We start from the raw sequence: 72,089 nt of genomic DNA on the forward strand, positions 1-72,089 counted from the left end.
CCGTGTTGGGAGATCCACTGCTCTCTTCAAAGCTGTCAGACAGAGTCGTTTGCATCTGCAGAGGTTTCTGCTGCTTTTTTGTTGTTGTTGTTGTTGTTGTTGTGTAGCTGTGCCCTGTCCCCAGAGGTGGAGTCTACAGAGACAGGCAGGTTTCCTTGAGCTGCTGTGAGCTCCACCCAGTTGGAGCTTCCCAGCAGCTTTGTTTACCTACTTAAGCCTCAGCAATGGCGGGTGCCCCTCCCCCAGCCTCGCTGCTGCCTTGCCGGTAGATCACAGACTGCTGTGCTAGCAATGAGGGAGGCTCCGTGGGCGTGGGACCCTCCCGGCCAGGTGTGGGATATGATCTCCTGGTGTGCCTGTTTGCTTAAAGCGCAGTATTGGGGTGGGAGTTACCCGATTTTCCAGGTGTTGTGTGTCTCAGTTCCCCTGGCTAGGAAAAGGGATTCCCTTCTCCCTTGCGCTTCCCAGGTGAGGCAATGCCTCGCCCTGCTTCAGTTCTCGCTGGTCGGGCTGCAGCAGCTGACCAGCATCGCTCGTCGGGCACTCCCCAGTGAGATGAACCCAGTACCTCAGTTGAAAATGCAGAAATCACCGGTCTTCTGTGTCACTGGCGCTGGGAGTTGGAGACTGGAGCTGTTCCTATTCGGCCATCTTGCTCCGCCCCCAATTCAATAATTTTTAACTTTTCAGAAATCAATGATTATTTTAAGTCTACAGTATAAAATCCAAGTTGAGTAATAGGTATAAGTATTACTTATCACTTAATCAGCAAAAGATAGACATTTAACAGTTGAACGCTGGTATTTTAGATGGCTCAATTTATTTATCTCCATGGTAACTACCTCATTAAAGTTAGAAAATGGTTGAAATAAATACCGAAACTTCCATAAAAAAAATTCATCATTTCTTTCTAGCTAAAATAAAATTTCCCTTTATTTCTGATTAACTCTTCAAGAAAACCTATTCTCCATTAGTAGCCAATAAGATTTCTATAATTCAATTAGCTGGATGTGGTGGTGGGTACCTTTAATGCCAGCTACTCAGGAGGCTGAGACAGGAGAATGACTTGAATCCAGGAGGCGTAGGTTGCAACGAGCCGAGATTGTGCCACAGCACTCCAGCCTGGGTGACAGAGCGAGACTCCATCTCAAATAATAATAATAATTCTGTAATTCAGAGCACCCAATTAAATTGTAACTATGTGAATTATCAACTGAAGATAAACTTTGACTTTATTTAGAAAGTTTTCCAGGAATGGTGTAACAAAAGGAAACCTTCACTGGTAGTTTGGTAACAAGTTTGTTACTATCTCTACCAAAGACTAATTATACAACCTGTTATAGAGAACCTCAGTATTCCCATCATTACAGTAAGAAGACAGAACTGTGCAATCTTCAAATTTACTTCTAATTCTTAAGTAAGAGGAGTTAATTTTTTTGTGTGTTAAATACTCTCACTACTTGTTCTAATTATATTTTTAGTAAACTTTATTCTGTTTCAAGAACTGTATAAGTCAAGTAAGCATCTTATGAATTTGGATGGCATTAAAATATTAATTTAATTTTTTAAAAGGAAATTGTGAAGAAAGAAATTTAATTATGAAATAGGTTTCTGTATCCATTTCTTTTTCTGTCTTCTATCTTTAAGAACTCTGAGTTTGTTCCGTAAATAATCATCCTCTAATACTCCATATTGTTCAGAAAGTCAGAATTTTGTTTTGCCACAGTTCAGGTATCCACAATAAAATTTTATGCTTCATGAAAATTCTTCTCAGTAAAAAAAAAAAAAAAAAAAAATCATCTCAGGATGGGATCCATGGGTATAATCAGACAATGCAACTTAAAAAGACATTTGAAAAAGAATGCCTAGGACTCTGTCTCGGCTTTTTTTTATTTATTTTTTTTTGTTTGGTAAAGATAAATATATTGGGGTGTCTTTTTAATGCAATGCCCTTATATCTGTTGCTTAAACTGAAGAAGTAACATGGTATAACCAATATTAATTGAATTGAGAATGGGAAAGTAATAGCTGCTACCTAGTAATAGTCACCACAATACCTTGCAATTCTTCAGTGTGTACTAAAAATGAGAAATTGTTGTGTTCTCACTTATGTCTTTTTATTCTCATAACCTCCTTATTATATAAATATTACTGTGTTTATTTTTGGTATTGAAACCATCTCTATAAATTTATAAAATGAGTCAGGAAAGAAGAGAGGGGAAAAATGAAAATAAACCAAGTTTATGGCACACTTGGCATTAATCATTAGGTCACCTTGCTCTCTGACCCACTTCCTCATATTTTTTTGCTTATTGCCCCAGAATTATGGAAACCCTGTGACAAGATTACAGCTCCACTCAACTGTTCTATAGATAACAACTTAAGCATTATGAAACATTAATTTCTCCATTTGAGATATTCTTTCAGGTGCTGCAAACTAGTGAAACTACCAACACCAGCTAGTCTAATGGACCCCATGAGGAGCTGACTCACCAAAGAATGCAGTTTCCACAGCCTGATGACTTCATTTCCCTTATCTTGACCAATCTACGGCCCCACTTTTGCAATCCTTCACCCACCATAATCCGCTTATGAACTCTAGCTCTGAACTCCTGGAGGACATGGATTTGAGGGCCTCTTCCCATCTCCTCACTTGGCCTCCCTGCAGTTATTAAACTTTTTCTCTGCTGCAAACCCTGCTGTCTCAGTGTACTGATATTTTACTGTGTAGTGGTCTTACGAACCTGTTGGTCCTGTAATAGTATGAAGAAAAGAAGGCATAAGAAGGTAAAGTAACTTCCCAGTGTTCATATATTTAGTAAGAACCTGAGTGTTAAACTGCCAGCTGCAACTGTACCAAGGAATTACACCATTAATCACAAAGACACAGAAAGAACACATGATATGGGGGATAAATTTTTAAAAATTCTAAAGGACTTTCAGGCTTTTCTCAACTTCTTAACTTACTTGAGAACTGGGCTAATTTGTATATTCAGAACCTTTATAACAATTTTAGAAATTTTTAGTTTAATCATATTCTGTCATGGACTGAATACTTTTATATCCTCAAAAATTCATGTCATTAATTTTGTGTTTTCTAACTATACCAAATATATTAAAAGCCTATATTTATCATGTCACTATTTATTTTAAATAAAATAACAGAATGTACTAGTTATAATCAAAAAGTTGTACATGCTTCTGTAATCACCTGCTTTTTAAATCTGCATCCTTTCTGAAAACATACCAGATTTGAAAGTGTGGGTTTATTTTCATAGTTTTGAAAGTATGAATCTTAACTGACTTTTTTTTTTGTCTTTTATGACTTGTATGTCTTTCCATACTGACAGTAAAGCTTTCTAAATTGTAGAAAATAAGAAAAAAAAAAGAAGCATATGATACTACCAGTGAAGTATAAGTATCTTACACTCAATGTCATAGCAACAAAGAGAATCAACTCAGAATTTGTTTTCTGCAATCAGATACATGCTTAAATATCAAGTTAATCTTTTCAGCTTTTTCAACTAAAAAGTTCTGATAATTAATGGAGTATGATTTATAGTGTGTACTGTCATTTTTTTTCTGGGTTAAAATTGTCTATGTAACCCATAGGAATATTTCTATGTTCTTCTGATCTGAACCCCTCTATCACTCACTCACTGTTCCACTATTTCATGAAAGAGTAAAGCAGGCTACAATATCTTTTAAAAAAGCATTTTCAAGTTAAAAAGAAAGCATGACAATCATCTTTTTATAAAATGTTTTAATGAAGTTTTTTTTTTTATCCAATATATTAAACTGGTCACCAAAATAGTATTTAAAAAAAAAATCATTGATTATTTCAAATAAGTGCATTCCAGATGTGTTCCATGCTATAAAGAAAAGGATTTGTGAAACTGTCATTATGCATATTTGCATACCTTATTTGTAAAGAACTAAGTGAGATCTTAGGAGAATTCAAATGGGAAATGATAATTCTAAAAATAAAAATTTTTGTATGCGTTCTGTAGTTCATTTGATTTAATTTTACTACGATAACCCTAGAGAACTCTTATAGATATTTTTCTATGCTAGATCTTCAGTTGAACTTATTAAGAGAATTATCAGATTTAAAGGTAAGAATTAGGTCATGATAAATTGTTTTTGTCTATTTATCAAGTTATTATAGAATTTTTATTATGTTCTGTTTAACTCATTTATTAAATATTATTAAATATTATCTTGAATTTATATAAATTAATTCCACTAAAATCAACTTAGATTTTTATTCTACACTGTATGTATGAGAGCTTCATTTTTCATTGGCCTACATTTGTGGCTGATATTTAATGAATCCATATAACAATACAGTGAAAGACTATTATCTACATGTTCTCTATTTAAAGTCTACCTCTGCTTTTAGAAACTAATTCATGAATTTATATTACAAGTTGTGCCTAGGAACAATAAGCACCTCATTTTTTCAAGTTTGTAGTCGATTATAAATAAACTAGTGAAGATTAGAGATAGCACTAAAAACTGAAATCCAATATTACTAAATACTCTTCCTTTGATGTTCCCTAATAAATCCTTTGATCTAATCTTCAAAGGAATGATCATCTTGCCCATTTTTAATTTAATATACTTTTCAAGGGTATATTGAGTAAACAAGTTTCATTTGAAAAAAATAATAATTTTTTTCAGCATTTAAGTTTGTATTACTTTTAAAATAATGTTTTAAAATTAAAATTTAAAGTTTTAAAAGACAAGCTTCAATACCAATATGGGAAGGTGAAGAGAGGCTGGGAGGACAGGACATGAGGAAGGAATTCTGTTCAATTAATAATAAAGCTCCAGGTTCATCCCATCATGGATTTAGTAGTCATCCAGAGAGACACATCATCCATAAAAATCATGTACCATTACTTCAGAACACTCTTGTTAGTATTTCCCAGTTTGGGCTACTGTCAGCTGCTTAAGGTTGCTGATAGTGTCATTAGTGATTTTCTACGGACCTTCTTTGAAAGTTGTCACTGCAGACAACCGCAATCATCCTGGAGAGAGCTCAAGTCACCTGAAACCGAAGAACACAACCTTCAGAACGGTTTAAACTACAACACCAGCCTGCCCAACATGGTGAAACCCAGTCTCTACTAAAAATACAAAAATTAGCCACACGTGGTGGCATGTGCTGGTAATTCCAGCTACTCTGGAGGCTAAGGCAGAATTGCTTGAACCCGGGAGGCAGAGGTGGCAGTGAGCCGAGATCGTGCCACTGCACACTCCAGCCTGGGTGACAGAGCGAGACTCTGTCTCAGTAATAATAATAATAAAAGTACAACAAAAATGTGGAAACATGGAGGACATATGAGCTGTTATTAATTAATGTGTGAGTTGTTATTAATTTGAGAAATTAAATACTCTTTTTCAAATATCAGATTGGATTTTTTGAGATGTTATTTACATAGATCTAAAAACAGTGGGTTGAAGGGGCTAGGTGACTAAAGAAGCTGTGCAATGCAGAAAAAAATCACCATCAGTAGCACTGATCTTTGTGAGGTAAATTTTGAAAGGGAAGTAAAAGTTACTGACATTTAAATAAACAACACTTTTACAAGAGTAGCTAAAGATTTCCATTTCTGGTCAAAAATTGGTATCACAGAAGCCCTCCCAATAAAAGTAAAAGTCATAAAAAATATAAAGCAAATGCTACAGGCTCTTGTGTCCCTTCCATCGTCATTCTTTCTTTCTGAAACAGCCATGTGAAATATGAGTGGGCAAAGAAGATTAACATTTAGGCTAGAGGAAGATGAAATATACAAGAAACTTCTGAACCAGTTGGGTCTGTGGTTGTCCAACAGCCCAGTGATGAACAGCCTCAAAAAGAGGAGCCACTGACTGAAAGTGAGGATGTTATGCCTGGTCAGGAGAGAGATGAGGGGGCACCCAAGAGTCAAGGTCTGCGCCTGGAAGCTGATATCCAGGAAGTGTCTCAGGAAAAACCTGGAGGTAAATGAGGAGATGATCCTTATGTCAAGGGGGAGATCTATCAAATCTAGGGCCTTGCTTAAGTGCCAAAAGCAGGGGAAGGGCAATCACAGGTTTAAGTGAAGACAAAGTGGAAAAAAATGCAAGCTGTTCTTACATTTGTATATTCGACTTAAAATTATCTCCATAAAGTTTTGCAGTATATATATACACATATATATGTGTGTGTGTATATATATATGTAAGACAACTGTTTGTAGACATAGCAGAGCTACAAACTCACAATATAATTTGAGGAGAAAAATCTCTAAAGATACAAAAGATGACCGTGGGTGAGTACTACATTCACATGTATCTTTTTTTCCTCAGATAATTTGCCAATTTGAAATATTGGACCAAGATAGCAAGCCAATTACATCAAAATTTTGCATATAATTTCCTCCCCACCCCCACCATCAGCAATTTACTAATTGAAAGCTGAGCATGAGAAAACTGAAACTTCTAAAAATTAATGAAATACAAGAAAATTAGAGGCTATGTTTGTTTTCTAGAGCTGACATAAGAAAATACCACAGAATAGATGGCTTAAACAACAGAAATTTATTTTCTCACCATTTTGGAGGTTCGAAGACCAAGATTAAGGTGTCCTCAGGCTTGGTTTCTACTGAGGCCTCTCTTCTTGGGTTGCAGAGGGCTGCTTTCTCACTGCATCTTTACAGGACCTTTCCTCTTGGTGCCTCTTCTTTTTCTTGTAAGGACACCAGTAATAGTAAATTGTGGCCCAAGACTTATGCGCTCATCTAACCTCAGATACTTCTTAAAAAAACCCATCTCCCTATTCACATTCTAAAGTATTAAGGGCTAGGGATTCAACATATGATTTTGTGGGAACCCAATTCAGTCAATAACAGAGACTAAAAAGTTAAGATTTCAGCAGTTTTGCAATGCAAAGAAGGAAAGACTTTTCATTTCAGGGACTAGCAAATTAAGAGGGTTAAGACGGTGATGACAAATACCCACAATGTTCAGATAAGACCCCAACATATGTATACACTATGAGGAAAACTATACAATGGGAATATTGACCATCAGATAGAGAAAAGGATCTCAAACCTAAAAGCCATCTTCCACTATTAATTGGCGTTATCTGCCAGTATTGTATCAGCTGGCCAGAAAAACAAAATACACAAACACCAACAATACCAAAACGAAAACCTCCTCAGAGGAAGATAACATCATTCAGTCTTCCCAAATTGACATATACAATATCCTGTATTCAGTTAAAAATAATGTAATTTGAAGAAAAAATAGCAAACGACTGAAAAAGAATAGGAAAAACAGAACAGAAATTAATAATCCAGATATTAAAATTGTGAGAAAGATATTAACCATACTGTGATTAATATATTCCAGAAAATAGGGGAAAATCACTATAGAACTGGAATCTATTTTTAAAAGAGTCCAAGAGAACAGCCATAAATAGATAATAAAATAACCCAAATTAAGATTTCAAATGGTAACTTAAAGGCAAAGCTCTAACTAATAAATTTGAAGACAATATAAAAAGCTCAAATGACTGATAAAATGTAACAAGAATAGAACATAAACAGATGTGCAATATACTCAAGTGTTCAAACATACATGGAATTGGAGTCTCAAAATAAAGAAGACAAAAAAAATGGCAGGAAAGCAAATTTTGACAAAGTACTGCTGGAATTTTTTTTAAAACAATGACATCAAGCCACAGATCAAGAAACTCTATACTTCGCAAGTAGAGACTGTACAAAGAATATTTTACATAGGCACGTTTTCAACAAATATGAAAAGATGGACTAAAACAATAGAAATACATTCTTTAAAGATAGTAGAATTAAGCTAGAATTAAATAATAGACAGTTAAATGAAACATCTGTTAAAAAGCAAGGAAGCAACTTTTGAATAATCCATGGGTTAAAGAAGAAATAACACTGGATATTTGAAAGTGTTTCTAATTGAAAAATAGAACTATGACAAATAAAAATTGTGAAGAAGCTAGAACCATGCATAGAGGAAAATTTACAGAAAACTATAGAAAAGAAGAAAGGCAAAATCAAAAATTAATTAAAGTTTTCTTTTTAATATTCTAGAAAAACTCATAAATATTTTTTCTTTCTTTCTTTCTTTTTTTTTTTTTAATTATACTTTAAATTCTAGGGTACATGTGGATAATGTGCAGGTTTGTTACATATGTATACCTGTGCCATGTTGGCATGCTGCACCCATCAACTCGTCGGCACCCATCAACTCGTCATTTACATCAGGTATAACTCCCAATGCAATCCCTCCCCTCTCTGCCCTCCCTGTGATAGTCTCCCGTGTGTGATGTTCCACTTCCTGAGTCCAAGTGATCTCATTGTTCAGTTGCCACCCATGAGTGAGAACATGCGGTGTTTGGTTTTCTGTTCTTGCGATAGTTTGCTGAGAATGATGGTTTCCAGGTGAATCCATGGCTCTGAAATTAAGGCAATAATTAATAGCCTACCAACCAAAAAAAGTCCAGGACCAGATGGATTCACAGCTGAATTCTACCGGAGAGAAAAGGAGGAGCTGGTACCATTCCTTCTGAAACTATTCCCATCAATAGAAAAAGAGGTAATCCTCCCTAACTCATTTTATGAGGCCAACATCATCCTGATACCAAAGCCTGGCAGAGACACAACAAAAAAAGAGAATTTTAGACCAATATCCCTGATGAACATCGATGCAAAAATCCTCAATAAAATACTGGCAAACCTGATCCAGCAGCACATCAAAAAGCTTATCCACCATGATCAAGTGGGCTTCATCCCTGGGATGCAAGGCTGGTTCAACATACGCAAGTCAATAAACGTAATCCAGCATATAAACAGAACCAAAGACAAAAACCACATGATTATCTCAATAGATGCAGAAAAGGCCTTTGACAAAAGTCAACAGCCCTTCATGCTAAAAACGCTCAATAAATTCAGTATTGATGGAACGTATCTCAGAAAAACTCATAAATTAAGCACAAATTCAAGAAGAAAAGAACTAAGAGAAAACAAGTAATCAATAAGAAGAAAAGTGTCTGAAGAGAAGATTAGCAAATGAAAATTTAAGTTCTTCCAAAATCTGAATAAAATTATTAGACCTCTAGGAAGTCTTATCAAGAATAAAAGGGAAAATGCATATTGCCAATACTGGAATGAAAAAGGAGATTATCCCTACAGACCCCTAGGAATATTTAAAGTGACAAAAATATTATGTTCAAATCTAAAAAATAAATTCAAAAATTTGTATGAATGGACATACTTCTTGAAAAATATAACTGACAAACACAATAAAGGAATAAAAACTGTAAGCTGTCTTATATTTAAAAAATTAATATGTAAATAAAAACTATCATAAAAATACATCATAAATTATTTAAAATATTTAAGCAGTAAATATCATCAAACATTTTACATTTTAATTTTACTGTTTTGTATTTTGGTATGAACTCAACATGAGATCCACCATTTTGAAAAATGTTCAAGTGCCTAATGCAATACTGTTAACTATAGGCACAATGTTGTACAGCAGATTTCTAGAATTTACTCATGTTGCATTACTGAAACTTCATACTTGTTCATTAGTAACTTATTTTTCCATACCCTTGCTTCCTCCCACTGCAGTTTTACATTCCACTTCTATGAGTTTGAGACTGGCTTATTTTACTTAGCATAATGTCATCAAGATTCGTCCATGTTGTCACATATTGCAAGCTTTTCTTCCTTTCCTTTCCTTTCCTTTCCGTTTTTCTTTTCTTTTCCTTCCTTCCGTCCGTCCGTCCGTCCTTCCTTCCTTCCTTCCTTCCTTCCTCCTCTTCCCTCCTTCCTCCCCTTCCCTCCTTCTCCCTTTCCCTCCTTCCTTCTCATCCTTTCCCTTCTTTCTTCCTTTTGTTTTTCCTTTTGTTGTTGCTGTTTTGTGGTTTTTTTTTTTTTTGAGACTGCAAGTGTTCCTGTGTTTCCCAGGCTGGTCATGAACTCATAGCTTCAATAAATCCTCCTACCTCAGCCTCCTAAAGTGCTGGGATTACAGGTACTGTGTCTACTTTTCTTTCTTTGTAAAATTATAGCAATATTTCATTATATATATATAGTAAAATATATAATAAAATATTATATATATATATAAAAATATTAGTACAACAGGCCTGCCATAAGATCTCAGGGACCTTATATATTCATATATAGGAAATATTATATACTATTAAATATTATACATAATAAAATGTGATATGTAATATATAAATGTGTTTGTATATACATGTGGTGTGTGTATATATATAAACACAGTTGCATTATACATATGGTTGAATTATAAAAATATATGGTTGATATATATATTATATATAATTATATATAAATATATAATATATTATTATATATAATATATATATAACTTTTAAGATTTTCCAGTAATTTAAAGCTTTAATGGTAAGGGTAAATCAATATTTTTTTTCAAGTTTCTTACTCTAAAGGTAATTTTTTCTTGTATCCTGGCAAAGTGGCAAAAATAATATAGAATCATACTTTCTGAGGTAACATTTACTCCTGCTCTTCCTCTACTTGTATCTAGATCTTTCTTTTCCTTTGCTCCTATTGCTGTTGTCCCACTCAGTGTGGGCTTCTAGTTATTTAGAATGTCTTTGTATCAGAGAGATATTTTGATTTGTTAGCTTTGACAGTTCACAAGGCATGATCAGATTCAGCTCCCTGAGACATTATGGCAGATCTGTTGCACTCATGAGTGCATTATGGCTTACAAAAACATATCCTAGTTTCCACTGTGGTTTTCAAATTGGCCCATTGTATTTCCTGATGAAATCCTATTGGACATTTAGGAGTCTCCTATTCTTGGGTCTACCAGATGTCCTGTTTCTCAGTTCAATGTTTGACTTTTGTCACTTACCTTTTTTACAGACATCTGTGCATTTAGTTTTGCTATTGAAAAAACAAATTAATGATTTACAATAAAAAAGAAGAAAAATATATAGTTGCATATTAGAGTGAATCAATTCAGAAGGTCCAATATCCAACAAATAACTTCTAGAAACAGGAAACCTAAATGACTCAAAAATTCTAAAAATATTTCCACACACGAAATAAAAGCATACTGGAGCACATCATCAAGAAATTCCAAATTACAAAACATAATTTTAAAGAAGTCTAAAATTTTGAAGAAGAAATCTTCCAAAAATTCAGAGTTCTTTTTGGTGTCAGATTTCTCTCCATTAATGTTGTATGCTAAGAACAAGTATGCAATACTCAGACAAATTGTCAATTGAGGATGAGGGTAAAATAAATATATCTTAAGACATGCAAAGTCTCAAAATATATCAACTTCAAAAATGCTTTTAAGAAAACAATTGGGAAATAAGCTTCAGCAAAATGAGGGCCAAAGCTCATGATTTTACAAAGTTAATCTGTCAACTCAAATGAAATACTGAGACAGGAATCTTAATCCATTGAGGCTTATTAAACTGGAGTTTGAGGATGTGCACCTAAGAAGCAAGAATTACATTAACCTGTAACCTGATGTCCAAAGTCAAGTACATGAAGCACAGATTTTATGCATTTTTTTTCCAAACAGAGGGTTATGTGCAGCACAGAAGAGAGGGAGTGAAGGAACAGCCACATTCTTGCAATTTTGATTGGTGTTTAGTAATGTTATATAAGAAGATAAAACAAATATGTGGTTGAGTGGGCAGGAGAAAAAAAGTTAATAACTCTATAAGGCATCTTAGGATCTGATGGAAGAATAATTGATTTTCTCCCCTTTTGTTCTATATCTGATAAAGAAGTTACAACCTGGACCTGTCAGACTCCAGTTACATAGACAAGAGTCAGCTTTAAAGACCTTAGGATTACAGCTAAAATGTGTCTATTTATGAGAGGTCGCAACACTTATTCTTTGCTACCATACTGGCCTTTGCACATACACACATTCCTGGACCAAAACAGACATTTAGAACAGATTTCAGTTTTTCTTTTTCATCTATTTTCACGAATCTAACTCAGAAAGTCATTGGACAAAACCTATGCAATAAGCTCTGTGATAAATTATTTCAATTTGGAATATAAAATGGAAAAGAACAGAAGGCAATTATTCTAGAGAAAATTGATTTGGAGTGTATGGAAATACATACTAACAATTTTAAGTACATAGAAAAGATGGAACTGTTAACTCATAGTACAACAATTGGTTCAGAAATGAAAACATATGTTTTAATTATAAAATGTAGACACCGCTGACTTATCCAAATATTATGACTTAAATCTACTAATGGATGAGGAAAGATAAGTGATACTAGTAATGTGGTTGAGATAACACATGATCCATCATCATATTAATAGGATCCAGGATATGATCCCAAATGGCAATGATGGGTTAAATGTATAAGCAAATTGTTTAGAAATACATGCTGAATACTGGAAGAAAAATCTAGAGCACTTGACAGCTGTTGCTTCTGAGAACAGAATTATTGGTGAGGCTGGAAGTTTCAAAGAATCCTTCCTTTATATTGTATGCCTTTTAGTATTATGTAACTTTTGAATATATATAATTACTTTGATTAAAATAGTTAAAAATAAAACAAAGTAATATAAAAAAAAATTTAGAACCATGAAATAGTTGTAAATTGGCCTGAAACATAATGATTATCATATGGGAGAAAGAGGAGGCTTGGTGATTCTCTGATTACTTACTAATAATGGTGATAATGATATAAATAACATTATTATTATGAAAATTACATTTATCTCTTCATTGTAGCCAAGGCTGTGTTGTGTTAAACTTTGAATTTTATCTTCATAACAAAAATACTACATAGGCAAAGAGATATGTTTTAGTCTCTAAGGAATGAGAACAATAGTGTCACCTGATCTATTTGTTAATAGGAATAAAAAGTTTTCAAATTACCAATCCATATATTGGGGTATATATATTTATATATTAAAAACAACAACTACCTTGGATAATAAATGCAATATTTTTTTCATTTACTTGGGTGTTTAAATGAATCCAATTTTGTGACATTTATCTTTGTCAATAAACTTAAATATCTTAACTCAGGTTGTGTTTTTTCACTCAAAGGATTCTAGAACTTGATTTGTCTCTTTTATTCAATGACACCTGGAAACACTGTCAAAAGTTATGTTAGTGCTCTTCATACCGTGTTGAATGATCTCCAGTTTCCTAGGTATTAGATTTAATATGATGATTCTAGTTTGATTAGAACACCAATTGCCTTAGGAATCACCAGAATCATTTATCTGCTCACATTAATTAAAATAAATCATATTTTCACTTTCCATGGTCTTGAGATTTCATATAAAATATGCTGGAGGCTTGGAATTCTCTGAGAGAAACTCATTATTGCAATTCTCTCCCTTTAGAAACATAAAATATAGTTTTAGGGACAACTCACTCTTTTCAATTAACAGAAAGGGCAACAGTAAACTCTAGATGGTTTTGATGTCAATCATGGCCTTAAATCCTGGGACCCCCTAGGTAAATATCCTGGAAGAAAATTTCATGCATGCTGAAAATTTATCTATCAAAGTAATATGTATTTGAACTTATAAAAATGTAAATACTTGTTTACTCAAATTTGACTGCTCCAAGAAATTTTTGGAGCTAAAAGCCCTCGTTTAATAATATGAGATTTAGGATACCGAAATATCTTAAATCTAGTGCTAATCCTTTAGTGTAACTGAAGAAACTTTGATCTCTATGAAGACAACAGAATATTTATTTTTGAAAAATTAAGCCTATGCTAGGGAATATATAATATATTTATTAACCATGGGATTCTTATATATGTTTATAAAAGATAATATAGAAAACCATGCAGAAATGCACTTTGTGCGACTCCAGTTAGTCATTCCTTATCGCCAAAATATCAGAGAAGCCCTCATAAATTGGCTGCTGAGTTTGTCTTCTAGTCCTTCCGAAAACTCTTTTTGTTTGTTTGTTTGTTTGTTTGTTTATAGCAAACATTATTTTTTTCTTTTTCTAAGACAGGGTCTCGCCCTGTTACCAAGGTGAGACTACAGTGGCATGACCATGGCTCACTGCAACCTCAACCTCCTGGGCTCAAGAACTTCTCCCACCTTATGTCTCCTGATTAACTGGGAACACAAGCCTGTGTGTCGCCACTCTCGGTTCATTTTTTTTATTCCATATATATATTTTTTTAATTTAAGTTCTAGGGTACATGTGTACAACGTGTAGGTTTGTTACATGTGTAAACATGTGCCATGTTGGTGTGCTGCACCCATTAACTTGGCTAATATTTTTTTTAATTTTTTTGTAGAGATGGGGTCTCCTTATGTTGCCCAGGCTACAAACATGTTTTATTCTTAAATCCAACTTTTCCCATTTTTGCTATTGAGTTTTCTCCAGAATTGCCTATAGAATATGCAAGAAAGTTATAAACCTAGAGTATTAATTTGTTCAACATTCATGAGTGAAAAGGATATTGAAATATTTCTGAAGTTAAGATATCTCTAGTTGTTTAAACTGAAGTTCACTAGAATAATTTTGAATTTGCAAACTTAAAAATTATCAATAGGCTTTATCTCATTGTGGAAAAATCTTTTCTTTCAGAATATCTCCTATGTGAACTGAACTCATTCAGAGAAATCATAATGATATTAAAATAATAATTATTTATTGAGAGCTTCAAAATTGCTAAACAATGATATTACTTTTTTCACTTCTCAGCCTCACCATCCGAGTTAAGCATTATTTTAACACAATTTTTTAAAAATTTGTTTTCTAGAGACAAGGTCTCACTATGTTGCCCAGGCTGGTCTTAAACTCCTGAGCTCAAGGGATCCTCCCACCCAGGCCTCCCAGGTAGGTGGAACTACACATACATACCACTATGCCTGGCTTGTAATCCAACTTTAAAAATGGAAAAGTTAGTTAAAGAAAGATTAAGCAGATGTACAATGTCATTCAAACCCATACCACAGACTTTGGAGTCTGTCCAAATGGCCATAATGCCATTATGATACCTTCAAAAAAAACAAAAAAACAAAAAAACCCTTACAATTAAAGACAGAAATTGTATGTCAGGCTGTCCTCATTGTCTTATCACATTTAGAAATGTCATCTCAATACCCTTGACTTTCCCTGCTCCATGACTCTCATGACTCTCTGCTCTGCTCTGCCTCAACCACTTACTAGACACATTCAAAGTGTTTTTACCCATAGCGCCACTATTTTTTTTTTATTGAGATGGAGTCTCACTCTGTCACCCAGGCTGGAGTGCAGTGGCACGATCTTGCCGATCTTGGCTTATTGCAAGCTCTGCCTCCTGGGTTCACGCCATTCTCCTGCCTCAGCCTCCTAAGTAGCTGGGACTACAGGCACCCACCAACATGCCTGGCTAATTTTTTGTATTTTTAGTAGAGATGGGGTTTCACCATGTTAGCCAGGATGGTTTCGATCTCCTGACCTCGTGATCCGCCCGCCTCGGCCTCCCAAAGTGCAACTCCACTATCTTCATTGCAAGTACTCCATTCTCCAGCTGGCAATTTCTGTCTCCACAGTTCACTCCTATTAATATCCTGTCTCCAAAAGTTATTTGACTTCCTGGTACTAAAAATACATGTTATAGCAAATTTTCATCATTGCTTTTCAGTGTGCAGTTTATATCACCACTTCCCTTCCAAGTTGAAATCCCACAATTTATTGTTAAATCACTTCCTGACTTCCTTCAATATAATCTTCAACTTTAATCTTCATAGCAAAATGAGGGTGGGAATGAAGCAAGTTTGAGCTTCTGCAGGGAAGATGTGATGAAACTTAACAGTGGCAAAAAAAGTTGAAGATTATATCTTTAATCTTTCTTAAGCGCTCCCTATCTGGGAGGCTTAGGTGGGAGGATCCCTCCCTCACATAATGAGACCTTGTCTCTAAAAAACAAATTAAACAAACAAACAAAAACATTGGGTTAAAATAATACTTAACTCAGATGGTTAGGCTGAGAAGTGAAAAGGGTAATATCATTGTTTAGTAATTTTGAAGCTGTCAATAAATAGTTATTATTTTAATATCATTATGATTTCTCTGAATGAGTTCAGTTCATATATAAGACATTCTGAAAGAAAAGATTTTTCCACAATGAAATGAAGTCTGTTGACAATTTTTAAGCAAACATTCTGTATTTTCCCAGTCAACTAATTCACATGAATGTTTTATACCTTTTCATGTATATTCACATATCTCTTGACTTTCAGCTGTTGACCTTGCCATGCTGTGCTATCCCATTGCATCTATGCAGATATTTTCCTCCTTCTGTCCTGTTACTTCTCCATAAAGTTTTCTCATTCTTTTCTCATTCTTTTTTAACTTACTGAAGAAACCGTCTAGTGAATCTATAATATATATGGGTAATTTTTCTCACCTCAGTTATTTTATTTGGACCAATTCTCATTTAGCTACTACATCACTTCTTCTGTCCTGCTTCCTATTCCTCTCTTCCCATTCTTGCAGCAATTATTTGAATCAGACTCTTAACCCATATCTTCACTGAACTTGTTCTTATTATGGTTACCAATGATCTCAACATTGTTCAATATAATTGTCTATTCTCTGTCTTCATCTTAGTTGGTCAGCAGCAATTAATACAATTGATTACCTGAATAATTGTTTGTTTGCTAAGATATATGCCACTTCTTTTATTTTATTCCTACTTTATTGATCACTCCTCCTTAGTGCCTTTTGCTAGTTCTTATTTTCAAGAATTTTAAGTGCTGGAGTTCCCTAGGGATCAAGTTTGGTACCTCGTATTTTTCTAACTACATTCGATTTACTCTTTTATAATGATATCTGGTCTCATGACCTTAACACTCATTTCTACATGGAAAGCTTCCAAATATAAGTCTTCAGATGTGCCTCTGCTCTATACTCCAACTGCTTTCAATATCTACACTTGTAAGTCTAATTGGCCTCTTAAGCTTAATATACCAAAACCCACACTCCTTCTCTTTATATCCAGACCTACTCTTCTAGTTTCCTTTTCAGTGAATTTTGGTTTTTGCATTGAGTTAGGCAAAAAAAAGTTCAAGTCTCTCTTGTCTCTTGCTACCTCTTATACTCTACAACTAATCTTTAAAAATAAGTCTGCTTTTGAAATAAGTCTGTTTTATAACAACTTCACACTACTTCCATCACTTCCACTTGTGCACTTTAACCTACCATAACTTCCCTACTAACCTCTAAATTCTACAATCATACTGGTACTCTTGAAATGCAAGTACAATCATATAAAACCGTTTAATATTCTCCAAAGAGTTTTTACATAATGGCAATGTAAAGGTAAATACAATTATATACAGTGCCCTATATAAATAAGACACTGGCTATCTGATGGTCATTAACTACTACGATTCTCTCCCTGGCTCACTCTTTTCTAACCAAACGTCCTTACAATACCGATAATACGGTGCGGATGTTCCTGTTGCAGAGTCTTTGCACTTTCTGTTCCCTCGGCCTTAAATGCTCTTTCTTCTTATATCAATGGCCTATTGCCTCATTTTTTCAGGTTTCTGCTTATATGACAGCATGTTAAACAAGACTTCCTGAACACATATTTAAAATAATAACTTTAGCAAAACCTATTCTCTTTCTTACTTTTCTTTAGAAGATTCATCACTATTTAACATAATGTATGTTTTACTCTTCCATTCGTTTACTATCTGTCTCCTTCATAAATATGTGTGCTGTGAAGGCAGTAAATATTGAAAGGTTTTCATTGTTACATGTTCTGTCCTTAGAAAAATGCTGCCAAAAAAGGAGAGGCTCAATACATATTTATTGAATTCGTTAATTAAGCACAAATACACAGATGTCTTGTTAAGTATCCAAATGGAATAATACAATATATGTTCAAAGAATTACCAATAAACAAAACAAAACAAAAGCATAATGATAAGTACCAGGTAGACCTGCACAGATGAAGTGGAATACAGAGTAAAAAATATGGACTAGCTTGAAGATAAATTCCCATCCCTCTTATCTTGGGAGGAAACTAAAACAAAACAAAACATAACAAAACAAAACTGGCATTGCTGGAAAGGTATGATAGGCCTTAATCACTCATGTATGTGTCACATACTGTTGGAGATTCTATAAAGAATAGTTCAACTCTATGTGGCATAGCTTTTCAATTAATTTTAATGAATGTTTATAATATTCCAAGATGGTCCAGGCAGACTTCTCTTAATGTATCTTTAAAAGAAAAATAAATCAAACTTACAATGGAAAAGTATTAGGCAACTTTCTACAGTGTGGTTGCCAATAACACTGCTGTTAAACACTTTCAGTTCTAATCAATTTCTGCTTTAAGATAAGATTATAAATTCTGTTCGCTTTTTGATTGAGTACAGTTACTACTGCTACTTCTAAATATGTGCCACTGCTGTGCCAAAATATTTGTTTTCTAGTGTAAAACCCTCCAGAGCTGTTTTTTTCTCTCTAGCATATTGGCCAGCAGCATTTTAGATGGTAGCTACTTCATTAATAAACTTGACTCTTTACTAACTTTGATGAATAGAGACCCAGTTTCCGGTCCTCATAAGCCTGCGGTGGTGTGTAGCATTATATGAAGGGAAAATATCTGTATCTATACCTGTATCTCTATATTTCTTTATCTCTTTCTCAAGCTCTATACCTCACCTGTGCTCAATAATATAAAGACAAGTCAAGAAAACAGCCATATTTCTCATCATAGTTATAGCTACACTTAAATTATATATATGGCATGTAAAATCATTTTTTAACTACACTTAGTTTTGAGTAAGCATTTAAAATATGTTTTGTAATCAACTGGGTTTTTTTCTGTCATATATTACTGCATAACAAATTCTCCAAACATTAGCAGTTTATAGCAATAGAAATATATAATCTCACATTGTCTGTGGGCCAGGAATCTAGGAGTGGCTTAGCTGGGTCCTCTGTCTCTGGACTGCAATCAAGGGCTGAGGTTGTCTCAAGACTTGATGAGGGAAGATCTGAAACACTTATGTGGTTGTTTGTAGGCCTTAGGTCCTTGCTAACTGTTGGCAAGAGTTATCTGCTCCTTGCCTCTATGCAGGACAGCTCAAAACTTGACCACTGGCTTCTCTTTAGAGCAAGCATAAAAGACAGTGAGGTAAGACAAAAGTCACAGACTTTATAACCTACTCTCAGAAGTGACAGCTTATGACTTTTACTGTGTTCTATTTGTTATTATTGAATCACTAAGTTTAGTCTACACTCAAGAAGAGAGAATTACATGAACAGGAACTATTAACAGGTGAAAATTATTGGTGTAACCAAACGCAGGTTCTACTGATTGCCGCTCGCAAAATTGAATAACAAGGAAAAGGTGTGGTAGGAGAAAAGCAACCTTATTTTCCAATGCTGGCAGTGGGGAAATGATTCAGACTACTTCCTTAATGAAACTGCTTAAACATTCTCTGACAAAATGCTATGATTTAAGAAGGTTTTCTACAGAGGGAATGCAACAGGGGTGTGGCAGTGCAGGTCTATGTGACTTCTTCTAATGACTTCTCTTCAGTTATTACCCCGTCTGATAAATAAAGTGGCGCCATCTTGGGCTCAACAGGGTTGTAAATTAGCCACAGCTTTGCAGTAATTTTCTGGTTGGGGAGAATTTCATAAGCACCTGGGTTGTCTCAAGGTTCAGTCTCTGGGACTTGTAAGCAAACGTAATTAAAAGCTAACAATGCAGGGGTGTGCCTGGTGGGAAGGAGACTAAAGGTTATTATTTCATTACTAAAATGTTAATACAAAGTATTACATTTTACTGAAGAAAGTAAAAAAAAAAAAAAAAAACTTAAAAATAGGGTACTCAGTTATACTGGCAGTTATTTCAAGGGCTGCTTACTACTACACAGTGCTTAGATCCATTCCTATCCTCTGACCTATTTCTCTGGCTAACTGGTCCTTAATTGGTTTTTAAGCAAGTGTCTTAAAACACTAATATAGTTTGGCTCTGTGTCTCCCCCCAAATCTCATGTTGAATTGTAATCCCACTGTTGGGGGAGGGGCCTGGAGGGAGGTGATTAGATCATGGGGTCGGACTTCCCCCTTGGTTTTCTCCTGAGGTGAGTGAGTTCTCAGGAGATCTAAGGGTTTAAAAGCGTGTAGCACCTCCACCTTAGCTCTCTTCCTCCTGCTCCAGCCATGTGGGACGTGTCTCCTTCCTCTTCACCTTTTGCCATCCTGAGGCCTCCCCAGCCATGCTTCCTGTATAACCTGCAGAACTGTGAGTGAATTAACCTCTTTTCTTTATAAATTACCTAGTTTCAGGTGGTTCTTTATAGCAATGCGAGAACAGACTAATACAAGCATATTTACTATCTGTGTTTTTAAACCCATTGCTTTTAAAATTGAATTCAATATTCAAAACATAAAAATGTACTTTATTGATTTTAACAAATGTTAAAAAATAATGAAAAAAAGCAAGCTGCATATAACATGAACATTCCTGATCTCTTAGAATTTACATGGTAGAGGGTATATTTTTAAAGACTACATCAGTCAATCTGCCTGAAGTCGCTTATTTTTTCCTCTGAAATCAAGTTATCTAACTTTCAAAGTTTTAAGTGGTTGTTATTAACTCATTGTTGTGAGCTCTATGACATCTGAGTCTGGATTCCTTTCATGTTACAAGCTTTGGTTTTCTGCCATTAATATAAAGCTCCTCGGTGTAAGTAATTATTTTGGGAAAAAGTTGAGAAAATTATACAAAATATAGACAGACCCAGGAGAGATAATGCAAGAGGCTGCTCTGTGGCAGCAAGAACTCTAAGCCATATAGCAATTATTTCAAAAATTAAAAGATTCCTACATATCCATAGCTATTCCACTACTGAATTAAAAATTAAAACCTAAACCTCATTTGGTTGACATGTTTATCATTTCTTCTTATACTGCTTCTTGGCATCATCAATTATCCTCAGGTACATAATACTCTCTGGCCAAGTCATCTCTTATGAGGACTATGCCTTTATATTTATTGTCCTATCAATTATCATTGCATAGAAAATTCTTCAAAGTCTAAGTGTCAGACATTCCAAAATCCTTTGGAGGGTTTTAAAATTATATTTAGAAAACAAAAACCTCTAGCCCATACGCAATCTAGAAGATTCCCACTATCTCTCTAGTCACATTTTATACCATCTCTCTATTCCTTTCTTTGATACAGAGACACTGACCTTCACTTCTGTTTTCCACTGTCACTTAGGTAAACTCACACAAAAAATTACAGAACCTGAACATTTTTTAGAACGTTTTATTATGAATTGAAAATTCCACATACAATAAATACAAATGATGTCATTATTACATCCTAAAGTTTGCAGTTTTCATTTCTTGGTTTCTTATATGGCATGGTCTGAAATAAGAAAAATACATTGTATTTTGAGAAAGAGTAAGCAAATAATTTATACTTCATATATTTCTAGGGTTTAGGATACACTATCCAGAAATATGGCATCTTGGCATATTGGATATTTTGAATTGAAGGAATTGGAGATATGATAAGTGCAGAAATGTCTTTCTCACTTTCCCCTGATGCAGGTTGGAAATTCTAGGAAAGATTTTCTGATCTTCCCATGAAGCAGGTCATATAAACCCCTCATCTGAGAAGTACCCCCACTATCCCCTGTGTAAAGGAGTATCCTTAATCTCCTGAGACAAAAGTACACAGAGGCCGTCTGTACAAACAGGCAATGCCAACTTTTGTGCAGTATAAGCACTTACATCCTTTGTCTTAGGATAAAGGAAACTTTTTATCCTTGTATATTTCTTGTATCCACATTTCTCCACCACCCTCCATTCTTCATCAAACCCACTATTAAAAACAAAGAACTTAAACAAATTTACAAGAAAAAATCAACCCCATCAAAAACTGGGCAAAGGATATGAACAGACACTTCTCAAAAGAAGACATTTATGAAGCCATCATCACTGGCCATCAGAGAAATGCAAATCAAAACCACAATGAGATACCATCTCACACCAGTTAGAATGGCGATCATTAAAATGTCAGGAAACAACAGGTGCTGGAGAGGATGTGGAGAAATAGGAATGCTTTTACACTGTTGTTAGTGGGAATGTAAACTAGTTCAACCATTGTGGAAGACAATGTGGCGATTCCTCAAGGATCTAGAACTAGAAATACCATTTGACCCAGCCATCCCATTACTGGGTATATACCCAAAGGATTATAAATCATGCTACTATAAAGACACACGCCCACGCATATTTATTGCAGCACTATTCACAATAGTGAAGACCTGGAAGCAACCCAAATGTCCATCAATGGTAGACTGGATTAAGAAAATGTGGCACATATACACCATGGAATACTATGCAGCCATAAAAAAGGATGAGTTCATGTCCTTTGTAGGGACATGGATGAAGCTGGAAACCATCAGTCTGATCAAAATATCACAAGGACAGAAAACCAAACACCGCATGTTCTCATCATGGGTGAAAACTGAACAATAGGAACACTTGGACACAGGGTGGGGAATATCACACACTGGGACCCGTCGTGGAGTGCAGGAAGGGAGGAGGGATAGCATTAGGAGAAATACTTAAGGTAAATGACGAGTTAATGGGTGCAGCACACCAACATGGCGTATGTATACATTTGTAACAAACCTGCACCTTGTGCACGTGTACCCTAGAAATTAAAGTATAATTTTTAAAAAATCCAGTTTAACTGTTACTTCAAGTCTTCATTTCCTAATGAAGGCTCAGTGTCATGGAAAAGTTATATTATATAAATGTGTGTGATTTTCTCTTGTTAATTTCTTTTGTTACAGGGTCTCCAGCAAAGGAAGCTAAGAAGGAAAATGTAAATTCCCTCCACAATATGTATGGCATAAATGCCATACAGTGGCTGTTTTGTGTTAATAAAACTCTTAGTCCTACAGTATATATTTATGAATTTAAAGGAGATTATAACACATACACACATGTGTATATGCACAATTATATATAAACAAGTACATATAGATACATATATAATTACATATTAAATATATTTATATATAGGTGTAATAATTCAAGCTTAATCAGGAAGAAAAGTTTCTCTATACCCTAAAAACATCAGCTTGTAATCCAATGAACAGCGTTTTCCACTTTTTATAAATAAGTATAGTATATCCTCTTGGAAACTATAGGATTTGTTACAATTGTTCTCTAAAAGTTTTATCTACTAATTGTCATTGAATACTTCACAAGCCAGCTGTCACCTAATTACAGAACCTGAAAATATTTTAGGAGGTTTTACTCTGAATTGAAAATTCCACATAAAATAAATGCAATTGCCATTGTTTTTTTAAATCTTAAAACCTGTAGTTTCATTTTTAACTTGGTTTCATATATAGCAAGGTCTGAAATAAGAAAAATATGGTGTAAGTGACAGATAAGAATAGGAAAGAAAATTAAATGCTTTTGAGAAAAAATGATTCTGAAAAGTTGAGTGAACAAACAATGTCCATAATGCCACTTTACCACATGGCACTCCCTATTTTTTCATAACCATGTGCAACTCTTGAAGCTAGCAAGTGAAATACAATGTTCTGGATTATTTCAATAGAAAATGAAAAACCTGTATTTCTTTATTTCTAAATCAGTTACCTCTGGAATAACTTTAGCATATGTCATTAAATTCTGGAAGATATTTGCCTTTGTCATTTTGTGAAAGATTTTCCTCCATAATAAAATAAGTATTATTAGCAAGTTGGATAGAATAACATACATATCATACAAAAAGTTAGCTGTTGTAGCATCTGCAAATGCAAGCCACCTTATGTAAAAAAAAAAGCCATTACTTACAAAATGTTAAACTTATAATATCTACAAACTTTAATTGTCACATTAGATATTTCAATATCCATATGCCCATTATAAAGCAAAATAGTTTCTCTCTAGTGTTGGTACATTAAATGGATTGGAATTGATTTGTTATAACAGGATAAGATAAACTACAGCCTAATATAGATAAATGACTTCCAAGTATAGCTCAGATATTTGCTGTATGTTTGTGTTTAGATTTTGCTGAACATTTGAGAGAATGGAGGGAGGTTCTTTTACAGCACCATAGCAAATAATTTAACCATCTCTGTTTTTATGATTCTTTCATCAATTAGTACCCTTGCAAATCCTCACTCCACAACTTCTCTACAGGCGCTCCTCATTCTCTTCTGCCATTTTGCAGATTCACATGCATTTTTATCTTCCCTCAACTAACCTCTTTTTTTTCTGTTAAATTCCATATTCTATTCTCAGTGCATATTGAACATTTTAGCTGCTGCTTCGTTTCACTGCGCTTTGAAAGTCAAGTCTTACAAGACCTTAGATTTTATAGTCAAAAACAATTAGGATATTTTCAAAACCAAAATTATGCGTACTCAAGATAAATTATAACACTCTCTTCAGACAAATGGTTACATTCAAATGTGTGTGGGTTTATCATTAATAGACTTTGTATTTTAGTATAGTGCTTGAATTACATAATAATCGAGCAGATAGTACGTGGTATTCTATATACAACCCATCCTCACAGCATTTCTTCTATTTTTATATTGCATTAATGTAGTATACTTATTACAACTAACAAGCTGATATTGATAATAATTATTAATTATAGTACATATTTTACTTTAGGGCTCACTGTGTTCTATAATTCCTTGTGTTATGACATGTATATTGCCATGTATTCACCATTACAGTTTCATACAGAATAGTTTCCCTATCCTAAAAATTCCCTGTGTTCTGCCTGTTCATCCCTTTCTAGAGAATGCCTGGAAACCACTAATCTTTTTAATGTCTCTATAGTTTTAGCTTTTTCATGATGTCATATAGTTGGAGTTATGTATTATATCGCTTTTTAAATATGGTTTCTTTCACTTAGCAGTATGTATTTACCATTCTGTCATGTCTTTTAAAGCATTAACAGCTCATTCCTTTTTATTCTGAGTAATATTCCATTGTGGATATACCAGAGTTTATCCATTTGTTAATTAAAAGACATCTTTGTTAATAAATATAGTAGTATATTATACACTACTATAGGGTAATTTTATATAAGGCTGCTATAAGCATTCCTATGTCCAGGTTATTGCACAGACATCATTTTTCATCTAAATTGAGTAAATACCATAGGAGCTATGTTAATGCAATGGTAAAAGTTGCATGTGTTGGGGGCGGGGCAGTGTTCTATACTCCTGTATTTAAATCTCAGTCTTAAAGTGCTCTTGTGGACTGGGCTGTAATCTTTAGGAGTGCTTCTCAGCATTTTTCCCCATTAGGTGAAACAGAATGGCTAAAAGGGGCTGGAAATGGGTAACTTCCCTTCCTCTAAGTCACATAAAGCTTTGGTGAAATCTTTTCACATGCTCATATGGGAATAGGAAGATATGATGCCTTTCCTTATTTATAAGGGTCATGGCCAGCACTCCTATAAAAAAAGACAAGTTAACAAGAGAAAAGTGTAACAAATTTAGTTAAAGTTTCATGTGACATGGGAGACTTCATAAATGAAGACTCAAAGACCTAGGAAAAACTTCCTATTTTTATTCTTAGTTTCCACAATAAGTGGTCAACTGTGTAGAAATATGATTGGACAACAGACAGACTATAATCTAATGGTAATAAACCGAGGGAGAATCCAGCAAGACCTCTCTGTTTAGGTCCTCCTTTTCCTCTCTTTGCAGCATTCTTTCCTCCCCAGATATGGGGGCAAGACCCTTCTGGAATGAACGTCTTTAAGGGAGAAGGGAGAAGAGAGAAACTGATAGTTTGGTACTGTGTCCCTACACAAATCTCATCTTGAATTGTAATCAGAATTGTAATCGCCATGTATTAGGGAAGGGATGTTGTGGTTAAACAGGATACTTATCTTGACCCCTTCATGGAACTCGCAAAGGGGTTGGTTCCTTTACTCAAGTCGCAGCTCTCAACCCTTTGCAGGAGGGGGAGCATGCAGGTGAGTGGGTTCAGAGGCCAGGACAAGCACTTCTGGGCAACTAGCAGGAACAGAACTCTGTGCAGGCCCACAACAGCATCTAGGGCTTTCCCATGACCTCAGAGCCCTAGAGGGCAGGTGTGACAGTATGCTCCTTTAGCTTGTCATCTGTGGATGGCTTAAGTGTTAAACAGCTTAGTGGAGGGTCAGTGTGACAGTCTCTTGCACCCTTACTCAGGCCCTTGTTTGGCATCCAGGAAGAATCAGGTCACATGAATGAATTGAAGGATGGTAAATGTAGAGGATTTTCTTGAGTGGCGGAAGTGGCTCTCAGCGGGATGGGGAGCTGGAAAGGGGATGGGGTCCTCCCCTGGAATTTGGTCTCATCCCTGGCTGAACTCTTCTCTGAGGTCCTGCCCTTTGAAGTCACATCGTCCCTTTGAAGTCACACTGCTTCTCTCTGATGTCCTGGTAGCTGCTTCTCTTCTCTTCTTCTCTGCCACAGTTCTGGTGGAGCCTGGGGTTTTTATGGGTACAGGATCATGGACAAGGTGAGCCAGGGTAGTTTTGGAAAAGGCAACATTCTGGCAGGAAAACAGGAATGCATGTTCTCACTTTGGGCAGTAGGTCCAGGTTTGTGGGCGTGGCCCTTGCTGGGGACCACTCTCTTCTACCCAGTTTTTTCCTGCCTCCGGTCCATATCAGTGGGAGGTGATTACATTATGGTAGTGATTCCCCAATGCAGTTCTCATGATAGTAGGTTCTCATGAGGTCTGATGGTTTTATAAGGGCCTTTTCCCCACTTTGCTTGGCACTTCTCCTTCCTGCGTCCATGTGAAGACGGATATGTTTGCCTCCCCTTCCACCATGATTGTAAGTTTCCTGAGGCCTCCCCAGACCTGTGGAACTGTGAGTCAATTAAACCTCTTTCCTTTATAAATTACCCATTCTCGGGTATGTTCTTATAGCAGCATGAGAACAGACTAATACAGTGATCTTTTTTGGTTTAATGGTTTGCTTTGGGAAAGAGGAGTACTAGATTGTTTGTTTCTATGACCCACTTTGAGGAAGAGCCATGCTAATGCCTACGACTCAATGCAGGGAAGAGAGAGGGGCAGGATAGAGGAGGGCAGGAGAAGGTCAGAGTGCTTGTTTTCAAGGCTCTTTCAATGTCCTCGTTCAAAATACTCAGCATGTCAAAGTGCCATACTTTGGGGAGTCATATTCTGAACCCCAACACTGGGTAGGTATTTGTTGTGGAGATCTCTGGGGGCTTTTTTCAAAATGATTACTTTTTCTCTGGGTGTATGTCAAAATGGTTATTGTATCTGCCTCCTGGTAAAGCACTAGGAAATTATTCTCTGATCTTCATCATGAGAAAATAGTGGGGCAACTGAAAGGAAAACCCACAAAAAGGGCTGGTGTGGGAAGGGATTTAGACTGGGTACCTGGGAGTTTTTAACTCTCAAGCTAATTAGTATTCAACATCCAATTGTTTCTTGAAGTTACTCTTTTGAGTGTTCTATTTTTCCCTACCTGGTCCAGCAGCTTCTGCTTCAGGTGAACTGCTTTGTATTCTCTGTATTTTGGGGTGGTGGCTTATAGTGTGACCTCAGTTCTCTCACTGACTCATTAATGTTGTTGATTTTCAGTTTTTTCAGCTTTTTTCTGTCATGAGGTTGGAAGTGATGACTTATACATTCTTTACATGTTGGAGTGGAAATTGGAAGTCTTTCAAATGTATTATTTTATTTCTGTTTTTTAGAGAGACAGGGTCTCTTCCACACCCAGGCTGGAATGGAGTGGTGCAAGCATACATCACTGCAGCCTTGACCTCCTGGGCTCAAGGGATTCTCTTACTTCAGCCTTCTAAGCAGCTAGGATTATAGGCATGCACCACAATGCCTGACTAACTTATTTTTATTTTTTTTTTTTGTAGAGACAGAGTATATTAGTCAAGGTTCTCTAGAAGGACAGAACTAGTAGGATATATATCTCATATATATCACATATATATCTCATATATATCATATATACCTCATATATATCACATATATATTATATATATCATATATACGTGTGTATGTGTGTATATATATGTGAGATGTTGTTATTAACTCACATGATCACAATGGTCCCACAATATACTGTAAGCTGAGGAGCAAGGAAAGCCAGTCCAAGTCCCAAAACTGAAGAACTTGGAGTCTAATGTTCAAGGGCAGGAAGCATCCAGCATGGGAGAAAGATGTAGGCTGGAAGGCTAGGCCAGTCTAGTTTTTTCATGTTTTTTGCCTGCTTTATATTTTTGCCACACTGGAAGCTGATTAGATGGTGCCCACACAGATTAAAGGTGGGTCTGCCTTTCCCAGCTCATTGACTCAAATATGAATCTCCTTTGGCAACACCCTCACATACACACCCAGCATCAATACTCTGCATCCTACAATCCAACCAAGTTGACACTCAATATTGACCATCATACAGGGTCTTACTATGTTGCTCAGGCTGGTCTCAGACTACTAGTCTCATGTGATCCTCCTATCTCTGACTCCTAGAGCGCTGAGATTTAAATGTAATTTTTATAGCATTTTTTGGTCTGTCTTTGCTCAGAAGCAGCAGCATCTGATCAATATTGCCTGTAAAATTCAGGCAATGAAAATAGGTCTAGTATAATATATTATTAGCAGCTAATACAGTGAACAACACCAAGGTAGTGAGTTTCTGTTTTTCTTTAAACCAGTGACCAAAATGGGTTTAATATTCTCCTCAGCTTGACTGATCTTTAGATAAGCTCCTTTCTGATTCCAAGCCCTTGACTTCCCTTATATAGAGCATTTGCTTTATTAATAGAAAACAGATAGTTGTAAATTCTTTACCTGTCTCTTTGACATGCAAATCTTTTTTAAAGCCTCTGGCCAGCTTCATAACCCAGGGTTGTGTTTCTTAAGGGCTAGAAATGTCCTTTTGTAATGCAATCCCTAAGAAGAATTTCACTCCTATTTCCCAGTCTCTGTGGGAGAATACAAGCCTTACTTAAGTGATATCTGGCTCCAAATTGTTACAACTAATGGCAAAAACTGCCATTACTTTTGCACCAGTCTATAAAACTACCCTCTGTTGTGAAAGGAAAGTTGACTTTTCCATTGGGAAAAGCCAATTAGCAAACAAGGAGAACCTATGTTTTCACTCTCACTCTAGTGCTTTAAAATCCTCCTGCCCTGTGTTTCTCTTGAGTGAGATCAGACTGAGTTCTGATCCTTTTCCCCATTGGAATGTCGCATGCATAGGAGAAGGGAGAAAAGTGAGGGAAAGGGAAAGGATGATGACTGAATAGCAATACAACTTGATTAAGTGGTACAACTTCGAGCGACAGTGAAAACCATTTTCTCCTTGAACAAACACTACTCACTCAAGCTAACAGAACTGTTCTAAACTAGGCTCTGACTTTTGAGTTTCTGTGTTAGTCTGTGTTGTCAAATTTTAGCAAGAATCCTAAGTAGTGAGGAGTTATTGTTTAATGGGTATAGCCTTTCAATTTAGGATGATGAAAAATTTCTGGAAATGGATGATTGGGGTGGTTGCACAAAAATGTACATGTTCTTAATGTTTCTGAAATATACACTTAATAGTTTAAGATACTGATCTTTGTTATGTATTTTTATCACAGTAAAAATAAAAGAATGCTGCTAAGTGAGTTTAACCAGAATTCTCCATTCTCAATATCAAATCGCACTCACTATCTAATCCCCTCATCCTCCAACATTCCCCAAGTGATGTCTGATCACGCTGGCCTATCTTTAAAGAGAGTCCTGTTAGGTTGGCTTAGCCAGAATTCTCCTTTATCCTCAATGTTTCCTCTCAGTAATTGTCCATACACAGATGTCTACCCTGCTCCTTGGCTATCAATTTTTATTTTTCTTTGTTGTATTTAAAGTTGAGCTCACTCTCTCTTCCCCACTGTAAGACCTTATTGCAGAGGTTTCTACACCTGTCTCAATAGACACCACTTAATTAAAATCTTCCTTATCATCTTTAACAACTGTCATGAGTGACTTTTTTCTTTAATAGTAGTGTTAGAACTGTAAGTAGAAGATAATAAAGCATATATGAATGCACAGTGGAACTCTACAGACTTTTATAGAATTTAGCTTTCCAAGGAGTGATTCAGTCTAACATGTAAAAAAATAAATATGAAACCATTAGACGTAAGTTTTTTTTTTTTTTTTTTTTTGAGACAGAGTCTGGCTCTGTCACCCAGGCTGGAGTGCAGTGGCCGGATCTCAGCTCACTGCAAGCTCCGCCTCCCGGGTTATACAAATACCTCATTTGTTTTATTGTGTAACGTAAAAGTCTTTTGTCATTTACCAAATATGAGGGTGCTTCAATTTTCTTATATTTATTAGGTTGAGCCATAAGAAATTGCCTTTTATGAATATGCCTTAAAGTAGCTAACTATTAGAAATTTACTTTTAGTTAACTGAAATACAGTCCAATTAAAATAATAGTGTTCCACCCAGGAAATTCATCACAAAAGGACCTTTGCCTAGGCACATCGTCATCATTGTCATCAAGTTATTCAAAGTTAAGACAAAGGAAAGAATCTTAAGAGCTGTGAAACAGAAGCACCAGGTAACCTACAAAGGAAAACCTATCAGATTAACAGCAGATTTCTCAGCAGAAACCCTATATGCTAGAAGGCATTGGGGCCCTATCTTCAGCCTCCTCAAACAAAACCAATTATCTTCCAAGAATTTTGTATCCAGTGAAACTAAGCATCATATATGAAGTAAAGATACAGTCTTTTTAAGACAAACAAATGCTGAGAGAATTCACCAGTACCAAGACACCACTACAAGAACCGCTAAAGGGAGCTCTAAATCTTGAAACAAATCCTGGAAAGACATCAAAGCAGAACATTTTAAAACATAAATTGCACAGAATCTATAAAACAAAACTACAAGTTAAAAAGGAAAAATAATAAAAAAAGAAAAAAAAATACACAGGCAACAAAGAGCACAATGAATGCAACAGTACCTCACATTTCAATACTAACATTGAATGTAGATGCCTAAATGCTCCACTTAAAAGGTACAGTGAGTTTCATACCAGAGATGCAGGGATGGTTTAACATACACAATAAATGAGATACACAATATAAACAGAATTAAAAACCAAAATCACATGATCATTTCAATAGATGCAGCAAAAACATTCAACAAAATCCAGCATTCCTTTATGATTAAAACTCTTGGCAAAATCAGCATACTAGGGACGTATGTTAATGTAATAAAAGCCATCTATGGGCCAGGAGAGGTGGCTCACACCTGTATTCCCAGCACTTTGGGAGGTCAAGGCGGGCGGATCATGAGGTCAGGAGATTGAAACCATCCTGGCTAACATGGTGAAACCCCATTCTCTACTAAAAATACAAAAAAAAAAAAAAAAAAAAAAATTAGCTGGGCATGGTGGCGGGCACCTGTAGTCCCAGCTACTTGGGAGGCTGAGGCAGGAGAATGGCGTGCACCTGGGAGGCGGAGCTTGCAGTGAGCCGAGATCAGGCCACTGCACTCCAGCCTGGGTGACAGAGCGAGACTCCGTACACACACAAATATATATATATACACACATATATATACATATATCTATGAATAATGGAATACTATGCAGCTGTAAAAAGGAATGAATTAACAGCATTTGCAGTGACCTGAATGAAATTAGAGACTATTATTCTAAGTGAAATAACTCAGGAATGGAAAACCAAACATCATGTGTTCTCACTGATATGTGGCAGCTAAGTTATGAGAATGCAAAGGCATGGAATGATGCAATGGACTTTGGAGACAGGCAGAAGAGTGGAAGGATGGCAAGAGATAGAAAACTACAAATACGGTGCAGCGTATACTGCTTGGATGATGAGCACACCAAAATCTCACAAATCACCACTACAGAACTTATGTAACCAAATACCACCGGTACCCCAATAAGTTATGAAAAAATAATAAATAAATAATAAAATACTGGTTTTCCTTTAAGAGTAATTTTGGCAGTATCTTCATGATTTAGCATTTTGTATATTATAAAATAATAGTAGATATTAATAATTATTCAATGAGTTATTAAGGCACAGTTGGATTAGTGTCACAATTTTGTAGAAGCTAATTACTTTAAGAATAATTTCTGATTTCCTCTCCCTCTAAATTTATCCTCATATATAAAGAAAAATATTGTCTCTCAAATAACATCTAATATTCCAGAAATAAACAGAACAGATGCACGTTCAGCTGAAGATAACACATAAAAATGCATTTCAATCATTTGTCTCTTACCTACTTTTGCAATTGTAAATTATGGTCTTTTTAAATTAGAGTACACAACAGATGGTGAAGAGTTAGTTTAAGTGATGTTTCCTTTAATATAGACTACTGTGCCAACTGATCTCACACAGCAACAATTTACTCACTCACTACAACAATGTATTACTGCATTAAAATACATTGGATTAAATAGGCATTTCAGCCACATTTGCATATCATGAGTCTGACTTTAGCAGGATGGCGCAGTAGTGTACTCACCCTGTCTAAAGCAAAGAAGAATGATGGATAATGTGAGCCTAGAAAGAAAGCATACTCTGTAAAATGACAAGATTCAGCATGATAAGAAATTCAGTTTCTATCCTGTTTTCTTTTGTGGGGGAAAAAAATCCATGGATTTAATCATAATGTGATTTTAACTAAAATGAGTTTCAGACAGCAAACTAATGTCCTACTGAAGTACATTAGCTTCTTCTTATATATGTCATTATGTTTGTAAATAATTAAAACTATATATGTGTGTGTGTGTGCACGTGTTTATACACTCACACACATAGACCATACATACAGCAAGGAATAATATTCAGTGGGTCTTTGAAGAATGGGAGTGTTGACATTCAGAGAATGATATCTCGAAGTATGGTGCTTTGGCATGCTGAGTACTTTGAATTGAAGGATGTTAGAAGGGCTTCAGAAACAAAGTGAAACTTTTTGTAAATATTTTAACAGTTAGAAAATGATGACAGTGAAAGGAATCTGATCTAACGAACCCCATCTTGCCTTTAACCTGCAAACTGCCCTTAGGTATTCCTGGGCTTGGGCCAAGCTAACTTTGTAAGAAATGTTGCTTATAGTTTAAATATTAATGGCCTTTCCCCAAAACTAAACTACCTATGTAAAACTAATAAAAGACCACCAGGTTGGGAGGATGAGAGGATCCTGAATTCTGCTAATGTGTAGACATAAATGATTACCAGGCCTTGTTCTGGAAGTTACAAGATTTGTAACTTCCCCAATTATTCCTGCAGATAACATCACTATTGTAGAACCTAAGACTGGCTTTTTGGGTGGGATGTCTTTCAGGTTTTTGCATTTTGGATGACTGATAGCTCAACTCCCCTTGCTTCTACCCAGACACCCAACCCATCCTGTAGCCCCACCCAGGAGCTGACTCAGCATGCACAAGGACCATTTTCCACACCTCTGTGATTACATTCCCAACCCATCATTAGCACCCATTCCCTGTCCTGCCAAACTATCCTTGAAAACCCTAGACTACAAATTTTAGGGGAAGCTGGTTTGAGTAATAATAAAATTCCAATATCCCATTCAGTTGATTCTCGGTGAATTAAACTCTTTCTCTATTGCAGTTCCTCTGTCTGGTAAATTGGCTTTATGTGGGAAGCGGGCAAAATGAACCCAATGCGTCATTACAAAAGTGTGTTTACTCTTCTCCTGCTTTTTTGTCTTATCCTTTCTCCCCAAAGGGAGGCCACAGAAACTAGAATTCTTCTTTTCCAAAGCGGTTAATAGAAAATAGAAATATCACTCTTACCTTCCCCCACTTTTCAGTGTAACAGCTGTCCATTAAAAAATTCTCTGACCTACTTGTTTGACACTAGGTCATAAGACCCTCATTCTAGAGGGGGTTCTGCCCTGCCTGGAAGAAGAAGTGACATAAAATGATGAAGAAAAATCTGAACAGACAGGTTTTAGTAGGTTTCCACACTCAATTCATTACCATTAGATGATACTTTTTTTTGTCCAATTACATGCCTAGGTCTGTCCATTCTTCATTGTTTAAAAGCATAAAATAGACAGTTTTCCTTGAGTCTTTGGGTCTGCGTTTCTGAAGAATCCATGTGACATGAAACTTTGATTAAATTTCTGATATTTTTATCTTATTAGTCTGTCTTCTGTTCTAGTTGTGTTGGCTGTGATCCTTACGATGGGAAGGAAATATACTAAACCTTACAATTGCCACAGGTGCCAAATATATATTTACATATATCATATATAGTATATATTTATATATGAAATATATATATACACACACACATGTGTATAATTGTGTTTGTGCATGAGTGCTTGCACCTTTTTCCCAATAATCTGATTATATTATTACACTCTGGGACATACTGAAATTCCCCCACTTTAGGAATTAGTTTGACTTCACTAATCATACATCTATATGAAGGGCCCCAAATATTCTGATTTTAAATGATAGACTTTTTTTGTGAATATCAGCAAAATTATATCACTTTAATAGAAAATGAAGAATTAAAACATGTTACGGTAGTCAAAATAATCTGAATATTTTAAGCTTCTACAAATCTAGATGTCTATTACATTAATGTATAGAGGCTAACGATGCCTGATGTGTGCAATAGGAATGATAGCCTAATTTAAATTCGGTTCTGTTCCTAGTATTAATTCATTAGGTTTAGCCATCCCCAGATTATTTCTCCAAAACATTACATTTATCCCAAATCATTGGAGGTGTGTGGAGGAATGACTGACTGTATCTCATAGAAGTATCACTGAAGTATATCTGAAAATATATCTATGAATCCTTTATATTGGTGTTTGGTATCATCTTTTTGGTTAAGCTTAATTCAGTGAGGATACATGTAGGAAACAACTTAATGTATATGTGCTTTTCAATATATTCTGTCAGATCTCCATTTCCCACTCTGTGATGACATTATAAGTGAAGATCATAGTTTTTTAATGCACTTCAGAGTCAAGACCCTCTGAACTGACCAGTTCTCTGAGTTTGTGGTACACTTCCTTGCTAACCTCTTTGAACCACCTCTTCTACTCTTGTCTGCTCTCCCCACAACTCTTTCCAAAGTAATACATTCTGCAACCTCTTCCTGTTTTTATTACTCTTTTCCAGGGAACTGCCTCAATTAGGTTCCAATCAAAATGGCCAAAGCCAAGTTCCTTTTCTGGATGTACATGTAGCCCACTAGAGACAGATGCTTTCTTGATATGATAATTTTAGGTTTTATAATTTATCTAATGTTTTTCTTTCTTCATCCAGTCATTTCAGGAATTTCCACTGGGTCACTACCCTCAACGTTTCCTAATTCTTCTGTTCATATATGACTTACAATTTCCTTGCCCAGACAGTGACTTTTCCAAAGACTTATCTCACAAGTTCCCTCTCTGGTTCACTGAAGTAGCATACAATTTTCTGTTGCTCATTCAGCAAATATCTAGCCAAGAAGTGGGACACCAGTTTTCTGTTTGTAGAGATACCTCCTTCTGCCAACCAAGTTTGTTTAAAGTGGGACAGAAACATTTCTGAAGAGAGAGGGAGAGAGAGAGAGGGAGAGAGAGAAAGATGTGTAGTAGTAATCTATTAGTCTAACACATCAGAGATTCTAGAGGATTTTTTTTTTTTTTTTTAATGTTCTTAAGGCTGGAGGTAGGTGCTCAGATGCTGTTATCAGGACATTTGTTTTCTTCTTGTTGTTCTTCAATGTAACCAAAATGTATCGCTTTATCAGAATTATGTCCTAAAAACTTGCGAGAGTAAAATATTTTATGTTAATTATTCCAAATCTGAAAGATAAAGCATGCATTTTTTAAATGGTAATATGATAGTTACTTTCAAGACTCAGCCAGATGGAATCTATTAGGTGGATCTTATTTTTCTGGGATTTATTGACTGGAATTGGATATATTTTATAACTATTATGCTACAATAAATATCAACACATATAACTTTTTTATATATACCTTCTTAAAAGTAATGTTTACATCTAATTAAGTTAAAAAATTGTCACAGTACAGTGTTATGCCATACTATTTTTTCCCAGAGACTGAGATATTTTTAAACAAATTATAGATTTAAATACTTAGAATTTTTAATGCATTTTGAAGGATGCTTAAATTATTTCTATAGTTTCATCATTCCACTTTATTCTCTTTTCTCATAGAAAAATCTAAATTAAAATATTTGACAAAGTCTATAATGTGTTTGAAGAGATATATAAGACATTTAATCTGTCTGTGTGTGCTTGTGTGTGGGTGAGTGAAAGGTCACAAGCAGAGAGGGTATGCCGAGTATTTTGGCTAGAAATTATTGAATATTCTATGTTATTTCATCTATTAATATCAATATTCACTAAGTAATTGCCTCTATTACATAACAAAATACACCGTTGAAAAATTGTTTCTTGTTTATAGACTAATTCGAGATCAGAATACACGTAAGAAAATGCCCCCTATCTTCTGGGACCATCAAAATGGAATAAAGAATTCCAAAACCTAGAGTATCTCACCTTGATAAGTAAGAGAATAGACTTTAAATATATCTGACTCCCTGAGATCAATTTAAGCATAAAAAATATGAAACAACAAAACAAAGGGCTTTCTGTAAAAGAAAAAAAATGCATAGGGTAATGACATAAAAATTTAATTGAAATGCAAGTTTTATAAAAATAGTACCTATAAAACAGTGTATCTTATACAATATTATTAATAGAAAATATGTAGCATGTATTTTAATCAATATTTATAAACAATTTTTAGGCTGATCATGTTTAATTTGCATTTGGATATAAATACCCTCACAATGCACATAGATTTTCCTCTAATAAAAAAAAAACAGAGTTTTAATAATGATGTTGAGTAATGTTGATGTATATCATGGATAATATGATATAAATAGATGATACAAAACAAGTATCTGCAATGTATTCAACTACGTATTTGAAGAGTTGGCCCCAATTTTAGTAATAGCTAAAACTTTAACAAAAGTTGAAAATTTTAATGATGCATTGCTTTCAAAACCAACAATAAAAGAGTGATAATGAGAAACCACTTTACAGTAGGAAATAAGAAGCATTTCTGGAATTATTTCATTATGGCCACAAGTGATTATGGATAGTAGTTAGCAATTGAATACATAAATATTTATTCTGTGGCACTATTTTTATTCCTATAGTCCAATATCAATACAGTTTTATTGTACACTCTAATTTTATATCTCATCCCTGTAATGAAAAACACTAATTTTGTCATTCTGGGGTTAATGGGAAGAGTAAAGATTTGATGTAGAAGTTGTTCTCAGGAAACAGAAGCTGAATTTGAACAACACATAGCACTATGGTAAAGTCAAGCCTATGAATCAGAATGATGAGGAGGACAATACTGGCTAATGAAAAAAGAAAAGAGAGAGGGTAAGGATGAGTAATGTGTCAGAAGGATTAGAAACTTAAATAGTAAGTAAAACAAATATATTAAATTCTTCAAGTATCATACTTAAGGAAAGTGAAGTTTTAAGGTAAGCAGTGAGTTGTGTTATTAGATGTTTTAAGAGAATTAGGAAATTGGAAGTTAACATTGTCCATAATATGAACTCTGGTGTCAATCTCCCGAGTAGAATCCCTGTTTTATCGCTTAACTACCTGAGTGATCTTGGGCAAGGCAACTGACTTCTCTTTGCCTGAAATTTCTCTTCTGTAAAATAGGAACAATAATTGTACCTATTTCATAATGTCAAAAAAGTTGGATAAGTTAATATTTATAATATTTATAAATCTTTTAAAATATGACCTCTGACACAGTGACTGCTAATTGTATTTGATAAATAAAACATAAAAGTAAATAAAATGAGCAAAGAAAATTTTATTGGCTTTTGGAAAATGAACACTTTACTGGCAAGGCATTGAAATATTTACCTAAAAGGTGGTGATAGCTGGATTGATAAAGCTTCTTTGGTGATTTATCTTATCACCCCTTGGCCAAATGATGATCCATAAGAGGTTTCTGTTGTCCAAATTTATTTTAATCAAAAGACAGCCTCTTGTTCCCAATTTTCAGTTTGGTATAGTTGCCAAACTGTACATGAATCTGTCTAGACTTCTCACAATTTAACTGACACTAAGTCAAGGATTCTAACCATAGATGGGAGAGACTCAATGATGAATCAGCTACCTTAACATGATACTGACATGAGGATAATTGAAAATCAAAATCATGCTGAATATCAAGACAAAATAGTCAAACTTAAATGAAACACACACGTGTGCGTGTGCACGCACACACACACACACACATATCCCACTATGGTTTCAATACTCATGTTCATCCAAAATTCATGTTGAAACTTTATCTCCAATACAACAGAACTAAGTGTGGGCCTTTCGGAGGTGATTAGCTCATAATGGCTCCTCCCTTGTGAATGGGATGAAGGCCCTTATAAAAGACATTTCACACAATGTTCAGCCCTTTTTGCTCTTTTTCCTTCTGCTAGGTGAGGACACAGCATTTATTCTCTCCAGAGGATGGAACAAGGTGCCATCTTGGAAGCAGAGAGACTTGGCCCTCACCAGATGATAAATTTGTGGGCCCTTGGCCTTAGACTTCTCAGTCTCTAGAACTGTGAGAAATAAATTCCTGCTGTTTATAAATTACTCAGTCTTAGATTTTGTCTTAGCATCATAAACAAAGACACAAACACACACACAGTTGAGAATATTCGCCAAAATATAGAAAAATGTCACAGATATCGTGGCATTTCACACTATGTATTTCAGGATTTTAAAAATATGTAACTCAAATACCATTATCACACCTAAGAGAATTCATATTAATATATGACTATTACCCTCTATTCAATTAATATTTAAATTCCTCCAGTTTTTCTCAAAATGGCACAGCTTTTTTATCTTTCTTGTCTAGGATCCAGTGACTACTCATGGGTTGCATTTTGTTATGTTCTTTTTTGTTGTTGTTGTTATTTTTATTTATTTATTTATTTATTTATTTATTATTATTATACTTTAAGTTCTAGGGTACATGTGCATAATGTGCAGGTTTGTTACATATGTATACTTGTGCCATGTTGCTGTGCTGCACCCATCAACTCATCAGCACCCATCAACTCGTCATTTACATCAGGTATAACTCCCAATGCAATCCCTCCCCCCTCCCCCCTCCCTCCTCCCCATGATAGGCCCCGGTGTGTGATGTTCCCCTTCCCGAGTCCAAGTGATATCACTGTTCAGTTCCCACCTATGAGTGAGAACATGCGTGTTTGGTTTTCTGTTCTTGTGATAGTTTGCTAAGAATGATGGTTTCCAGCTGCATCCATGTCCCTACGAAGGACACAAACTCATCCTTTTTTATGGCTGCATAGTATTCCATGGTGTATATGTGCCACATTTTCTTAATCCAGTCTGTCACTGATTGGGGTGCCTGAAAGTGAGGGGGAAAATGGAACCAAGTTGGAAAACACTCTTCAGAATATCATCCAGGAGAACTTCCCCAACCTAGTAGGGCAGGCCAACATTCAAATCCAGGAAATACAGAGAACACCACAAAGATACTCCTCGAGAAGAGCAACTCCAAGACACATAATTGCCAGATTCACCAAAGTTGAATTGAAGGAAAAAATCTTAAGGGCAGCCAGAGAGAAAGGTTGGGTTACCCACAAAGGGAAGCCCATCAGACTAACAGCAGATCTCTCGGCAGAAACTCTACAAGCCAGAAGAGAGTGGGGGCCAATGTTATGTTCTTTTAATCTCCTTTAACTCAGAAAATTTCTCTGCGGCTTTTGTCTTTCATTGACTTGACATTGTCCAATATTTCGTGTCAGTTTTCTTACAAATTGTTAAACAATTCTAATTTGTCTGATAATTTTTTTTTCATTATCAGGTTCAGATTTAAACTTTTATTAGCAATACTGTATTGATGATATTATTTACTTTCTATTGTTTCATATTGCCAAGTACATAATGTCAGTTTGATTCATTTATAGTGATGTTAAGTTTAATAAATTGGTTAAGGTAGTGACCACTGCTAAATGTTACTTCTTTTTAAAAAATCATTATTCCTGCAAGTATGTATACATTAACTCCTTCAGTTGTGTTTGAAATTGAGACTCTCTCTCTTCAACTTGTCTCATAAACAAAAGTTTTTTCCATAAATATGGCAAGTTTTGGCATTCTTAGCTCAAAATCTTCTCTCACATTAATTTATGATGACAAGCTTGCCCGGAGAAGTTCACAGTGCCAAACTGTGAACACATAATTGACCCAGGTAAGGGACTGTTTGCTTTATTACTCAGAGAGCAAAGTTCTCCTTTAAAGAACTATGTTTTACTACTAGTTTTATCTGTAGGTGATGGCATCAATCACCCCATTTGGATCTTATTTTATCTCATATATTTTGTTTCAAGGTTACAGATGTCTATAATTTTTTCTAACTTGTACTTTAAAAAAATTTCTTTCAGGGGATTTCCAAAAGGAGAGGAAGCAGAAATATTGTAACTCTAATATTTTAAAACCACAAATGTCTTAGGTCATTTTCTGTTGCTATAACAGAACACCTCAGATAGGGTAATTTATTACAGAAAAAGAAAAAAGTTTATTTAGCTCATGATTATACAGGTTGAGAAGTTCAAGAGCATGGCACTGGCATCTGGTAGGAGGCCTTCATGCTGTAACACCCCATGGTAGAATGGCAAGCAAACATTTGAGACAGAGGAAAAATGAAGACCAAATTTCATCCCTTTATCAGGGTTCCAGTCACATGATAACTAACCAACTCCCACAATAACAGTATTCATCTGTTTGTATGGGCAAAACTCTCAAATTCTAATCACGTCTTAAAGGTCTCATCTCTTAATATCATCACAATAGCAATTAAACTTTGACATGGGTTGTGGAGGGGACATTCAAACCATAGCAAGAAATGACTGGGACCTGGGTCCTTCCGTGACTCTCTTATTTTTCTCCCTATTTAACCTAACTTTCAGTCATTGCTTCTGATACACATTTGCCCCTTATAAACCTTACTGGTATCTCATATGACCATCAGCTTGACAGCAAAAAGTCACTTCTGCCTAGATCATCTTGCTGTCATCCTATTCTCTACATATTTATTCCTTACATTCATTAAATGTATACAAAATTCAAAGAAGTGTCCTAAGCATCACAGATGTATTAATCATTTACTCCTCATACCACAGCATGTGGTTTTAATTATTATCCCTACCTACACATGAACAACTCTCAGTACAGAGAAGGTGGGCGATAGACCAATGTCAGAAATGAGGATTTGAATCAAGACTCTTTGTCTATTGAGCATTTTTCCTTAATCTTTACATTCTGCTGCCTCATGATATTAGGGCTATATCAGGGCTTGAATAAGCAACACTGTCATAAATTAAAGCAATGTCCCTCAAATATTATAGTTTGAACTGTTGTCCCGGCTATCTCAGTACCTCTTTACATCTATAGAAAATAGTGAAGATTTCTCTCTATTGTGTGTTGTTAAAAAAAAGAAAACAAAAAAGTAAACCACCAACCTCCCTGACTCTAAATGCAATGAATGTGTGTAATGGTTTCAGGTGTACCTGTTGGCTACTTGTATTTCTTCTTGTGAGAAATGACTACTCAACATCACTAATTATCAGGGAAATACAAGTCAAAACCACAATGACAGACTATCTCACATATGTTGGAATAGCTATTATCAAAAAAAAAAAAAAGACAAAAAGTGTTGGAAAAGATCTGGAGAAATGGAAAGCTTTCTCCACTACCATGTAATTCTGCAATCCAACTTATGTGTGGAAATACAAAACAATTGAAATTGGGATCCCGAAGTGATATCTGTACTCATGTTCATTGCAGGATTATTCATAATAGCCAAGATATGGAAACAACGCAAAAGTCTATTGACAGATGGAAGGATAAAGAAAATGTGATACACACACACAGTTGAATTAAAAAAATGAATTACTATAATATCCTACCAAAACTATAAGTATATAGTTAAAAATGCCCACAAAATAGATAAAACTATAACCTAATATTCTAAGCACACTAAAATAAGAAAGTCATACACTCTATCAAAGATTAACATACATTAAAACTAAAAATATTTAAAAATGAGTTATATTACTAAAGAAAATAAAAATTAAAAAAAATCCAGGCATGGGGGTCACATCTGTAATCTCAGCATTTTGGGAGGCCTTGATGGGATAATTGCTTGAGGACAGGAATTTGAGACCAGCCTGGGCAACACAGCAAGATCCCGAATTTATTTAAATAGATTTTTTTAAAAGAAAATAATTATAAAAAAAACACTTCTCATTCATACGAAAACACAAGAGACACAAAAATACATATGCACAAAAAATACATAATATGAGAAAATGCAATTGTTTAAAAAATGAACAGGTGATAAAAATAATTTGTGAGAAAAGGAAAAAAGACAAAGAGGATTAAGCATGTGCATAATAGGAATCCCTAGTAAAACAGAAGCAAGGATGTAGAAAATAAATCTTAAAGAAAAATCATTATAAATATATATGTATATAAATACAAATGAGAGAGATGAATATCAAGAAACAATATGTGCAATTGAACAAAACAGAAAATAATAAAATTGTTAGAAAAATAAAAAAAATATACCCTTTCATCATCTAGACAAAAAGACCAAATCAACATCAATAGAAATGAAATAAGATTGAAATATGAAGTTTAGACAGAAATTTTTATATCAAAAGACAACATAGGGTCCTATTAAAGATACATAAAGGATAAAAAGTGTGAGCCAAAGACATTATAGCCAACAAAACTGCTTTTTTAAAAAATTATACTTTATGTTCAGGGCACATGTGCACAACGTGCAGGTTTCTTACGTATGTATACATGTGACATGTTGGTGTGCTGCACCCATTAACTCCTCATTTACATTAGGTATATCTCCTAATGCTATCTCTCCCCTCTCCCTCCACCCTACAACAGGACCTGGTGTGTGATGTTCCCCTTCCTGTGTCCAAGTGTTCTTATTGTTCAGTTCTCACCCATGAGTGAGAACATGCGATGTTTGGTTTTCTGTCCTTGTGATGTTTTGATCAGACTGATGATTTCCAGCTTCATCCATGTCCCTACAAAGGACATGAATGCATCCGTTTTTTTTTTTTTTTATGGCTGAATAGTATTCCATGGTGTATATGTGCCACATTTTCTTAATCCAGTCTGTCATTGACGGACATTTGGGTTGACTCAAACTTCCCCAGACCTTCCCTCTCATAGGAAGAGTCAAGCTTAACTAGGAAAAGAGGACTCATGGACCACAGATAAAAACATTAAAACTAGGGAAGCATAGCAGAAAAAGAATACTATGTATTAGGGAGAAACAGAAGAGGGTCTTTGGCCAGGATTATATGTTCATACCATCAGACGTCTCTATTGCTGGTAGAGGGACAATAACTTTCATCTTACATAAACCTACCAAAATAAATGGCAGAGTATTGCTGTCCCAGAAACTATCAGCAGGAATGCTGAGCAATATTCAGTCCTGAGGCTTAGGCACACAACATTTTGGTAAAAACCATTCAGTAAGTCTCTTGGAATTTCCAAACACTTACACATCTGCCTGTCTTCTTGTGAGCCCTCCAGACTGTTGCAAGCTCTGCCTGTTACCCAGTTCTAAAGTCACTTTCACATTCTCAGGTTATTTTTGTAGCAACACCCCACTCCTGGTAGCAATTATCTGTGTTAATCTGTTTTCACACTGCTGTAAGGATACTACATGGGACTGGGTAAATTATAAGGAAAGGAGGTTTCACTCACTCACAGTTCTGCATGGCTGGGAAGGCTTCAGGAAAGTTATAATCGTGGCAGAAGGGGAAGAAGGCATCTCATACAGGGTGGCAGGTGAGAGAGGGCAAGGAAGTGTCACTTTTTTAAAACCATCAACTTTCATGAGAATTATAACGAGAACAGCATGGGGGAAACTGCCCCTGTGATCCAATCACAAACCATCGTGTTTCTTTCTTGACGTGGGGATTTCAATTGTGCGATGTTATTTGGGTGCAAACACAAGCTATATCACCTACAAACATTGAAATAATAATTTACTATTAAAGGACTATATAAAATACTTAAAATGGCTCTATGCCTGTGAATTTTACAACTTGGAAGAGATGCAAAAGACACATGGATGGAACAGCCTACCTTTTCTCGCTTAAGAAAAAAATGCATATAAACCTAATCAAACATAGCTACTAAATGAGTTGAATGTATCAATAAGACTTTTTAGCTCAAAATTATACGGAATTACAAAACAAATTCTGCCAAAGGTCTAAGAAACAAATATCAATTCCTCACAAAACTTTTTCAGAATACAGAAGTGGATGTAATGCTTCTCAACTCGTATTTGAAAGCCAATATTACCATTATTCTAAAATCAAGAAAGACATTATGAAAAGGAAACTACTGACCAATGCTCTTCTTGAAAATTCTTGTAAAATGAATAATATATCATGTCCAAGTAGGACTTTTTTAAGAAAATTCAATATGTAAAATATATATTATGACCAAGTAGGATTTTTTCAGAAAATTCAAAGTTGGATCAACATTCAAAACTCTATCATTGTAATTCAGCATACAGACAACAAAAACCATATTTTAATAGATATAAAATAAAAAGTAACAAAATATGGCATTCATTTATGCTAAATAATTTCAGAAAATTAAAAATAAAACTTCGATCAGAGAGAGAATCTACCAGAAAAACCTATTTCAAACAACTATTAATTTTACCTAAAAATCAGAAACGAAGCTAAATTTTATTTTACTAGGTCTATCCAACATTTTACTGAGATTCTAGCAAGTTCAATAAGACCAGAAAAAGAAATAGAATGCAAAGAGATTGAAAATTTAAAAAGAAGAAAACATATATTTTAAAATAATAAATGTATTTTTGAATTGAATATACACTTTATCAGTTAATCACAACAGCCAATATTTAGACAGTGTAAGTCAGTGTTTTTCAAACTTTGAATGACCTTTAAAATACTCTGGAAGTTTCTTTTAAAATTGTATATTCCTACATCAGAATTTCTGAAGATGAGGCTTAAGAATCCATATTTTTGTCAGTGAAACTTTTTACAGCTATCTTTCCACTTTCTTATAGGTGTCGTCTGAATTTCACTATGTCTTAGAACAGCTAACCTTTACTTATATTTATCACAAGCAAATTACTATACCAATGTTATTTTGATCAACTTTTCACCCTGAAATCTAAGCAAACAAACAAAACCAAAACTGCAAAACAGAAGACGCCTCAAAGTTACAATCCATTGAAGAATCCTTAACATTTAATGAGTCACATAGACCAGTGAGGAACAGGTACCACTTTCTGAACAAAACTATACAGTAAACACAACCTATTGAAATTGAGTCCTTGTCATAGGGTGGGGCTGTGTTGATCCAAAGTCTGCCTTATTCAGGTGAATCTTTCTAGATACGACTCTTCACAGCTTGCTCTGGATGAGCAACAGTGGTCAAACTATGACTCAAGGGGAGTCACAAGTTATGTTTTTGCTTGATTTCTAACATTTATTTAGTAATTCTTAAATATATGTGGTGAAGAAAGATAATTTCCAGATAGCAATAGATTTAAATTGGTGTTCGTTTTTCATTAGAAGTTTTTCACTGATTCTCAATAGCTTTTTCATGGATTTCTTTTTCTTTCTCCTAGTCATCTGCCTCTTCCTCCCTGTCCTCTTCCTCCTTATATATTTTTCCCAAATATTGGTGCATATAAACACGTAGGTTTGAACTTTTTCTCTTTTTTTTAACATTTCAAGATATTATTTATTTATCTTTATTATACTTTATGTTTAGGGTACATGTGCACAACGTGCAGGTTTGTTACATATGTATACATGTGACACGTTGGTGTGCTGCACCCTTTAACTCGTCATTTACATTAGGTATATCTCCTAATGCTATCCCTCCCCGCACCCCGACCCCACAACAGGCCCTGGTATGTGATGTTCCCCCTCCTGTGTCCAGGTGTTCGCATTGTTCAATTCCCACCTATGAGTGAGAACATACGGTGTTTGGTTTTCTGTTCTTGCGATAGTTTGCTGAGAATGATGGTTTCCAGCTGCATTCATGTCCCTACAAAGGACATGAACTCATCCTTTTTTTATGGCTTCATAGTATTCCATGGTGTATGCGTGCCACATTTTCTTAATCCAGTCTGTCATTGATGGACATTTGGGTTGATTCCAGGTCTTCGCTATTGTGAATAGTGCTGCAATAAACATTTATGTGCATGTGTCTTTACAGTAGCATGATTTATAATCCTTTGGGTATATACCCAGTAATTGGATGGCTGGGTCATATGGTATTTCTAGTCCTAGATCCTTTAGGATTTGCCACACTGTCTTCTACGATGGTTGAACTAGTTTACAGTCCCACCAACAGTGTAAAAGAGTTCCTATTTTTATCCAGAACCTACAAAGAACTCAAACAAATTTACAAGAAAAAAACAACCCCATCAAAAAGTGGGCAAAGGATATGAGTAGACACTTCTCAAAAGAAGACATTTATGCAGCCAACAGACACATGAAAAAATGCTCATCATCATTGGCCATCAGAGAAATGCAAATCAAAACCACAATGAGATACCATCTCATACCAGTTAGAATGGCGATAGTTAAAAAGTCAGGAAACAGGCCAGGCGCGGTGGCTCAAGCCTGTAATCCCAGCACTTTGAGAGGCCGAGAGGGGCGGCTCACGAGGTCAGGAAATCGAGAGCATCCTGGCTAACGCAGTGAAACCCCGGCTCTACTAAAAAAATACAAAAAAACTAGCCGGGCGCGGTGGCGGGCTCCTGTAGCCCCAGCTACTCGGGAGGCTGAGGCAGGAGAATGGTGTAAACCCGGGTGGCAGAGCTTGCAGTGAGCTGAGATCCGGCCACTGCACTCCAGCCTGGGAGACAGAGTGAGACTCCATCTCAAAAAAAAAAAAAAAAAAAAAAAATTCAGGAAACAACGTGTGCTGTGTGCTGGAGAGGATGTAAAATAATATTTTTTAAAGTTACTGGAAGTAGTAAGTATATAAAGTCACAAAACGCAAGGCCAATTACAAAACTCTGTCAGATTTCTATAGACTACTAATGAGCAATTGGTAATTAAAATTATGAAGTAAAAACTAGTGTATGCAGTAGTATCCAAAACAATAATTATTTGTGTTGAAATCTAACAAAATGCAAGTTCTACGCTCTAAAAATGCAAAACAGAGGTTAAAGGAATCCAAGAAGATCTAACTAAATGGAGAGTCACACTATGTTTTTCTATTGTTAAAACATTAATTCTGGTACAAAAATTCAGTTAGGTAAAAAGCATAAAATCTAGTATTCAGTAGCCCAATAGGGTGACTTAGTTAATAACTTGCTGTTATTTCAAAATTAATAAAAGTAAAGTTGAAATGTTCTTAATATAAAGAAATGATAAATATTTGAACGTGATGTATATCCCAATCACTCTGATTTGATAATTATACATTAAATGCTTGTATCAAAATGTCATACATACCCCATAAATATGTATAACCATTATGTATCAATAATTATTAAAAGTAAAATTAAATAAACATAAAACCATCAATTCACCTCATCTGACCTATTGATTCGATGCAATTCCAATCTATGTCTCAATACTTTTTTTGTATAATTGACAAACTGATTCTAAATTTTATAGAAACTCAAAAAATTTTAACAGGGATAGACTGTTGATAATGGAAAAAAAAAAGGGGGGGGGGAACCTCCATTATCTGAAATAAAGACCTGCTGTAAAGCAATAGTGATCAGGAGAGTGTGAATTTGGGGAAAAGATGAAAATATAGCCAAATGAAATACAATAGAGGGTTAGGAATAATCTAACACGTATAGAGATAAATGATTTTAGATAAAGACACAAAATCAATTTAATAGACTAAAAAATTAGGCATTCATACTCAGATAAAACATGCAGTATAATAACTCACAATATCTTGTACTACACATAAAAACTAATTCAGAATGTATTCTAGATAAAAACTAATTCAGAATGTATTCTAGATAAAAACTAATTCAGAATGTATTCTAGATAATTTCTTAGGTCTTAGCATAAACGTCACTTACTTAGAGATAAGTTCTTCTACACCTAGATTTTAATGTAGGTATCCCTACTGTATTTTGTTGTGTTTGTTTTAATACATTCTCTATCTAACTAGCTTTTATGTATGTTTCTTTATATGTATGTTTATGTGTTTTCTTTTTCTGTATGTTTCTTTAATACCTACTTTCTTCATTATAATTAAAGTTATAATTAGGACTCTCTTCATCTTTGGCCCTCAGGCGTTTTTATGAAACAGTTTCTTAATAGTGGCTTCTTTCCAAATAAGCCTCAGCAACCAGTCCCTGAACTTGAACAGAGATGGTGTGCTATTCTGACCTCCAAGCCCTGTGTCTCCCCAAGGGCCCAAGCTCTCAAGCAAAAAATAAAGAGGTAAATATATGATATATTCCACAATAACAGAGGTATAACTCTCATATACATAAGAAAATCTTTTCTATTTCTAGTAAGAAAAAATATAGTAACATATAAATAAGGTTAAAGGATATACAAGCGTAAGGATAAGACACACATTACAACAGCACACATGACTGCCTATTTAATTCCACTTACCTCTTTTGTTTGTTTTCCTCTACCATGTATACGTATTTGTATAATAGCTTTAGAGATATACATCACATGGCATGAAAGAATACAATTCAATGATTATTCAGTTGTGTAACAATCAGAAAACAAATTTCGGAACATTTTTGTAACCCTACAAGGAAACCTATAGTCATTTATCTTTCTCTCCTATCGCTGTAACCACAGCTTTAGGTTACCACCAAGCTACTTTTTGTCTCTATGTATTAGCTTATTCTAAACACTTTATATAAATATATATACTATGTGGTCCCCTGAAACTGTCCTTTTTACATAAGATAGTATTTTAAAGATTCATCCACATAGTAGCATGAATCAGGACTTAACTGGCTTTTATTGCTACATAATATTGCACCGTATGGGTATATCTCCTTTATAGATAGATCCCATTTTTTTTTTTTTTTCTGTTTTTCAGTTGATGGACTTTTGGGTTGTTTCCCCTTTGTGGCCATTATGAATATACTGCTATGAACATTTACATACAGTTTTTTGTGTGAACATATGCTTTCATTTCTCTTGATTATCTATAGGAGTTGAATTGCTGGGTCATATGATAACTATATGTTTATCATTTTGAGGGCCAATACAGCTGCACCATTTCACATTCACATCAGTAGTGTTTGCAAAGGATCAAGTTGTAAATATACTTACCAACAGTTGTTAACATCTGCCTTTTTTATTGTAGTCATCCAAATGAGTGTAAGGTGGTATGTCATTGTGGTTTTGATTTGCTTTTCTCTGATGTCTAAAGATGATAGCAGTTTTTATGCGATTAGAAGATGTTATCCATCTTTATTTGGAGACATGTAAATTCACCTCCTTGTTCATTTTTAATTGTATTTATTTAATTGAGTTGTAATATTTCTTTATAGTCTAGATACAAAGTCTTTATCAGATATATGATTTTTCACTTTTTATTTGTTTGAAACAGGGTTTTACTCTGTCTCCCAGGCTGGAGTGCAGGAGTGCAATTATAGCTCACTGTAGCCCTGACCTTGTGGCCTCATGCAATCCTCCTGCCTTGGCCTCCCAAATTACTAGAATTACAGGTGTGAGCCACCACACCTGATCCACTTTCTTGACGATGTCTTTTGAAAGACATTTTAAAAAGAATATTGAAGATGTTCATTTTTGTAGCTTGTACTTTTGGTATCATACCTAAGGATAAATTAATCCATTGTCTCATAGAAATATGTCTATGTTTTCTTCCACAAATTTTAGTTTTCAATCTTACTTTTAATTTTAGGATACAATAATTTTGTATACCATGTGAGGTAGTGTCAAAAACTTTTTGCATGGGATATGCAGTGGTTAATCACTATATGTACTGTTTTTCTTCTGTGTGCATTTCTTGTTTTAAATATGTTTATTTAATATATATAAATGTATTAGTAAAAACATACTTGAAAGATTCTTTCCCCTGAATTATAGCTTTCCCTGTTATCAGCTCAAGAAATGGTGTAAACTTCCTTGAATAAATGTTTATATCTCCTGAATAGAGTCACCTGAAGACATGGTATAAAGCTAATGAAGAATTGTTTAGACAATTCTGTGGAAATATTGTTTCTATTTCTAAACTCCTTCAATATCAGGAAACATCACAATCACGTTTTGCAAAAGTACATTTCTCAGAACAATGCTGCAGGTGACATAGGGTTTACTTAATATTGGCTATTAATATCGATTAACTTATATATTTTCTTTTGCTTATAGTACCAAGTTCATTGTTGGTTACTCCATAGTAACTGTGTGAGTTGCAAAATCCAGAGAGGTCTGCAGGTCTGCATCCATCTCTATGAGAAGACCCCAGTACCAAAATATCTTTTTTTTTTTTTTTTTTTTTTGTATTTTTAGTGGAGATGGAGTTTCAACCCATGTTGCCTAGGCTGGTGTTGAAGTTCTAGGCTCAAGGAATCCATTCACTTCAGCCTCCCAAAATGCTAGGATTGCAGGCATGAGCCACTGCATCCCGCCAACAATGTCTTCTACAAGATAGAAAACTACATTACCAACTGATTACCTTACCAGCTTAAGGAAGAAGATAGTAAGAATCAGGTTGCCACTTTCCATCTAACGTCTAAGATATTCATGACCAGGTTTAAAAGTGTACAAAGAAGATCATTATTGGAACAATATATTATTCTCTTATATGACTTAATTCCAAAAATATTTATAAGTCCCTATAATATTTAACTCTACAATAAATTTTAAATATAATATACCTTGCATTTCAGATGGTATAATAACCTATTTGTGAAGCCTCCCCAAGTCTGGATCCTTAGGTGTTTATGTAGGGTAGAGTCCTTGCACTGGTCTATACTTTCAGTGAGATAGTTGGTTATGTAGGCCATTGAGATGTCAGGTTAGTTACTGCAGCATATCTTAGCCTCTTAGAAAAATAGGAGCATTTCAAGGACAAATTGTCTTTCATCTACTCTTAAAAGGGTACGAAAAGAAAGGTTATCGTTGCAAGCAATCCTCCTCATAAGAAAAGCAAGGTTTTACAGTACACAAAGAGTTTCTGCCAAGCATTTCTGCTTGTAGTGTCTGAACAACTTTCTCTAGCTTCCTTTTGCAGAGAACTTTCTTTTTTTCTCTGTCTAAAATACATCCTTATTTGGGAAAGCTACTTATTTTTGAAAACTTTTAATAGTGCCATCTGTCTTCCTTTTCCATTGAAAAAATTAAATCTATATTCAATTATACAAGATATTTTTCATTGTTTAATCATGTCATTACCTATTTCCCATTACCAATATACTTCAAAATGAATATGGATCTTCTTATCTTATAGGTCTGTAGCCATCTCATCATCCTCAAATGAATTTCAGAAAGCTCATGGTTATTCTTTTTTCTTCATTCATAAACTGATACTTTTAGAAATCACATCTTATTAAAGAACGTAATTCGGTTTAACTTTTCACTATTCAAAATTTTCATACTCTCTTTTTCTGTCTGCTATTGACTTTTTCATGTCCTGATGCTATTTCTAAAAAGTTCAGAATTTAGTTTTTTTTTTCTCCCTACTATTTCTATGTCATAAACTTATAATTATACTGCAAGAACCTAAGGTATCTTTTAGAGTCATATTATCCAATTCATAATACCATGTTACTTCTTCTTATAGGAATCTGCATATATAGAATACATAATTGTGTAATTTATTCATCTCTCTATATATCCATACATATTTTTACTGTAATTGTGAAAACACATCTATATTTTATATATAACTTTGTGTATAGATAGATAGATAGAAATACATGGGATACATATGATAAATATTTCGCTATTTTTTTCTCTACCTTCTGTCCTACGACTGGACACAGACCTGAACTGATCACAAATTATTCATTAAAGTTGGTGCTTTCAATTTTTATTTTTAAGAGATACTAGAAGAGTTTCTCATTAATTTGGAGTATCACTGCTGTCTCTCCCATACATCTCAACATTGTGTTTAAGTGAGATTTTATTGTCTCATTTGCCATTTAGCAGAATGAAGTATTTATCTAAGGTAGCATGTGAAATGTTTCAGAATTTCCTGTATTAACCGCTTTGAATCCGGACATGCCTATGAATCGTATGACTGCTACAGTGACTTTCTAAAAATAGAAATCATAGTACACCTTTATTTTGCTCAAAATATTTTAGAAGCTTTAAATTATTCTTGAACTAAAATCCCAAATTCTAATAATTGCTTTAGAAGGCCTTACATGATCTGTTCCCTGCCAAGTTTTCTAATTTTCAGCCATGGCATATTCAGCCTATAATATTCCAGATGAACTAGATGGGGCTTCTTGACCTTTGTCAATCATGTCAATCTGATTCACGCTTTAGAATTTTACTATTACTGTTTTCTTTCCATGAAATTCTTCCCAAGTGTCCCATGTCCTAACTGGTTCATTTCTTTACAATATTTATATCTCAGCTTATTTGAGAAACATACCTAGTGTGTACTTCAGAGAAAAGTCTTCTTTACTATTATGTTAGTCTGGTCAGGATGCTATAACAGAATACTACAAGCTGGGTGGCTTACATGAGAGAAGTTCATTTCTCACAGTTTTAGAGTCTGGGAAGTCAAAGTTCAGGATCATGGCAAATTTGGTTTGCGGTGAGAGTTCTCTTTCTGGCTTTCAGACAGCTGCCTTCTTACTGCGTCATCCTATAGCTAGTATGTGTGTGCTGAGAGAAAGAGAGAGCAAGCTGTCTTGTGTCTCTTCTGTAAAAACACTAATCTTTTCAGATCAGGGATTCATCTTTATGATGTTGTTTAACTGTAATTACTTCCTTAGAGGCCCCATCTCCAAATACAGCAACACTGGATGTATCAATATTTGAATTTTTAGGGACACAAATATTTGATCCATAACATAACTAAAATAGTACACATCCTCATCTAAATTGTGTACCCTTCACTTTGCGATATGTACTCTTACTGAATTCAAAACTATTTAAAATAGTACTAAATATTTTACTTGTTTATGAAACCTCAATTAGGTTAGGCATGTTTCATTTTTAAAAATTTATTTTCTTAGGATCTAGCAATTGACCTGTGCTTATTATTTTAGAATAAATGAATGTTTCCAGGAGAAATGAATCCATTTCTGAATAATATGGAGAAAATCAATAGAACCTAAAAAATATTGAGACAATCGAATATGATGTTTTTTTGTTTTTTTTTTTTGAACTTGGACACTTCTCCTTAAGTCTTGAGACTTATTTTCTTTTTTTTTATTTTTATTTTTTTTATCATTATTATACTTTAAGTTCTAGGGTACATGTGCATAATGTGCAGGTTTGTTACATATGTATACTTGTGCCATATTGCTGTGCTGCACCCATCAACTCGTCAGCACCCATCAACTCGTCATTTACATCAGGTATAACTCCTAATGCAATCCCTCCCCCCTCCCCCCTCCCTCCTCCCCATGATAGGCCCCGGTGTGTGATGTTCCCCTTCCCGAGTCCAAGTGATATCACTGTTCAGTTCCCACCTATGAGTGAGAACATGCGGTGTTTGGTTTTCTGTTCTTGTGATAGTTTGCTAAGAATGATGGTTTCCAGCTGCATCCATGTCCCTACAAAGGACACAAACTCATCCTTTTTTATGGCTGCATAGTATTCCATGGTGTATATGTGCCACATTTTCTTAATCCAGTCTGTCACTGATGGAGATTTGGGTTGATTCCAAGTCTTTGCTATTGTGAATAGTGCCGCAATAAACATACGTGTGCATGTGTCTTTATAGCAGCATGATTTATAATCCTTTGGGTATATACCCAGTAATGCAATGGCTGGGTCATATGGTACATCTAGTTCTAGATCCTTGAGGAATCGCCATACTGTTTTCCATAATGGTTGAACTAGTTTACAATCCCACCAACAGTGTAAAAGTGTTCCTATTTCTCCACATCCTCTCCAGCACCTGTTGTTTCCTGACTTTTGAATGATCGCCATTCTAACTGGTGTGAGATGGTATCTCATTGTGGTTTTGATTTGCATTTCTCTGATGGCCAGTGACGAGGAGCATTTTTTCATGTGTCTGTTGGCTGTATGAATGTCTTCTTTTGAGAACTGTCTGTTCATATCCTTTGCCCACTTTTTGATGGGGCTGTTTGTTTTTTTCTTGTAAATTTGTTTGAGTTCTTTGTAGGTTCTGGATATTAGCCCTTTGTCAGATGAGTAGATTGCAAAAATTTTCTCCCATTCTGTAGGTTGCCTGTTCACTCTGATGGTAGTTTCTTTTGCTGTGCAGAAGCTCTTTACTTTAATGAGATCCCATTTGTCAATTTTGGCTTTTACTGCCATTGCTTTTGGTGTTTTAGACATGAAGTCTTTGCCCATGCCTATGTCCTGAATGGTACTACCTAGGTTTTCCTCTAGGATTTTTATGGTATTAGGTCTAACATTTAAGTCTCTAATCCATCTTGAATTAATTTTCGTATAAGGAGTAAGGAAAGGATCCAGTTTCAGCTTTCTACTTATGGCTAGCCAATTTTCCCAGCACCATTTATTAAATAGGGAATCCTTTCCCCATTTCTTGTTTCTCTCAGGTTTGTCAAAGATCAGATGGCTGTAGATGTGTGGTATTATTTCTGAGGACTCTGTTCTGTTCCATTGGTCTATATCTCTGTTTTGGTACCAGTCCCATGCTGTTTTGGTTACTGTAGCCTTGTAGTATAGTTTGAAGTCAGGTAGCGTGATGCCTCCAGCTTTGTTCTTTTGACTTAGGATTGTCTTGGAGATGCAGGCTCTTTTTTGGTTCCATATGAACTTTAAAGCAGTTTTTTCCAATTCTGTGAAGAAACTCATTGGTAGCTTGATGGGGATGGCATTGAATCTATAAATAACCTTGGGCAGTATGGCCATTTTCACGATATTGATTCTTCCTATCCATGAGCATGGTATGTTCTTCCATTTGTTTGTGTCGGGTATTCAGTTAGGAAAAGAAGAAGTCAAATTGTCCCTCTTTGCAGATCACATGATTGTATATTTAGAAAATCCCACTGTCTCAGCCCAGAATCTCCTTAAGCTGGTAAGCAACTTCAGCAAAGTCTCAGAATACAAAATTAATGTGCAAAAATCACAAGCATTCGTATACACCAGTAACAGACAAACAGAGAGCCAAATCAGGAATGAACTTCCATTCACAATTGCTTCAAAGAGAATAAAATACCTAGGAATCCAACTTACAAGGGATGTAAAGGACCTCTTCAAGGAGAACTACAAACCACTGCTCAGTGAAATAAAAGAGACTTATTTTCTAATGAAATATTTGATTAATAATATTTAAATATGGCCAGGCATGGTAGCTCATGCCTATAATCCCAAAGCTTTGAGATACTAAGGTAGGTGAATCACTTGAGTTGAGGAATTTGAACTGGCCTGGGTAATGTACTGAGACCTCATCTCTTCAAACCTTTTAAAATTAACCAGCTATAGTGGCACACACCTGTATCCCCAGATACTTGGAAAACTAAGGCAGGAGGATCACTGGAACTTGGAGGTCAACACCGACGTGAGCCATGATTGAACCACTGCACTCCAGCATGGCTGATAAAGTGATACCGTTTCAAAAAAAGTTAAAATAAAAATAACATCTAAATATCTGTTAGATTTCCAAAATGACATGTAAGGTTGAACATGTAGTTATACAGTTTATATTAAACTGTATATTAACTGTAGTTATACAGTTATACAGTTATATCAAACAAAAACATTTTTGTGTTTAAATAGTTGATTTTGAAAAAAATAATGGACATTTGAAAAAAATAATGGATATCTTATTCATTCTTAACCTACATATGAGTTCTCATAAGAATGAGTGAGTCATGGAAGTGTTCCATCCACAACTCACTCATGTAACCACATCCCAAATACTTTGTGCTACTTACATTTCTATTAAGAAGCTTGTCCCAATCTTAAGCTATGTTTCTACATAATTATATTCAGGGAGTCAACAATATATATATGTTTGGTGATTATAGGATGTCAGCCCATCCTTATATAATTATAGAGAGTACTTATAATGCAAATATCCTTTGATGAGAGGTAACAGAGTGAAATTACTCAAAAAGAGAAACAGCTTGCAAAGCAACTTTTTTGGAAGTATACAAAAACCAGAATCATAGTATTTTAAAAGAATACACATTTATTGAGACAGTTTCATTTGTTTGGTCATAGCACTAGTGTCACATTTGTTTTCGTTGATATGCATTACCCATATGTCCAGAGAATGATGAATTTTCTTCACTATTCTTTTCACTTAGCATAAAACAAATAAACCAATGCAAAATATACATATGTGAATCTTTTTCTTCCGAGGTCCTAAAATTCACTTACTAGGAGGAGAAATTGGTTGGAACAAGTCATTAGGATAGCGTAATTGCTTCTGATATGATTATGGATCTTTTAAAACTTGTGACAGTTGCATCACTTAGTTCATTGATTGCAGGGAGCAGCTTCTAGTACTTAAACAAAGCTACACTTTCAGTGGATATTGGAAATGATGTCAGGGAAAGCTACTCCTGTAGGCATCACGTCTAACCTTCAATACCTCATTATTGACCAGATTCTGGCTCATTCACTCAAATTATTTAATTGAACAATTCAAGTTGAGGCATAAAGTAGACAAATTAATTTAGCGATCATCAATAGGCTGACATTCCCAGTGAAACTTCAGAAACTTTCTGTAGGTTTTGCAGTAGTGTTTAGTTAACCCATTTAAAAAACTCATTATTTGAGTAAATATTACCTTACTTTGCTTTAAATTCTACTTTGAAACACCATTTTTTTATGTTAGTTTAAATTTTCTTTCCTTTAGTGTTGAAGAGTTTCACTTGTGTTCATATCCTGAACAATTAATATTATGACATTTCTTTTGACTTTAACATTTAGTGGTGTGGATTCAGCTTTACCTTAACCAACATTATTTAAAAAGCATTCAAATTGATTTTGATATCAAAATTTCAGGGAATGGAAAGGACATTAGAATGAACTGCAAAATACCCTCCATGTAGGAAATCTGGGATAAAGAAAGAAAATTATTTGTTCCTCCTCTAATTAAAGACAAGTAAGGTGCTCACCACTTCTCCAATTATAAAAGGTATAATCATCTCCACTGAAATAGTAGATTTGTGATCTAATCCACACTGAAAATAAAGTACATGTGTTTATATTCTCAGTGCTGATGTCACCATTATTTCCAAAAAATTCTGTTTTTCTTCACAAATTATTGAGCTTGCTCCAATGAATTAAGAATCCAAAGTATTTTTTTCTTTTTTTTTAAATTTATTTATTATTATTATACTTTAAGTTGTAGGGTACATGTGCATAACGTGCAGAAAAATTATTAGGAAAAGCATGAAAGGAAAATAATTGATTATGGTCTTCTCATATTTCAGTTTTAATTTTTCTTTTAACTTTTAGAATCATAATTGTCATATTATGTCACTTAGGCCTTTATGCTGTATATTTTCTAAGAATATAATGTGCAAATAAAATGTCATATAAAATTTGCATATACCATATTTAAGAGAGTTCCTTGAGATTTTAGTGGAACAATTTAAGACAGATTAATTATATAAGTTCAAAGTTATGAAATAAAAATGATTTTATGTATTTAAAATATTTTAATGCGAGTGAGAATCCTAACAAACCTGAAAACAAAAATAGCAAAGTTTTGAGGTTCTTTGACTAAGTGAATTGTAAACGGTATAAACTCTTAATATAAAAGTACATACTGCATGTCTAATTTTATATAATGCCCTAGTAAATGCAGAAGAATACATAGTGATGGAAAGTGAGTATGTGGTTTCTTAGAGAGTTGAAGGGGGGAAATAAGAAGTGGGAAGCAGAGATTACAGAGGGGCAGGAAGGAACTTGGCAGGGTACACTGCATGTTCACAATGTTGATTGTAGCGATGGTTCTGCCGGTGTTTGGCATTGTATATATTTATCTTTTTCTATTATTTTTTACCTCTTACCACCCATTCTAAACTCTTATATTACTTAAACCATGGATCAGGAAACCACAGTCATGGGATCGCTATGAGTTAAATTATGTCCCTCATAAAAATACGCTGATGTCCTAACCCCTAGTACCTGTGACCGTGACCTTATTTGGAAATAGAGTGTCAGGGTGCAAAGACAAGATAAGTTTATACTGGATATGGGTGGGTCCTAATCCAATATCAGTGGTTGTCTTTATAAAAAGAGAAGAAGCGATGAAGAGACAAACACAGGGAGAATACTGTATCACAAAGAAGGAAGAGATTAGAATGATAGTGTCTACAAGCAAAGCAATGTCAAAGATGGCTGGCAACCACCAGAAGCTAAGAGGGAAGCATTGAAAAGAATGTCCTCCAGAGAGCCCAGAAGGAACTAACCCTGCAGGTATCTTGATTTTAGAACTCTAGGCTTCAGAACGGAGAAAGCATAAAATCCTGTTATTTCAAGCCACTAAATTTGTAGTCATTTACCATGGTAGACCTAGGAAACTAACCCTAGGGCCATATCAAGCCCACCAACTGTTTTTATTAAGAAAGTTTTAAATTGCAATACAGCCACATTCATTCACTTATATATTGTCTGTGGCTGCTTTCATGACAAAATGACAGGGTTGAATCATTGCTACGGAGATCATATCGTTTGCAAAGCTTAAAATTTTTACTGTGTGACCCTTTAGGGAGAATTTTCACTGTCCTCTGATTTGAAATGCATAGAGTATTGCTCTATGTAGTCAAACTTGGGCAGATATGTCAGTGAGTGCTGTTTATAATATATACTATACCTATATGAATATATGTTGTATGTATATACTATATATAGTATATATGCACAGACATACATAGGCATATGTAAATATATGTATATATGTGTGTATATGTACATATCTAGATATGTAAAATTTCAAATTCTTGGCATAGGCAATATCTTAGCGGGAAAAGGTATGTTTGAAGTATCTTCCTATATAGTGAATACTGTTTTATAATACTCTATTGAAGTTTGGATACTTATCAACCTGCAGTTAAAAAATTCGTATTGTTTCTGTAGAGATTCTGATATAAACAAGTCATATTTTTAGTATGACCTTGACCCGCAAACATCCAAATCAGAGTGCTTTTTTATAAGGATAGTTTGTAATACAATGTTTTGATTACTAAATAAAAAGGACCAGTTACTTTTATGGTATCTCTTTACACATAGTCAAAAAAAGAGCTGAAACCCTAGAGTTATTTTTAAATCATGTTTTGAGTCAGTAAAATTTGAATTAAACTTGTACAATTATGAATCTCAGCAGCTTCTGCTCTAGTAACTACAGATAATTAGAGAAAATATTTTAGCATGAAATTTGAAGCTTCAGTCAGAATTTCCTAACTCTATAAAATATTAAAGTAAAGGAACTATGTTATGTAATACTAAAGTTCATCTTTATATAATTGAGTTGGTCTTCACACTAATGAGCCATAGGAACCTCTATTAAAAATGCACAAATTTTAGAATTTATGGAAGTCTCTATCAACATACATAATTTTATGTCTTCTGCATATTTATCCTGGGCCTAGACCAGAAACATATACACTTGTTCACTCAGTGTGAGTGTGACATCTTCTGATTCTCCCTGAAGTTTAAGGAAAATAACAAGTCCACTATATTATTTGCTGCATTCTATATAATTGAGTCTGTTTTTATATATCCTAGCTAGGGTAATACATCTAGCAAAGCAAATGCAACTGGGATTGATATTTGGCTAAATTTATAGCAGCCCATCATTATTTGCCATATTCTATTCATTATTTGTCCAGGAAAGACTGATGAATAAAATGAGAATAGCATGGAACCAACATTCTTCTATTCTTTAACTCTGAAAGTGGTACTAATCTCTGCCTTATGCCCATGACCTGATATTATTATAATTAAAATTATTTATATCATGGTAAGAGGATGAGGACTCTCTACAGATCAAAGAACTTATGTGAACATTCTGCTAACTACTAGTATATCCTTTCTAATTATACATTTGCAAGCTAGAGAAATGGCAATTGAGTAGGTCTGTGAACCCAATAGGCACACTGTTAAACACATATAACATGGAACTTCATTACTTGGCCCTCTTCTACACTTGTTCTAACTGGGAGGACATGACGTCCCCAGCTATTGGTTTTCTTGGTTTAAATATCTACTTAGATACACTTAATATACAATAATTCTAGAAGGGTCTGGGCATTTCCCTTTCCCTCATAAATGATTACCCAAGTAAATGACTCTAGGTCCCTTTGGGGAAGGCCTGGGGAAAGCTCTACTATACACATTTACATTGGTGTTGCAATGTCTTTGCACATGAGGGCAAAACTCCCAGGCAAGGAGGCTCCCTTTTGACTGACGGTAATTGTCAGAAGCAGCAGAGGGTAGTCATGAGTTATCAGCCAACATTTACATCAGGTAAATTAGATCTTGGTCGATCATAAGTGCCATCCACTATGAATACATTTTTACTTATCAACTGTATAAAGGTAAAATAATTTAATAATACACTATTTTGACAAACGATGGAGAAACTGAAACTCCCATACATTATTAATGTTATCTGATATTATGATACATATTCTTTGGAAGAATAATGTAGCAAAGTCTATTAATATTAATACAACACTGATGCAGAAATTCTTAAGTATATTACAGGTGTGGTCAAACAGTTGCGTATATACACATGCACACATGCACTCATTTTACTCTTCAAACAAAAAACCGCAAACTATCAAACTATCTAAATGTCATTGAATAGGAGATGGCTAGCACATTATAGCATGTTCCTAAATGACTTTAATTCTAAACATATGCACCCATTGACAAAAAGACATTTCCTTTTCTTTAACAAAACTTTTATTACAGAGCATTTTAAATACATAGAAATATAGAAATGATCTTGTTTACTTTTATATTAATATATTCAAATTTCCCTGGCTTTGACGTTTTAAACTTTTTAAAATTTTTTTACCTGCAAGTTCAGGTCTCTTACAGCCTTAAAAATAATAATAAAACAATCTTAAATCTTAATCAAACCACTCCTTTGAACTACTTCCCAATTTCCTTACTTTTTTTGTAACTTTTGTTTAAGTTCAGGGGTACATGTGCAGATTTTTTATATAAGTAAACAAGAGTTATATAGGTCATAAGAGTTTGTTGTAGTGATTATTGCCCAGGTATTAAGCCTAGTATCCATTAGCTATTTTTCCTTATCTTTTCCCTCCTCTCACCTTCCACCCTCTGGTAGGCCGCAGTGTCTGTTGTTCCCCTCTATGTATCTAGGTGTTCTCATAAGTTAGCTCTCACTTGTAAGTGAGAACATATGGTATTTGTTTTTCTGTTTCTGTTAGTTTGCCAAGAATAATGGCCTCCAGCTTCATCCACGTTCCTTCAATGGACATGATCTCATTCTTTTTTATGGCTGCATAGTATTCCATGATGTATATTTAACAATTATCTTTATCCAGTCTATTACTGATGGGCCTTTAGGTTGATTTCATGTCATTGCTATTGTGAATAGGGCTTCAATGAACGTATATGTGCAAGTGTCTTTATGAAAGAACAATTTATATTCCTTTGGGTACATACTAAGTAATGAGTTTGAGACCCCAGTTACTTTTCCACCAATCTATAATTTACACTCCCACCAACAGTGTGTAAGTGTTCCCTTTCCTTTGCAACCTCACCAGCATGTGTTATTTTTTGAGTTTTTAATAGTAGCCATTCTGACTGATGTAAGATGGTATCTCATTGTGGTGGTGATTTGCATTTCTCTAATGATCAGTGATGTTGAGCTTTTTCCATATGCTTGTTTGTTGCATGTATGTTTTCTTTTGAAAAGTATATGCTCATGTCCTGAGAAAAAGGATATCTCTAAAGCTCTACCAAACAAAAAAATCAAGATGCGATACATGTAATCTATATAATCCCATTGTTGTTAAAATTGTGATGATTTATGTCATATATCTATCTGTACATATATAAATATCTGTATTACATTTGCTTATGCACACAGTATTAGTATAAGAGTACACAAGAAACAAAAGTTTGTTGGCATTGGTAGAGGAGATGTTTCTTCATGGGAGGAAATTAGATTCCAGTTAGACACCTATTTATATTATTTACTTACGTAAATTCCTGTGTTTGTTATTTTCTCATATGAGAATATTTTTATATAGCAGATACAAGTATATAAATGCAGTGACCTTATAAACTGGTTCTGTTTAAATAAAACAACAGTAAAAAAGAAAACTTCAATGGATCAATGTAAATAAAATTACCAACATATAAATATATGGTTGAGTGAATGTTTTGTGTTGCACAGACCAAAATTATTAGATGCAAAAACAAGTTCAATTTTAGGAAATACAGTCCACCATTTATGTAAGCATGAGCAGTGGGCTATTCTCCAACGAATTTCAGTAGGATGTGGTAAGAATTTTCCTTTTAGGAAGAACAGATATGATGACCCTCAAATATTTTAGTATTTGGAACAATGCTTTCAAATTTTTCAAGACTGTATTGCCCCAGACCATTATTTTCAAACTTAGTTATTTGGGTTTATATTCTCTATACCCAATATTAATTTCAATCATATTATTCTGCCATAGCTGCTCCTTAATTATTTTCATAGAATTTTGTTCCTACTGTGTCTACAAGAACATCTAATTCTGAACACATGAAAGTATCTTGGATTATTAAGGTGAATAATTTTCCACACAAGAAGTACATTTCAGTGTCATCCTGGAAGCAAAAATACTATTCAACTAATTTTCAATATTTAGGTTTAGGTAGGAATTCTCAGTTCTTTAAACCATCTTGGAAAATACTTGGAGGGCAAATAATAGTTATGCACTTTTAAGCCAGATGTCAGCTATGAGCTTTTTGTCCCTTAATATGTAAAATATATCTTTTTAAATCCCCGCAGAAGAGCAATGCCCTCCTAAATACTGTTACACATTCCCTGGAGTTAACATTAGCATGATTGCTGCTGGCCTGAGCTCCTGTTTTGACGAATTAATTTTATTTAGAAATTATATTGCAATTCACCTGTGTTGTCTTGGTTATACTTTGGCAAAATTCAGACCTTTCATTTAATTCCTCCCTTAACAAACCATTTACATAGTTTTCATTAAAAATTTTAGAAAAATATTTGGAAAGTAAAAATATTCTAACTGCAGTCTGTTCTTCATTCTTTGTAGAGCTGTGTGTGTAACATGATTTCGTATAAATCACTATCCACATCTTCTTCACTTCTGAAACGATTGAAATACCTTCATAAATAGCTTTCTTTGGCTTGGTAGCAAATTTTTATTATTTGTTGTCATATTCAACAATAGATTATTTTTTTTCTTCTAAAGTGTTCAGTAGAATTTTATTTCAGATAGGTACAGAGAACTAATTGTCCAATAATAGTCTCTCCATGCCCCAGAGAAACATCATGATTAATAACAATCTCTTTTTTCTCTCAAAACCAAAACCAAACAAAAACAAAAACACTAAATTTAGTCAAGAAGGGACAGGATATAAAAGATCTCTCTCGGCCGGGCGCGGTGGCTCACGCCTGTAATCCCAGCACTTTGGGAGGCCGAGGTGGGCAGATCACAGGGTGAGGAGATCGAGACCACGGTGAAATCCCGTGTCTACCAAAAATACAAAAAATTAGCCAGGCGCGGCAGCAGGGCCTGTAGTCCCAGCTACTCGGGAGGCTGAGGCAGGAGAATGGCGTGAACCTGGAAGGCGGAGCTTGCAGTGAGGCGAGATTACACCACTGCACTCCAGCCTGGGCAACAGAGCGAGACTCCTAGACTCCTTGTCGGGGAGGGGGCGGCGGGGGAGGAATCCCTCTCAAGGGTAATTAGCATATTAATCATCTCAAATACCTATTTTTTTTTTTTTTTTTAATGATGAGAACATTTAACATCCTCTCATTTAGTTATTTTAAAATATACAATACATTAATTATTTTCTGGTCACCTTGCAGTTGCCATGGAACACCAGAACGTTTTCCTCCTAGCTAACTGTAACTTTATACCTGTGGACTAAGGTCATCCCTTCTCCCGTCCACTTCTGCCTACCTCTCAGCTTCTGGTTACCACCATTCTACCCTGTACTCTATGAATTCGACTTTTTTAGATTCCAGGTGTTTAGTGCTGCCCTGAGCATATTCAGTGGAAATGCCTCCTTTGCTATTCTAGTTATTAACTCCTGTTCAGAAGTAGGAGACTTACTCTAATCTTAACATGCAGAACCAGTTTTTATCTAAGCAAAAGAGCATCTATTAAAATATCATGGCTTAAGAAGGCATAGGAGAATCACAGAAGGAATCCAAAGGATAAAGAAAACCTGAGAGATGACCTTTGGGAGGAAATGAGTATTATCCTTGCATGAATATCAAATACGTAAAGTTCAATTTATTTCTGGGCTGAATTACATCACATACCATTTAATAGCATCATTATTGACTAATTTGAGTGATTCTTCAGAAAAATCAGATAAATCTCACACTGTTATTACCTTCATGCACACTTACTGTAATCATCTGAAATTTTCCAAATATGATAGATATGTGGAATGTTGAATGTATAAGGAAACAAATAGTATACATGAATTCTAATCTCTTTATTATGAAAATTGACAAGCACAAAATGGTGAAAATATTTATCAAAACGATGCAGAGAAATGACAAAGTTAGGAATCAAATCCAGATCTAGTGCTACTGACCCCTGAACTCATTCTAATACTTTTTTTTTTTTTTTTTGGCTGAAGTTTAAAAATTTATACTGTTCACTTGTAAAAAATATAAATATTGAGTTGGTGCAAAAGTAATTGTGGTTTTTGCCATTAAAAGTATACATGGATATAGACTTAGCTATATCCATGCACATTTTAGGATACCCAAATAGAAAAATTCCTTCAGATTAACCTTGTCTTATTTAGCAGGAACGTAATTTAAGGTGTTCCTGAAAGCAAACATTAAACATGTCCTTTGAAAAATCCATATATGTAATCTCTATCTCAGTGTGGCAGATATTTACTAAAAAGCTATGCCAAATAAGTGTGGTTTTAAAACCAAACAGACTTATACATGTTTAGATGTTCTTAAGAACAAAAGTTCTGACGTGGTGAAGGTTTACTTATTGCCAAAGTAAAATTAAGATAGTAATATTTTCAAAATGTGCATCTAACATTTACATTTGTAGAAATTTTCAGTATACAAGATTGAAAATATAAATATTAATAGCTTTTGAGATAATTTTATGAAACATTTTTGGTATGCTCTCTTACTAGACAACCATCTTACTAGAGATATATATATATAAATCTAATACCTGCAGAGAAAACAGATAGTAAACTTAATTTAAATGGTCAAAGATTATTTTATCACCATTCATCATATTAATAGTCAAAATGTGGACATGAAAAAACAGAATTTTGTTCTATTTGTTCAAATTTTTTATAAAGTTAAAATCTGAAAAATAATTAGCTCAAACATAAGTATTGAATTGGTTTAGCATAAAAGACTCATTATTTTGTTTTAAATTTGGATTTGTACTATTACTGATTCCTACATCTATTTCAGGAGAATTCCCTTTTTTGCAAAAATTCACAGGAATTTAGGAAAGCAAAATATTGAATGTCATTATATATGCATGTAAGACCAAGTAGAGCACCAAGCATTATTATTATTGTAAAATAAATTAGTTTAATTATCTTGTAACATGAACTGAATATGTTTATGGTGACCTACATTTTGTGGCCTTCTTTTTAAAATTTTATTGGTCCTGCTCTATCATACTTTTAATATTGTATGCATAAGGAAAATTGTAAAAATTGCTTGGGCAATAATTTTAATCTCATTTTCTCTGGAAAATAACTTAAACAAACATTGCATGTCTCAGGAAAATTAGTCTTTTTTTAATCAAATAGAATGATGTATTATAGAAAATAGAGAATATTACTTATAAAAGGGAACAGTGAAATTTAATGCGATTAAGAGTTAATAAACACCATAATAGGTTTTTTTAAATAGTATATGATAGGTAAAGAAGGAAAGCTAAATCTGTTTACTATTTTAAATAAGTAGTATATGTAGATCTACATGTAACTAAACACTAGAAAACCAGATCTGGTAAGCTTAATCATACTATAAGCTTTGAGAAATAAAAGGAAAATAGAAGCAGTGTCAGAATTTCAATAATTGTTTTAAATTTTTGTGAAAAGAAGGGAGGAAATAATAGATTCCTTTAAAGCTTTTAGCTGGTGAGCATGATATTCTTAAGTATAATATTAGATTTTGTAATATTTAAGAGTTTATACATGTTTTCATGATTTTTGTTCCTCATTAAATCTTCCAAATCAGCCCAGTGTAAAATATATGGAATTCTTGGTACATAGCACATTTAAAAAAAGTGTTTATCTCTGCTACTGTACTAAAACCTTGCTAATGTGATAGCAACAAAAAGAAAAAAATATATAAACATATAAAAAGAGAATAATAGAAAAGAGAAGACAGTGATGAATAAAAATTATCAACAGGTAGCGGAAATAAATAATAGGATTTAGCGTAGATGAAAATTCTAAACCAAAAGCCTCCAGAGGGGGACATTAATGACAAGAACGACAATTTGCTGGGCGCGGTAGTTCACACCTGTAATCCCAGCACTTTGGGAAGCCAAGGTGGGCGGATCACAAGGTCAGGAGTTCAAGACCAGACTAACTAATATGGTGAAACCCCATCTCTACTGAAAAAAAAAAAAATACAAAAATTAGCTGGGCATGGTGGTGCACGCCTATAGTCCCAGCTACTCTTGATACTGAAGCAGGAGAATCATTTGAACCCGGGAGGTAGAGGTTGCAGTGAGCCAAGATCGTGTCACTGCACTCCAGCCTGTGCGACAGAGGAAGACTCAATCTCAAAATTCAAGCAACATATTCCAAGAGAATTTAGAGCTTGAAGCCAGCAGCTAATGATGAAGGCAAGGTGAGTCAGCTGAGGCCCAGGAAAAATGGATGAGCTCCTCTATAAGTAGTAGTAAGATCTTCAGGTTCCCTCATTTGTCTGATACATCTGCAGAATAACCTCTCCTCCCACAAAGACTGATATGTTTTTCTGTACAAAAATTGGAATAAAGAAATTAGAGTGCTAGAGATGTAAGGCACAGTGAAAAGCTAGGGAAAGGTGGCATAGAGGAACAGGAATAAGTGAAAGTCTTCACCTCTCCAACCCTTTTTCATGGCTAGGCTTCAAGAATACTAAAATCCACCCAAGTGTGCATCCTCCAGAAGGAAATGAGATAATTCTTTTTGGAGAAAGTGAGTAGCCTCAAAGGACACACAAAAATGAAAAAGCTATTGATTCTGATATGTGGATTGTCAACTAATCACTTAATAGTGATGCACACTAGGTAATTTGCTTTCCTCCTGCACACTGATTTCAAACACTATACAATGGACAACAAAGATTTCCAGACATTTGAGAAATACATTTAGGACAAAGCTCATGGAAACCAACACCAAAAATCAAAAGAGAGAGAGGAGCTTAAGAACACTCAGACGTGAGGTAAGAAATATAAGAATAAGAGTATATCATATATTGTAAGAGAGCTAAAATAATGAACTATATTCATGAAAAATGATTCAATGTTATTAAAAATATATTAAAGCTGTTGGGAATTAAAAATATAGTTACAGGAATAAGACAATTCAACAGAAGTGGTAGTCAGATTAAGGCAAGTTAGATAAAAAGACATAGATTTACTTCACATGTTTCATATCTGAATACTAAGTGTTATGGAGAGGCAAAAGAATATGGAAGCTCAAAAATCAAGTAACAAAATAAATTTATTTAGCATGAAAAGGCATATTTGTAATTTGAAAATGCCCATTGAGTGTCAAGACTATAAATGATTAGATGACTGGAGGGAGGAAACTACAGCAATATATCCAATTATAAAATTTCAAAACACTGGCAAAGGTTAAAGCCTGGGTAGGGGTGAATATGTTACCAAAGATTAAAAGTCCAAGTTGGAAAGGATCTCTTATGAACAACACAGCATATTATAACAGAAGACAGGGTAAATTTTCTTTAAAATTCTGAGCAAAATATGTGATCCAAAAATCTATACTGAGTTCCCCCCTCCGCAACAGAAATCAGAGTATATATAAAAAAGAAGTCATTTATAAATAGAGAAATTATTTAAACAGGTAATTCCTCTTCTTAAGAAACTTTGAAGAATGTGATGCATTACAATGATAGAATCAAACAGGAAAGAAATTAGCAAGGACTCTGAGAAGCTATTCAACACAGGACTGAGGTAGGGAAGTCTCAGGGAAAAAGCTTCATATGAAGCCTAGAGAGAAAACAGTGCAGACTGGAGAGGGAAGATGAAGGTCTTCATGGGGCTTCATGATGATGGAGTGAGGAGAAAGTAATGACTGAATACCTGATGTGTAACATGATATGGAGATTACTAACAGAGATTTATAATTTCATTAGAAAGAATTAGAGACAGTGACATAGGAAACAAAGGTACAAATCAAATTAATGATTAACTCCAGGAAGTTCAAAAATATTATTGAATATAGGAAAAGTGATCATGGTTCACTACTTGAGTCAGCAGTAAACAGCACACAAATAAGCAGAATAAATACTAATTGAGCGAATTTAAAAGTATATACGTGTATACTTACAAAAATACATACACACACAGTTTTAAAACAGATGGAAAAAGAAGTATGTATCTGAGTTAGTAATTATACCAATGTTAAATCCTCATTTTTTCATGAGAGAAATTCAGTACATAACATTGAAATTAATTAAAAAAACAGTAAAATGTTTATTTGTATTTTGAAATACACAGTGAATTTCTGCAGGAAAAAATAGGAAATAATATTAGGGGAACTCAGGGTTTAGCAACTACTTTAAACAAAATTAATTGTATTACCGTCTTAGCCATTTTATGTCTACTGCTCAGTAAAGTACATTCACATTGCTATACAACCTTTCCAGAACTCTTCTATCTTGCACTTCTATACCCATTGAACAAGAATTCCCATTTCCTCTTCCCACCTGTCCCAGGCAACCACTGTTCCATTTTACTTTCTGTCTCTATGAATTTGACTGCTCCAAATACTTCATATAGGTTCTAATTTCTCCATATCTTCAACATCTGTTTTTAATTTTTGTATTGTTGCCGTCCTAATGGGTGTGAGGGACTACTTTTTTATTTCAAAACTTTTGTCTGATTTAATTTTTACTTTTATTACTTAATTAAATATTTTAAAGTACTTTCTAAAAATAAAAATTTCATATACTAACCATTGTGTTTGGGTTACACATATTTATAAATTGCTTAACAATTGTACATAGGATGTATTAAATAATAAATTCACATCAAACTCAAATATGTCCTTGCAAGAGTGACACGGAGCTTTATTATTCATATACTGTATGATTAACTTCAGTTACTTGGGTTAATGTAGAGATGAAATATTATTGATTAGTCTAGATCATCCACAATTTCAGTAATAAAACACAATTGGAGTGGCAGTTACAATTCATAGATGATAATTAAAAGAACAATTACAATGTAATGTTCAATAAAGAAAGTAGTGAGTAAAAGGGTAGCCAACAATAACCCCAGCCACAACATCTTCCTTAATCAGAAAGGCAATAGCTTTACCAAAAACCCACACTAGTGTTGCATTAACAAGACTTCTCAATGGCATATGGCCATTCATTGCATTAAAAGAGACTGTGAATGTGAGTATTAAGATGAGCCTGTTCTGGATTAATTTTAGCATTCCATCTTCAAGAGAAACTGAAGGAATGAATAATGAGCAAATAATTAAAACAGGTATTAAATCTGAATTGATTATAGATTTCAGAGACTGATAACATCAATAGAATCAAAACATTTAAATATCTTATAGTTGTGAATAATGAATCAAATTTAATATAGCATGAGAATGGAAAGAAGGAAGAGAAATAATATATATCCTTTGTGCTAGACAATTTACATACATTTTCTCATTTAAGTGATCAACTGAGATTCAAACACAAGTTCGTTGAATTCTAATTTTCATATACTTTCTACTATACTTCATGTTGACATTTTTTGTTTTTTCATTTTAAGGTAAGGAGGGACACAGATCTAAGCTCATACAATTATGTGATTTTTTAAAAAGTAATAGCTCATGTAGAAGTTCATTAAAAATCATTTGAAGAATGTTTAGAAGGCTTAGTTTACTGTAAGCTCATTATAAGCCGAGATAATAAGATAACCAGAAATTTCATATGCACTCTGAGGCTACCTAAATAGAATAACTTCTATTGTAACTTTCTATCGAAAAGGAATTCTAGTGTGGTATACTAGCCAACTCACCAAGGCAATGTGGCGGCAACCACTGTAAGGAAAATTGCATGTATTGTCCACAAACATTATTATACTAGGCTGGGAAGTTCTCTTTACTGCAAGAAATCTCTTTAAGCCTTTGTAAATGGTACATTGTACTATGCAAGAAGCAGATTTCAATGGAAAAGATAAAATTCCTCGCTTTGTATATATAACAAAAATTAGAAACATGCATTCTTCAAAAAGAAATGCAATCATGAGATACATAGGCTGTGGCTGTAATGAACACCTGAGACCTGTAACTCCTAAGTCAAAAAAGTTATCAGTCTCTTCTTATAAGAGGTTGAAACATACAGCTTTCTTAGCCTAAACTATTTTGTATTCATTTGGTAACTTCCAGGGCATTTTAATCCACTAGAAAATAGTGTAAATCTTCTATTTTGCTTTTCAGGTTAGTTAAGTTTTTTTTGTTATTTTTCACAATTCATAGGTGATAATGAAAAGATCACTTGAACTCCATTAGATCCTTCACTTAAAAAAAAAAAAAAAAAAAAGCATCGGTCATAGTCCCCTGAATAGAAACCTATAATATTTTAATAGTTCATTAGAAACTCATCTATATCTAGCTTAAGTTCTGCAAGTAAGAAACCTGGCAGCACTGGTTTCTTCTTGAGGAATTCAGAGTCTCTCTTACTACAAAAGTAGTGGTCTCATTATGTGAGAGAGATGTGGACATTGTGTTTAAGATCGTCAAGGCATAACAATATGGAGGCAATCATACAGAAAGCAAAAGGTGGAGAGCTGAAGATGACTGGTATTGTGAACTTTGAGAACAAAGGGACAGTACCTTGGAAGCCAATTAAATAGAAGAAAGAGCAGAGAACTCCACTGAGGACCAGAAATGGGGGAAGCATCTTTATAAAGGACCTATGTCTGCTGCCTCCTGGGATGCTCTGGCTCTATTTATTTATTCATTCATTTTTGTCCACTCTGTTGGTTTCATGTTTGGATGCAGACTGGTAAATAAATAATCTTTAGTTTGCTATAGTATCAGTTGATACTGTAGTCCTTTCTATTGCCCTGTGTCAGGCCCTGAAGTTTGTATAACTGCTATCACAGTATAGCATATATTTTAGGTGAATATACGGGGGTGGGGGGGCATTCTATGAACAAAGTATATGTGGAGGCATGTTGGGTTCTCTTGCTTTTTCCCGCAGCATAACTAAAAGTGATAGTCTCAGACAACTCAGAGATAGGCTTTGGTGCTAACTGTATCCCAATCTCCTTTTTCATGAAGTTTCTTAGGCCCTGAGCTCTTCTTGTTCTGTACCATTAAGATAGATGCCTGTTGTGTTCCCAGCTGG

The sequence above is a fragment of the Theropithecus gelada genome, chromosome 11, assembly GCF_003255815.1.
Source record: "Theropithecus gelada isolate Dixy chromosome 11, Tgel_1.0, whole genome shotgun sequence".
Taxonomy (NCBI): domain Eukaryota; kingdom Metazoa; phylum Chordata; class Mammalia; order Primates; family Cercopithecidae; genus Theropithecus; species Theropithecus gelada.